We start from the raw sequence: 72,089 nt of genomic DNA, 5'->3' as shown, positions 1-72,089 counted from the left end.
CTAAGGAGGAGCTTGGCAATGAAAGACTATCCCAAATATGCCAAATAAAACTGGCCTTTGTTTTGTGCCATTTCCGGACTCTGCAACATTATAATAACAAATCCTGAAACCATATGACAGTAATACAGAGCATCTTTTTATGATAAACATAAGTAATGATCCTTGTCAAAGAGATGCAGGAATGAGTAATACATAGCAATCTCCATTCAAAGGAAAAGAAAGAACAACTGTTGGGAAAAAAAAGTGACATTTTCCTAAATCTCTGCATATCGGTGGCCATAAAGCAATAAAATTCCAGGACACTGTGAGCTTAGGCACACAGAGAAGTAAATGGGAAAAAATGTTTGGGAAGACAATGTAACATTGTCTCATAATTTACAAACCCCTAATGATTTCCAAAGCTGGTATGTGAGATTTACCCTCCTTTTTTGGCATTCAAATTGACGCAGGAGCTTTTTCTTGCCAACTAGAACATTCTTTAGGTGTTTTTTTTCTTTGCATGAAGTTCGTTGTGATCCCATGCATGCTATTATTCATAAATTAATTTCTGGCATTGCAATAAATTCTAGGAAAACCAATAAACCACAAACGTACAGCTAATTCTTTGTCATTTTTCTTTCTTTCTTTAAAAAAAAAAAACATTCTGTGGGAAAGAAAAAAAAAAAGAAGCAGTAAATGTTTGCCGAGGTGCTGGATCCACAGCATGAATTTATGTTTCCAATTGTTCTTCCTAACTTGTCAAAGAAGTTTTATTGCAGTCGACAATCTTTATTGGGTCTGTTGGGCAGGGCCAGCTTCAGAACGTATCTCAGAGCGAGCCTGTGTAATACATGGAAACACATTTCCAATGACTGGTAAAACTGGGGCAGATCCCAAAACTCTGATTCAGTTTCTGCTTGATCCTAACTATGAGATCAACAGGTTTTCTGTGTGAAAAAAACTCACCTCTGAGAAAGTTCTCTGAGAAAGTTATGGGGTCCTTAACTATTGCACGAAGTAAATGTTCACATCTGCATCGAATTGAAATTTCAGCCCACCAGACATTTTCATTTCAGAAGTAGAAAGGGTTGGTCACTGAGGTGTGCATTTATGCATGCATATTGCACACCACATGCACCACACGTGCACAAACTGCTTTGGGGGATAAAGTCATACTTCTTATAGCAACTGTACCTAGTAGGCTGTCACGGGCCAGGCAATAGAAGAAAGCATCATTAACAACCAGGGGAGAGCCTGTCACTTACAGCTCATTCCCCAAGACAAAGGAAAATGTGTGTCTAGTCCATTAGGCAACTGAGATGTGAAAATAGCTCCATTTTTCTTGGTGCGATAATACAGATTTAGAGCCTCATTTCCATTAAAATTACTGGGTTGAAATGTCCACACCAGATCCTTATTATGATTAATCTATATACAGGCAGGTATGTACATATAGTAGCTCTAGCTCATCTATCTGTCTTTTTTGGCAGAGCTGGGTTCAGATTCAAATTTGCTTTGGGAAACAACAGGCAGGGGTTGTAAAGTCCTTCTCTGCTTGGAGATTTTACTCCAGAATTCAACGGTATTTAGGCACCAAATTCCCACTGAAATATTAGATCAAGAGTATCTAAGTGCACTGAGGAGCTGGGCATTTCAGCTTCAGTTCTAATGAAGCTTCAAGTATTTTAGCTACTTAAAGAGTGTTAGTTGACTAGAAATCATAGAAGTTTTCCTGGCCATCTGGAAGCTGAGCTCATTCTCCTGCAAGTTTTTCTCTTTGAGGCTTTCATGCTACAGCTTGGGAACACTTCCATGGACTGCCATGTCCTGCCCTTGAAAGCATGGAGGCTCCTTCAGGCTTGATAGTCATTGCTGGCAGAAAGAACAGATTTACTGACAGAAGGGATGAATGAACTTTCAGTATCATTCTTAATGAGGAATAGCCCTGCCTGGAGTTTTCTGATGTGAACTGACTAGTTTCAGTTCAAGCATTACAGCAATTAGGAAAATCCTACTTTTTGCCAAAAGGGAAGGATTAACAGAAAGTTTTCTTTTTTTAACACTCTTCCTTCTGAGTTAGTCCCATCAAGACCCAACGAGGCCTGCAACAACACTTGGAATTACCAGCATGCCAGGTGGTAACACTAATCCAGAGGTAAAACTCCTGCAAAGTGTTTTTCTTGGAATTCCTCACCTTGCTTACAAAAGTCGAGTGCATACAGGCTTAGTGTGTTATCCTCAGGCAGGAGGTTTGCACAGGACTGTAGATTCCTTTCAGCTGACAACAAGGATAGTAAATAATATGTACTATATGTACATAGATGTCACCCACAGTCCTCTGGGGTCAAATGGTGAAGGGTACTGCTGGGGGGGACTGCAGCACATACCAAGTAGAAGCTGCAGTTTTTCCCAGCCTCTGAGCTCAGTGTTGCTTGTGGGCATGCTTGGGCTTTGCTCTGATCTGATTAGCTTTGTGATAGCTACTGCCTTCAGTTACAGAATCTGTGGATTCAGTGATATGCCAGAGTTAGAGTTGTTTAACAAGATACAACCCATCAGCTGCACTGTAGTAACATCCACACATGCACTTCTAGCACACTCGAGCAGCACAGTAGTGCAGTTTAGCATCAATGCCTTTCCCTAAGGTCAAGTGGGAACAAATTACATCACAGATGATGCAGACTATGAGCTTGTGCATGCTGAGCTCGTAGTTCAGCAGAATGCAGTAATTTGTGGCATGAACATCTATCTGAGCCTCTTGTCTGCCTTTGTTTTTTTGAGAGAACTGTGAAGGCTTTCAGAAGGAGACTCCATCTATGAATGGCTCTTAGGGTAGCGTGGAAGAAATGGGTGTGAATGTGATACTAGGAAGACCATGCTAAAAACACACAATTTGGACGGTGGAGACTGGGCAGCCACATATCTCATCACCAGGACGACACAGATATATATGCCTTACTCTGGAAAAGACTCCTTCCTTTACTTCGCTTCCTTCAGTCCATTTCTCGTGCTCCGCAGTCTAAACAGAAAAAACTGCGATGGTATCCAGTTCACTACAGGACTGAAAGCAGTGGACAGTCAGCTGTGGGTTAGCAAGAAATGATTAATTTTTCCAGAACACTGCACTGCTCTTTTATAAAACATATTAGTGTTGTTATAAATCAATGAACATGGTTTATAATAGCAATGATGCCCTTGAAATCTGTTAATACTGCAGTCAGTGGTGGTTTGCCAGAGCATTTAGTGCCCTTGGTTTCACCTTGGGCTATTAACTAACAAATCGGTTATTAGCCAGTGGTAATGACCAATTTTCTAGGGATGATTGCTTAAATATTGCCCACCTTGAAAAGAGAATTATTGCTCAACTGAAAACCGAACCCTTATTTTCAACTCGACAGAGCTAATGATCTTATCTGATTTCTTTATCTTCCTCCACCTACTCAAAGGTGGTCTGAGACTGTATTACTAGAGAACGGCTTCGCCTTCTGCCTTCTGTGACTTGAATCCAGGAAAAGTTCCATATTTAATATTTATTCCCTAAGCATCGGTGGATGAAGACAGATGGTAATGAAACCAGTGTTGCTGAAAGTGACCACAATGATAATAGATTCTTTATGATGTCCAGAAATTCTGGACTCTCAGTCTCGGCTTAAATGTAGCATGGCGCCAAGCCCGTCACCTTAAGCTTAGTATTCCTGTCATCTCCCTGACCTGTCTTTAGCCCTGATGAGTGCAGGCTGCACTAAAGGCATCAATCTGTCTTTCTCCCCCTATAAATGTTTAAAATACCCAAAGCTGGTCACAAATGACACATTCTGCAAGAGAACCTTTGTGGGGTGGGGGCTGGGAGGCAAAATATCTAGGGTAAAAGAAAAAAGAATATTTACTTTGGAGCTTATTGGATGTATATGTTTGGTAACATGTTATACACTGGAGGTATATGCCTGTGGTTTGTGCTTTCTGCTTCTTACCAACTTCCAAAAGCAGCAAGTTTTAGATGTTTTTGGAATCAGGAACCTCTCCATTTTTTTCAGGAGACGGGCAAACAGCTACGTTTTGAATTCAGTATATGGAAAGTAGAATTTTGGTTGTTAACTTTTGAGGATCCCTTAGGATGCACCCAGGTCTGAGGACCGCTGGGTGAATGAAAGGATTTTGACTAGAAGCTAGATTTCCCTTTCTTCTCAGGCTAATTCTCCTGCTAAATAAAACCAAAATTAAATGAAAAACCTAAGTGTGGTTGTAACCAGCAGTTGTTTGGACCTTGTGTGGATGGGGTGGGCTTGGAACAAGAAGTCAGAGGAAGAATTTGGGCAACATGTTTGCGTCTTTGAGCTCCTGTGGTCTGCGATGCTCTCTTGCAACACACATGCTGTCCTGCAGGTGCAGTTTGTGCACCATGGCTTCCTGACCAGCTCAGGGCCAGACCCACCCATACTAAGGTTAAAAAAAAAGTCCATGATATCCACAGGCATGGAGGATATTGTATGCTTACCACTTTCTTCCTCCATCAGGAATTATAAATGAGAATTTAAACCTGTGGTATGGCACCAAATGCTCTCAGCTTCTCCCTGCCAAGAAGTCTTTGGCCTGCAGAGACAGCAGTAGCTTAGGAAACAAACAAACAAACAAACAAACCCAGAAAACAAACAACAGTGTTCTGTGGACAACTAACTTCTTTTTTTTTACCATCTCCTGCTTTTCTTTTATTTCATTTATTTTTTTCCTTGAAGACTGTGCAGTTTGTGCTATGGTAAAGGAAGCTGTATGTACAACTGAACTCAGTAAAATCAATGGCAGAAGTCCCCATGGGTCCTAGCAGGTTGAGATGTATATGTCAAATATTTGAGGAGAGGTGGAGATGATTCCCTAGCTAAAAGTGGAAAAGCTCTTATGCCCATGCAGGAATTTGATGCCTTTGTTCTGTGTATTATACCGCTTCACTTTTTATGGTTGGACTTGACGATCGTAAAGGTCTTTTCCAACCTAAATGATTCTATGATTATGTTATTTTATAAAATAACAGCACTTAAACCACTACAAAAAGACTACAACATGGGTGTAAAAAACTGTATCTTACAGGGCAACAATGGAAAAACAGGCCCACCAAGCAGGGAATTAATCTTCTAAGATGCTGATGGATAAATAAATAAATAGAATTTCTTTTTTCTTATTTTCCAAACAAGAGCAACATGCAGCGCTCTTCATCTGGCTGAGACAGCAGGAACAGTCTGCTGAGGACATTGGGGAGCATCTTTCTTGCCTCCACTCTCTATGCTGGCAGTGTCAGGTCACTGGTGCTGGGTCTTGTTCAGATTCCCAGTTCAACAGAAGTAAATAATGGATGTTGCACCAGCTGGCTGGTTGGCCTGTAAAATTCTGTTTCTAAACACAAGATAAAAGGAGAGAAAAAAATACATGCTGTCCTGTCCATATTCCTAATACTGCTTCACTCTAAAGTATATAGCGATGTTTTTAAAAGACTTTTGTAGTGCATTAAGCCAAAGCATAGTCATTCTGCATTGTAGGGCCATGCAATTATCTGTTTTCTGTAGTTAAATTAGGTATGCCACTGTTTTATGCAAACTAAAACACCTGCAGCCTGGTAACCATCAGTAGTGCTCTATAAATCCGGTACTAACAAACCAGAAGACTTCACTAGGCTGGGTGCAGACAGAATATAAAGGGGAAAGGGATTGTACAATTGTGTTGCTACTACTTTACCACAGGAGCCAAGGTATATGTTCAGCGAATGCACCTTTTCAAAGTCTTCATTTTGCCTTCAGTGAAAGCTGAGAACAATTCCCACAGAGGGCAGCTTTATGCCATTACTAACTGGATTGGAACCATCCCTCCTTAAACCAACTATCTTGAGGACAGACACTTAGGGAGAGACATCCAAAGTGACTTCTTTGTCCAGAAAGAAATTGTATTTGGAAATACTTGAAAAATTACTGCATTTCAGGAAATGGATGCTGAACTCTGCTTGAAAACTCACTAAGTGGTTTGAGCCCTCGGAATAGAAGTCCTCATAACCACTAGGCATTTTGGAAAGCCTGGTGATAGTTACCCTGTCAAACTTTTGAGTAACTATATGAAGCAGGTAAAGCTCAACAATTATTAGGTCCTTGCTCTCAAGGCAGAACATGAAGTCTCAAGAGAGGCACTAAAATTTAGCATGACAAAGTGCAAAACGAATTAAATCATGGTCGTGCAATTGAAGTTTCCTCCTTTCGGTATTCCACAGAACACACAAATGCACCTTAACATGCAAAATTTATTGCCACCAGCAGCATAGCTTCAAGAAATGATGATTTTTTTCCTGCTTTCAACTGACTTCTTGCAAGTGTTTATGGCACTTTCTGTATGCCTCAAACCCCAAAGAATAAATTAGCCCAACAGGTCAGCAGCGAACAGGTTAACACTATGCCTTTGGGTAGACAGTCTGCTCACAGCAGAGTGAAGGGGTGAGGCAGCAGTAGGGCATAATCTGCCCGATGCAGATGAGATGCTTTGTGAGAGAAATGGCTTAAAAAAAGGAAGGAGAGAGGCCAGGGGCTTTGTCAGAACCTTTTACCATGGTGAGGGTTTAAATTTCCCTTTCTGCTTTTACTTGCCTTTACTCAAGGTGTTTCTAAGATGCTTTTAACAGGTAGGATAATTTCCTTTTAGAAGTACTGAGGGCTATGATTAGGATATTGTGTATCTCTGTTCTTCTGAGTGTCCTCTGCAGAGCACGGAAAATGAAATGACCCTAATTCTTCTTGAGCTGAGGTTTGGCTGCATTTGTCTAGTGCTTCTAGGTAGGTGGTAGCTCTCATCCAAAGGCAGGCTGACCTGTTAAGAGACATGGGCTGCAGTACCTTCTGCATGGGAACAGCAGGTCTGAAGCTCTCTGAAAGATTCTGACTTGCACAAAGGGGTGTAAACAGCACACGCAGTGAGGTTGTCCAAGAAATCCTGGACATATGGCATTCTGTGATGTGGTATGTTCTCCATTACTGGAAACTTTTCTATAGCAATTGGATGGCTTTCTAAAAGATACATGAATTCAGCTGTAGCTATTGGACTTGATGTGGAATTTAATTTAGAGGAGCCCTACGGCCTGTGTTGTGCAGGAGACTAGATCAGGTGATCAGTAGTACCTTCTGGCCTGAAATCACAACTGCCTGAATCTATAACTTATCTAGTTAAATATGGTTTTGGCTTTTACAGTGACCAGGTTGCCCCTGGCAGTGTGATTTTTCTAAACCTTACCCTAGAAAAGACTGCCAAAATCTTCTGCTACAAAGAGCACAGGCAAATACATAGTGTGTTATACGTCTGCTCTGTGTATTTGTGGTGAGCAAAATATAAATCTTTCCAGTAAAAGAACTCAGAAGTCGTCTGTTTGCCAAGTTACTTTCCTCCTTGGCTGGGAGTTTAAGGGAACTTTTTATTTTTTGTAATTTAAATGAGAAAACAATTGAATAAATTCTCTAGTTCTGACCCCTGTTCTCCAAGGCACATGCTCCCACCATCCCGGGTTTTGCATAGCTTCACAGGGAAAATCAGGAGCAAAAAGTTCACTCTTAGGGCTTATCTGAGCAGGAAGTTAGTACAGAATAAGTTTAGGGGTATGTTTTAGGCACTGTAACTGTTCTGTGTTAACTCCCAGAGTGGATATTCTTCTGTACTAAAGTGCCTTTGTGCAACTTGGGTTGATCTGCTTTACAAGTGGATTAATTTAAACCACATGAAAGGCAGTCATAGTTCAGGAGTTTGTGAAATGGGTACTATGTTTTAAATTTTCATCCCCCTTTATTTTGTGCTGCTTTGCCATATGGTCAAGTCCTTACTACAGCAGCATTGATACTTGCTTAGAGTAGCAGCAGAGAATCATATTATGTTTTTTCTTCTTTTAAAAGGCCAGAATAAACTCAAAACATTGTTCTCTTTTAGTAAAACAGACAGTGAGATATTTAAGGGTTCCTATGGTAGCCTTTTGTGGTTCAAAAAACCCTGCCTTGTAGGCAGTGTCTACTGCAAACCTGTTGCCAAAGTAGTTTGGCAGTACCTTGAAAACAGGAAGGGTGAGGGCACTGAATGGCTGCTGAGCAAAGCAAGCCTATTAAAGTCCTGATGGGAACATGCACCTGAATGACACTTGCAGAAAATTTTCGTAAGTCTGAGGAAACAAATTTGTAATTGTTCTGTTTTTAAACCCAGTAGATGTTAATTATAGCGATGTCCAGCCTATGGTCTGTCTTGGAGAAGCTCTGGCTTAAGCAGTGCATGTGCAGACTCGGGGAGGGTCCCTAAAATACCGTTATGTGCAATAACTTTGCTGATTACAGCATGGAAGTTGTAGGTGCAAGTCACCTATTAAATGAAATTTTTTCCAAGTTGATAAAGTTGTTCCTTCTGGTGTCTTGTATGTTGATTTATTTATGTTTACTGGAAAACTGTTCCAGGCAATGGTCATCTCGGTAGTGATAATTGAGGTGTGCACTGAAAGTTGACCAGTATGAAAGGCTGTCAGGGAATGAGGTGATAGACCCTACAGATACTTTAGCATGTCTGTGGCTATCTGTGAGATAGTACTACTTGTGTGAACACTAGTCATGAAGGCTCAGTTATCCCTAACTGCAGCATGCTTTGATCTAGGTAAGATTCTTGTGCTTTCTGCTGTGTAGTGTGACATTTTGACGCATGTGCAATGCCATGGCAGAGACACAAGAGATCAGAACTGAAGGAGCAGATTCAGAATGACACAAATGCCAGAACAACACGAACATCTGGAAACTCCATTAGGAGTGTGGATTCACAGATGGTGTTAAGAGAGGGGGGAAAATTGGGCTGGAGACACCAGACGGGCTCACCTTGCCTTGGCTTGGAGAGAAAGGAGGTGGAGGGGTCAGTAGCAACAGAAAAACAATGCAGAAGATCTACTGAAGCTTGTCTCCATTCTCTCATCTCTTTCCACTGCCTTCCATTGCCTTGGCCAAGTTGCCTGATGAATTTTCCTACTCTCAGCTCTTGGCTTTTTTTCTTTGAAGTCATGCTGTGCTCCGCTCCCAGATGGCTTCTCCTATGCCCCTGTGCTTCCCCTCTGTCAAGCACATCATTAAAACTTACTCCTTCCAAAATGTAATTTATACACTCATAGCACTCCACATTAAATATCTGGGGATTTTCAAAGGGAAACAGTAGAAATCATTTCCAAACATGCTAACTTTGCCATCATTTCTAGTTCTACCATTCTCCCTCCCCTTCCCCCATGTTTCTATTGGTTTTACTCAGATTCAAGGATACCAGCCCCAAGGTGATACTTATTTCTTAAGAGCCCGGGAGACTGAAAAAGACTATCTTCAAGTGAATATGATACGTTGCTCATTTACAACAGCTAGTGAATAGATGAAACCACTAGGTAGAGTTTTGTCTTAACAATCTGACTTAAGAACAGATTTTGATCTATTTCAGTGCTGAAGGCTATTTTTTTCTCTTAGTAACCATGCCAGTACATTCTGCAAAAGGCAGCACATCCTATCCTTTGTGTTAATAGGGAACCCACTGTTTCTGTGAAGAACTTCCTAAAAAGCCAGGAAGAGGTAAACAGTGAACTTGGCGTCCTCTGGTATTACTTTCTTCTCCACCTGTCTATAGAATCTAACATGCTACATGTATTATGTAGGTCATGAATAATGAAGTAGTTTGGCTGGAACTAGACAAAGGCAACAGGTAGGAGGGTTAAGTTTGCTATTTCTTTTGCAGACTAGGCACTTGCATTTTTTTCACAGAACAGAAGACTAACAAAAACATCAATACTCTTGCACTGCTTGTGGTGTGCCAAAGTTCTTACAGTCTGTTTGCTACATGGCTATGCTGTCAGGATAAAATTTTCAGTGATGTCAGATGAAAAAAAACACCACGCTGATGAGTGATGGTGATGGTTGTTATCTTTATGATAAACTTGGTGATGATCCACACCTTTGCCCATTGCTTGAACAGACAGTAGGCCTTCTCCTTCCCATAGCCTAGGAAACCTCTGCTAGCTTGCTTAATACTTTTCCCTCTAGTGTCCTTTTGTGATGGTCTCAGCAAAACTTTGAAGGTGAAGGTGAAACACATCAAATAAAATATTGTTGCAGTAGTGCTGGTACAGCCAGGGAGAGAGCAGTAATGAAAATAGCATGAAAACACTTGATTATGTTTCCAGCTCTGTTTGGCAGGTCAAAAGACTTTGGAGGAAACACAGGGAGACACCAAACACTGTAGTGAGCTAAATAATAATAGAGTATTCATTAGTCATTAAAAGTAATCATTACTTTTAATAATAGCATGAAATGGCAAATAGTTCCAAATGAGGCTGATATGGAGCAGTTGCTTTACTTCTCTTAAAAACAGAAGACAAAACAACAAATACAATGTGTAACCAAGCAATAATATTGTCTTTTATAGTCTCTGGCAATAAGTTAATAATGGCTCTGTGGTGTTAAGGGCTCAGGACAATTTTAAAGGAATTTCATGTTTTGGTCATCCGGGGAACCATTTTTAAAGCCAGGCTGGTCTTATTTGTGTGATGGAGCCCTGAAATCATAGAAGCTGACCTGCAACAAAAAAGCAAACAAAAAGAAGGCTTTTTGATTCTGTCATAAACATTTGGCTGTAAATCACCACCAGCCTCAGAACCCGCTTAAAAAATATGATGTTATTTGACATTTTCTTAGCAGTCAACTAGAAAGCTCCAGCTCCCAGATCATACAAATTTAGTTTAATGTAAAAGTACAGTAAGTTACCCAGTGCCTTTCATGATTATATCAACAGCACTTTCTGTTGGCTGACACATCAGGCTTGTTTAAAATCACTAGACCAAAGCAGACGTGCTTTCCTTCACCTTTTTTCCTTTTCTCGTAATTTCTGAATTGATCGATTATAGGAGATTTTGAGAAAGTAGTAATAAAAAATAAAAAAAAAACTAAGCAGAAGATGGACAGTATAAGTGCCAACTGTTAAATCATTATTACTAACAACAAAACAGTGTTTTATGGCTTTGGAAATAAACAGATTTACTAACCTGAAAACTGTCTCTCTTGCTCCTTGCTGTTTTCTTCACAAGTGCAATTTATAAGAAGAAGCTGTCCGGCTGCATTTCAGGGATACAAGAGAAAGCAGCTTCTGTGTGAAAATTAGAAATAGATTTCAATTTTCTTGCTGCTGTTGTAACTAAACAGCCTGTTAACCTATTTAAATAGGAGAACATACTATGTATTCCTGGTCTAGAATACATCAAAAGTAATGTGATTATGTCTGTTTTGATACAACTGTATCTCACTGCTACCTAGATGCTCTTACATGAATGATACATGGAATTAGTTCCACGTTTCTTCTCTTACAATTAGCATATTAATGTACCAGACAGATAATGCTAAAAGCCTGGATGCTTGAGCACACACAGCGCCTTCTTCATTGAGCTCCAACACTCAGCTCCTGTGAGTCCTCAGGAATGTTCCCTGCCTCCTGCTTGTCCTGGGAGCAGCCCTGACCTAGGGACCACAGCTGAGATACTTTAGGCGCTTATTTACTTTGTTGGCCTCAGAAATTCCATTTGGAAAAATGGCTCAGTGTCAGGCTGGCTACAATGAGGCCTTTGCTTTTCCTCTGTATGTGTGTTGGTGTGTGTATGTACGCACATCACGGCTACATGCATTCCTTGATACATGCAGAGACAGTGTAAGGGGGTTTTAAACACCCGGCTCTCGCACACATGTTTTTGATACATGCTTGTATGTATGTTTAGACCTATGTATACAGTATGCATGTTCATGCACACAGGCCATGTATTTGTATATGTAATGTGGAGGTTTAGACAGTCCCCCATGACTTTATATGTCAGGGATCCAGCATGGCTGGTGAAAGTTTCTAATCTTTAGTCTATCTTGGTGAAACACTAATGAACTTGTAAAAACAGGAAGCAGTGGAAAACAAATGAATTTCAGCTGGTGTTTGAAGAGCTGTCAGATCCCCTTGCTGAAATGTTTCAGAGGAACATCTTTCTGATAAAACCTCTGAGAAAAGTGGAGGAGTTTCAGAAGAGTGATTGGAAAAACAGGATGCCGACTGGCAGGCTTTGCTAATGCATTGCATCTGTAAAGACTCCAGCAACCAAACGCAGCATTAGCTATGTGAGAGCCACGGAACTAGGGAAAGTTATTACATCTGAGTGTGATGGGAAGAAGGGGGAAGGGTAAAAGCAGGCTGCTCCCTTTATGCATCTTGAATTTTGCAGTTTTTTTGAGACTTTGACATTTTTCATTCCATCTACTTTGCTGTCAGCACGCAGGCTTAATTCTAACACTAATGAACAATGCTACTTTGCTGTCCAATATCATCTTTCATAAGAGGCTCTCCAGCCATTTCACAAATGTTAAGGAAGCTTTGCAATACCAGCATGAGACAAAGCTAGGGCTTGCTGTCTTCACACAGGATGCTGTAGTGTCTGCACCTCATTGGCAGATGTTATCCTCGTTTTAAAGTGGTTTAAATCGTGGAATTGCAGGATCCTCAAGTTTCTATTAATTTCCCCTTTTCTCCATTCCAGAGTCTCTATGACTGTTAAACTGACCTCCTGGTGCTGGCCACTGCTTTTGAGGGGCTGCCTCTTCCACTATCTAGGTCAGGAGTTTGTTGCTTTGTGTTTTAACTCCTGCTTGACCCATGCTTTTGAAAATCAGGGTAAGGGAGTGAGACTGGAGCAGGGCCCGCATGGATAAAGAAGCTCAAGAATATTCTTGGTTCCTCCAGTCTAGACATAGCCGTGCTTCAGAAAGCTAACACCCCTTAAAAACAAAGGGGTGTTAAAAGCAGAGTGAAGTGACTTGGCAGCGAGCATGAAGCCAATTATGGCAGAACTATTGATTACACAGAACCAGTCCTGGTTCTGTGGCTTTACCCACATCCTTTCAGTTCTGCTTTCACTGGAGTTGTCCCCCTGAGCTGAACTACCATCCAAGGGACATGCATGAGGGCAGGAGCCTGTAGAGTCTCAGTCATGTGAGACTCTAATACAACTTGTCAGCCTTACAATAAGGCTTTTACAAAAAAACCCAACTTTGTGTATTTTCCCTCCTGCAGTCAGTTGCTTCTTGTTTCTTTGCATTCAATCAATTTGCAATTCAGCAAAATGTTTACATGTGAGGTTTAGTTACTCAGCAAAGTACCGAAACTTCGGTCTGCAAAAAACCTCCCATCCATTCAGAGAATGACGCTGAGGATATGGACATGCCCTGTTTGACGGTGGTGCGCCCAAGGTGTCATGGTGGAGCTGAGAACTTCCTTTGGATGTCTTTCTCGGGCTGTCACAACCCTCTTTGGGGGAGAGCCTCTGAAGGTTGTGGGCTTTGTTTATGCCTAGGCAGTTTCTAACATCTGAGTCACAGCAGCAGAACAGCAATTCCAAACATCCTGGTCTCCACAAGAGGATCTAACAGTGAGCCCAGGAAAGCCAAGGACGAAGCAGCAACTGAAACAATGTAAACAGGAATACATCTTTAAAACAACAAGATGCAGAAAAGTATCTAACAAAGCTGGTCTTCATTAAACCATTTCTCAGCTGTCTCTTCCAGCCATTCCCACTGCTGCTTCAGTGCATCGTAGTTCCTTCTGCTCCAACAGCCCTTCCCTGGAAGGCAGATGCTTTTGTGGGTGAAGCATCAGGCTGGGAGTTGGGAGACTTAGTTTTGCTACCGAGTTGGGCAAAAGCAGTGTCACGTTTTCCTTTTCAGCGCCTGTCCTGTGATTCTTACCACCCCTAACTCCCAAAGGCTTGTGTTCATGCTTAGTTTTATGTACGCGAGTCGCAGCAGCTGTAGTGGGTGGGTTTACGTGTGTGTGTAAGGTTGTATGGGCAGGCTGAGAGCAGCTCTTCCACGCAGAATCTCTCTTTGAGGAGACTATTCAGGGCATAGCTCAAAAAGTCGCTGCTCTCACTTCTGAATGTCAGGCAGTGTTTACAGAGATATAAAAATATTTTTCAGTCACATAAAAATATCTACTTCTTAATTTCTGTATGCTGTGCTCCTTCCATAACCAATTAATCATCACAATGTCCTATGAAAAATGTAATTATCTCAGTTGTCATTGTCCCATTTCACAGGCAAGGAAAACCCTGAGGACACCTTGCTGTATTGTACCAGTATTTTGTTGATCTCAGTAAGCTTGCGTGCCTCTTAAGTACAAGACAAGATTTACAAATCCTACCTTGGTTCTGGAAGGAAATATATGATGAAATAGATGATGTGCTTTTACTTACAGAGAAGAACTATTTTCATATTTCTAACATACTGCTTACTTGTCTATCTGTTGCTTTGCTTTGATCTGCTTCATCTTTTTGAGGCAACGGGCTTCCTAGGGCGAGGGCTGCCTTCTGTTAGCTGATTACATGCCATGTTCTAACACCCACTCTAACCCTGGCAGACCCGTCAAGTTCTGCAGTTGTTATCTATTATTTTTGATTCGATAAATGCTTTTGTTTATCTTTTTGTTGTATCTGTGTGATCACTGGGCTGTTTGAACAAATTGCAATAATGATGCGTTGCATTTCTTTTATTCAGACTGCTGATATTTTGATAGCAAAGAGTCCACTTCTATGAGATGTACTTTGTTAATCTGCCAAAAATAAGGGAGAGTTCTCGGCCATGTAGAAAGGTGATGGAGATGTCCATTCACAGGTCTAGAAAACATGTGTGCTTCTAACAGTAGTCAATGCAAAAATGGAAATCTGGAATGATGTAAAAACTTAGGTTTTTTGGTCTAAGACTCTAGGCATCCAAGTTTAGAAAGAATTTTAATTTTTGAACCCTGTTATTCAGTATCTGTCGCACACATCCGACTTCACACTATCATATTTGTTAGTACTGTCTAATGCTGGCTTTGACTGGAGATCAGATATTGGATGAGGACTTTGTCGTTGGGTGGTTCTGGGGTTGTGTCCCTTGATGTTTGCTTCAACCCCATCTTAACTGCTGGACCCCAGTGAACTTAGACTCTTAGAAATGGCCATGGGATGTGTGACGTTAACGCTGCAAATCTGTTTTGCAGTGAAATCCTCTATTGTTCTAGGTTTGAGGCCTTGAGAATTCTCTCCATCAGAAAAAATAATTTGCCAGATGGCTTAATGAGCCCTGTGCATTGACGGTTCTATATAAGGAGGATTTTTAAAAGCAGAGGAAGTGTATTTTTGGCAGCTTCTGTCATTTAACGATTTTCCTGCTCCAGCTACCTTCCAGAAAACTGATAAGTGTATCCTCTTCCCATCTTTTAAATTAGAGATGAGCCTCAGTACTCAGTCCAGTCTATATATTTGGCCCAAATCCAAACACTGAACATGGCAGATTTGGGGAAAGTTCTAGTCCATGTGTAAAGCCATGCAGGTTACAGAATCTTTGGGTCTGCTATTTTGCTTTTGTTCGTTAAGGATTTAAAGGTTTAGCCCGGATTTCTATTATTTAAAAAAGCATGGATGTGTGTATATAACGGGAAAGAGAAATAGAACATTGTCTTGAAAATCCTCCAGTTCTAATAAGGGAAACAGCTTTCTCATAGGTTCCCACATCATCAGTCAGCTCATCACATGCATGCTGCTGCAAGACATTTTTCTTGTAATGAATTGAATAATCGCATCTGTTTCTCAAGCTTGAGAAAAGTTTAAAAAGTCATTAACATTCTCCCGTTTACATCATTGGCAGAATCTACTTTTTTTTTTTTTTTTTTTTTTTTTCCCCCTAATCGGCATCTCGGCAGTGTAGACACGTGTGCATGTGAAAAAATGTCTGTGTGTGCATGTGTGTGCCTGCAGCTAAAATGATGTGCCTGTGTTTGCATCCACTTCCACACAGGCAGGCGGCACTCAGTTCTGCACATGCACACAGTCCTCGCTTGCAAGCATGGGCACAGCGATGGACTTTGGGTACAGCAGTGCCTGCACACACCTCTTCTTCGGTAGTTCGGACTCTTCCCATCACAACCACGTAGGAAACTTTCCGTGTGGCTGTAAATCTGCTCGCAGGCACATGCCGGCAGAAGGCACGAGAGGGCAGGCTTTCCCTCCGCTGCCTTCCTCCGCCTGGGATCTCGGCTATTGTTATGTTTATGCAAACAGTCTTTGACATAATAGCTTTGAAACAGTTGAAAATTGGATTGTGCCTTTAGGCCAAACATTCAGACCACCACCTTGGCTATATTCATCTGCCACAGTAAATTGGGTTCAGCGTTGGCTCCACACACTGTATTTCAGGGAAAGATTACAGCTTGGCAATAACTTTTGTACAGGAAAGACAAATGCAAACTCCTGGCAGAAACATTGGAGCTGTTTAGTTGTGCAACCCCCTATCTGGAGGAATACAGATTGTGCTGAGAATTTCTTTGGACATCTGAGGAGCAAATAAAACAAATTCCCAGGCTGGAATCTCCATTCTTTTCTTTTTTGGCTTCCTAATGCAATCTAATTATGGTTTAACCTCCTGAAATAAATACCTAATAAAGGATGAACCTATTAGAAGAGTAAATTTACTGCCCACTAGTTAGCAGAAATTCTTGCCGTGCTCCCTTTAAGTGATAATGTTATTGGGATTGAACATTGTTTGACTGGTTAATGGTCCCTCTACTGCAAGACAGATTATATGGAAAATAAAAGTCAAAGTGAAGCCAGTCACAGTATTAAAACCCATGGTCAAAAACACTTTTAACACAGAAAGATGTGTTGAAAAGAAGTGAAAGGGTAACAGCCCCTCCAACAGGGGTTCAGCAAGAATCTAAGCTGTGGTCTGAAAAAGAGACAATGTTCCCTGGATTCACCGTAGTCAGTGTCGCAATTAATTTTCTACAGGCTGTGTTACTATTTTATTGCACATTTAAGAAAGTGAAGGTTTATTTGGGCCTGATCCCAGAGGCAATGTGCTAGTTTCAACCTTTTCCAATTCATCCTAGCAGATGTGATGCGTCCATGGAATTTGGGGCTATATTCTTCCCTCTATCTCCAAGAAGGGTAGGGAACCAGGTGGAAAGGAGGAGATGGTGGCAAGCACTCTGAGAGCTGTCAGGAGGGATCTGAAGGTGAGGTTAGGGTGGGAGCAAGGTGAAGGCTGGGGAGAGAAGAAAAGCGGCAATTCCTCTGGCACTCTTTCCTGCCGCATCTCTAGTTTCCATCGTGGTGCTGGCCCATCAGCGGATTAATGAGGCCATTGACTTTGCCAGGGGTGGAGAATATAAATAAAAGCAATTTCCTGGCCTAGCTCCCACTGAAATCTAATCCAGTGGGAAGAGAAAGGCTCTCGTCTTAAGAAGGCGGCTTTTTTAGCTTGGGAGGTGGCTGAGCTGCTGATAAGTTTATTGTGAAAACAAGATTTTTTTGCAAAATGCGTATTTGGCTTTCTGAATTCATGCTGCACACCAGCTACTTGTGGTGTGCAAATGAGGTGACACATGTATTGTTAGCAGGAATGAATAATAACGGGTGCAGTAGAAACACATTTCTTGCATGAGTACCTAAATGTTTCCTGGGCTGGAATTTGCCCAGATCTCGTTATGCTGTACCTGTGGAGGTCTCCCAGTCGGATGATCTTAACTCTGCTTTATTCATTGCATACACCAGTCTCATCCCCTGCTTTTAAGACTACAGAATACAGCAAGAATTTTACCTCCCTAACACGTCGTTCATGCTTCTGAATGAAGCAGTCCTCTTATGTTAGCATTGGAAGCAGTAGTTACATTTAAACAAGATGTAAAGCAAGCATGAGAAACTCTGCTCATCCCTCATTGGTTATGATGGACCAAATTCTGAAGCAAACCCCCCCATGTTCGTGTTTTAAACAGGAACTCTGAGCACCTGCCCTATGATAACTGGCCTGCAGTACCTTCTGCAGTCAAGAGACATCAGCTTAGAGGGAGCATGACAGCAGGTACATTACACATGCTCTGTTCCAAGAAGAAAATGTCATAATTAGCCCACTTGACTTTTTTTTTTTTTTTTAATTTTTCTAGTCTGCTCAGTCACACTTTGCTGTCTTAAGCAACTTGGTTTTGCTTGTGGGTAAAATATTTGCTACTGGACTTTGCCAGAAAGCAGAAGTCACTAGCTGAAAATGGATAGGAAGTCACACATAATAGGAGAATCATATATTTCTGTAGTACTGTGGGGAAGTTTTGCTGCTTGAAAAAATGCTTGTTTTACAAAAACAATTAATCTATTTTTCTGTCTCCGGCTGTTTCCCCCAGAAAGGAAAAAAATATAATCTCCCTAGATGCCTTTGGTATGGTCCCCCCCATTTATCAGGCCTCTCGCACTGAATAGAGCAGTATTTTTATGGACAAAACTTGAGTGAGCTGGCTGAATTTTGCTGTAGCAGACTCTGATGTGGTAAGGCTCTTTGTCATATATCACAGTCAGAAATCATTTATTATCCTGTGTTCCGTTGGGAAGAGACTGGGGCAAAAGATCCAAATTCTACCTTTCTTTTTCCTCAAGTGTGTGTTTTATAATCATCACTTATTAGCAGGATTATGGTAGCATCTAGGTAATCTTGCCAGGATCGGGGCATTATTATGATGAACAATGACAGAAGTCTATTCATTAGAGTCCAGAGAAATTGTTTTGCTTGGCTGTAAAAGCACTTGGGCCAAGGAGGTCAGACAGCTTTATTCAAAGTCTTCTGTCCGTGTTACCAACTCTCGTGATATTATCAAAGTCTCCCACCATTCTGGGCTTTTCAGCGAGCAGCACCTCCTGCTGTCATGTGAGTCCACAAGAAGCTCAGCCTTCATTAAACGAGAGAGATGATTCAAGCCCTGTTGATTTCAAGTGAAAAGACTGAAAAATATGGGAAGAAGAAGGCAAAGAATTACCCACTTGAGATATATATATATATATAAAAATACATATATGTATTATTTGTAAAATTTTCTTTGAAGGTCAGCTTTATACTTTCTTGGAGCCTGACTCATTGGAGATAGGACAGGAAGGGACCTTGGAAGTCCTTAGCCCCATGTTTTTCAGTCTGCAAGTCTGTGCTCCCCGTGCTGCTGCAGAGCAGGAAGGCAGATGTGAAACACCTCTTTGTGTGACTCAGGGCCCTGCCAAGGCATGAAGGATTCCTCATCATTTGAAGGAGGTAGAAACAGTGTGGGCTAAATACTCCGTAGTTATTTACTTCATAAAGCAAGTCTCTATTTCAGTCTAGCCTACCCATCCCAACAGGATGGCTATTCCTTTTTCATTTAGAGGGTGAAAAGTTGGGAGCCGAGAATAAGGAGAGAGAGAGAGGGGCTACGATAAAAATACTTCTTTCCTCTTTCTCAAGATTGCCTTTACCACAGCCAAACACACATGAATGCCACTAACTGTATCTCATTTATCCTTGGTTTCTCCTTTCCCCTGTCTAGCCCTTTTGTCTCCTGTCTCTATGGCTTGTCAGATATATTTACCCATCCAGGCTCCCAGGCTTTTGCCCAACTGTAGCAGTGCTTGAAATGCTCGTTTTCAGGAAAGCACTACTTCCAGCAGGCAGCAGAAAGATCTGAATTAGAATTGACCGAAAGAAAGCAATTCCCTTTACTGGAGGTTTATTGATAGCCCCAATTTCAGTTTTGTTCCACTTTTGGAAGGTCCAAATGGAATCTTTTCTGCCAATATGATCTCCAGAATAGAAGAAACCCTGAGCTCTCTTTTTTAGTCCCTTTGAGCCACAAATGCTGGGACCCCTGAGGCCCTAACTGATGGGCAGAGCTTGCTGAAATGCAGATTGCCCCACTCACGGGAAACCAAAATTGTTGGAACAAATGCTGGAACAAAACTCAGGAATGAGAAGGCTTTCCATGGACTGGAATTGCCAGTTCTCAGTTTGTTTTGTTCTCAGAAGACTTTGAAGCATTTGGGTTGATGTTTTTTGGTTTTAGAAACAAAACAGCTGCCTGGTCTCCTGAGGCTGTGCCAGGAGTCCCCCACTCCCAGGGGCCCTGTTGTGCTGTCTCCACACTATGTTCCAACAGAAAACTATTTCACAGGAGAGTTTCCATCCAGTTCCACTGGGAACATCATCTCAGTCCTAACGAGCCTGGTACTACCAGGGGGAATCCCGGAGCCCATTTTGAGCTCAGCTTAGTTCTTATTCCTTCTTGTTTGAATCTTTGCCTTGCCATCCCGAACTACATGTGAAAAAGGGCCTCGTTGTCTGCGTAAAAGCTTCCAGGCTCAGGGTCTTCCTTCCTATTCTGAAAGCCTACAAGAAGAATTTTCAGTCCTGTCCTTTCAGGCATTTCCCCCCCTCTTTCTTTCCCTTCCCTTTACAATTAATTAGCTAATAATTTTGCTACTGATCCATTCTTCATGAAAAAGCTGAATCCCGTTTGTTAGATCTGGTCAGAACAAAGGTAGGAGAATTTATGTCTTAATTTTAGTTCATTATGGCAGAGAGCATCCCACCCCATCACTCTTCTTCTCCCCCTCCCCTTCCAAGCCCTCCCTCTATCTTTAGAGGATCAGTTATCACTTTGCCCCTAAACTCCTCACACTCTGCAGAGGCATTGGAGGAGCCTTCACTGCCCTTTATCTTCCGCTGCCTCATTAAGAGAAATGAACCTGAGTCTGAGAGAAATGACACAAGGGAAATAAAAATATAATCCCTTGGTGCCACCTATAATGAATTGTTATGAAAACCATGAAAATATCTGTCTGCAGATATTGTTCTTTGATTTGAAGTCAGTGTTGTAAGCGGTAATTTTTGTCATTAAATCTGTTAATCTGCACAGCGTTCCTCATAAGTTTTTATGAAGAAAAACAGCCCTGCTGCCTACATGCTCATGCAGGGAGCTTCTGAGCAGTGCTACATGGACAGGGTGCCTTTGAATAATTAGCTTTAATTATAGCCAAGGAGGCTGTCTGTCTCAGAGATGGGACTGTTTCATGGCAGCCTGCTGTCCACTGTCGTGATGGGATGGAATGAACTGGTTCATCTGAACCTCACTGACACGTTACTCCCCCAGCTGGCTGATGGTGGGGTGTGGGCATGTCCCAAAGCACTGAGCCATATGTGTGTGTGTGTGTGCAATTAGCCACAGTGATTGTCCTAACCATATGCTTTTGCATTTGGGATGGGTCTGTAAGGGATCATTGCATCCTAAGCAAAGATGAGCTGTGGTGAGCAGAGGAGTGCTTACAAGTATTGTTCTTTTTTGTCCTTAGCCAGATGGCACAGAGCTGACCTCCTTCCTGCAACCCATCTTCAGTCTTTCTTGAGTGAGGGTCCTCTTTTGCCACATCTGAGTGCTTCCCTGAGATCCCAGGTAGCTGCTTTTCATGCTGTGCATTTCAAGACAGGGGTGTAGTCAAGATAAGGGAGGGGGGTTCCTGCCGCCCCTTTCATCAATGCAGTAGGATTATTGTATGCATTTCCAGTGCACTCACCATGTACTCCGAAGGAGTGAGCACTCTGGAAAGAAAACGCTGTTGTCAGGGAAGGCAAAAAGCATGAGAGTCTTCCAGTGTTTAGATTGCTCTGAAAGGAATTATGGGCATAAATGTTTTCCTGAGTAACTTCCAGCTGTTACAGAAGTTTCATTTTGTGTCTTCAAAGCAATTATCTGCAGCAAAAGAAGGTGGAAATTAGAGTAGCTCAGCAGGGAAAATGGGGAGAGATGGGGACATACAAAGCTCTGCAGTCAGGAATCTGCGCAGCCTCCCTTCTGTGGTCACAGCCCACCACAGCCTCTGGCCTTCACAAGCAGGGAAGTCACTTCTACATAGCACAACTTAGAAGTGCCCTTCAGAGAAAACAGGCTGTAGGAGAGAGTGTAATGCAAACTCAGAACCTGGATTAGCTGGAGGGAGCGCTAAATCTAGGGCTGGCACCTGAGGTTGTTGCATGCTGTGAATTGGGAGAAAAGGGTGCACACACGGACTGAAAAGAGGCCCCTCTGCCTCCTTGTGAGGCTGACCTCACTTTCCCCCAGGGCTAAGGATGCCCACATAGTCATCTCCTTGCCTGCTGTAATGGGAAGCCAGTTTTGCTGGAGATCTTGCTCCATTGCAGTTAAAGAAAGGAAATCCCAGGTCCTGAAGGTGTTAAGCCTCAAATCGTAGAATTCAAAGCAGTCTCCAACCATTAAAGATTTCAGAGGAGAGCTAATATAAGAGGAAAATCGGACTTTGGAAGGTTTTGTACACTTCCCTCAAAGAATTACCTCCCTGCTGAAAATAGGCTATATGAACCTGCAGTCTGATCTTGTAAGGATTCCCTTATACCCATCAGAAATGAGGTAAAGCCTCAGTGCTGATTTACACCAAGCAAAGGTTTGGCTCATTGGCTTGACTTCCTGGATCTTAGCACAACCACAGACACCCTTGTGCTCTGCAAACATTTAGGTTCCCATTTGCAGAAAAGATGAAGGCTGAGACCGATCTCCACTGACTTTGCAGAGAGACCATTGTGAAGTGCATGAGAACAGAAGCAACATTAGAGACTTAAAAATAGAAATAAAAGACCAATAAAGAGAATGAGTTAATAAATCTTTCAAGACACTAAGTTGATGAAATAATGAAAAGAACTAGCAGGAATTGCCACAGCCCCTGCCCCTTATAGGAAGCCTCTTCCCCATTTGGTCTCTGCTTTAAGAGCAGAAGGGATGTAAATAGCTTATGATTCAAGGCGCAAAGCATTCATTGTCTTTTCTATCCTTATGTAACTGTCCACTCTGAAGTCCTGGTATTTTACCCTTAAGTATCTGGAACTAGGCAGGATCGAATATAAACTCCTGTGCAAACCAGATCAGGCAAGATTCCTGTATATAATGCCCATAATCTCTGTAGAGAAAATCAGTTATGTTTCCTGAAATTCTCAATAGCATTACTAACACCAGGTCTTTTATATAGGCAGCTTGGGGCTTTGCGAATTCCTGAGAAGAAGCTATTGATCTGCTCTGCTTCAAGGTAGAGGGCTCCAAAATTTGGCACATTACCCTTTATACTCCGGGTAGAGCAGCAGTACAGGACAGGCAATTCTTTCTTTGCTTCTGATATCCTACAGCGCAGCAAGAATTTTCCAGCATTTTTTGGGATGCAAGAACAAGATGGTCAGGGAAGAGGGCTCTGCAGACACCATTAACATGGTAGGCTGAATCTGCTGACAGTAAGTCAATGATTCTTTCTGACATGACTCTAAGGGTAGCAGAAAGACGTCTGTAGGATGACTCATGTTAATGGAAGAATGGTATGTATGACTTGAGATTTAGGACAGATGTCAGGTTCAGAGAAGTGTGGTGTAAGGAAGATCATTTTTATTGGCATAGTAGCAGGAGACAACTTGTCAGAGTGATGTTGACTCCTTTTTTTCTATTGTTTTGGAAAGTACCGTTGGAAGATGGCAAATGGAAAGGGCAGAGGAAGACGTGGCAACATCCCCAGCCAAATGGAAAAGGTTGCTTTCCTGCAGACAAGTAGGCCGTGTGGTGGTGGTGATTCCATTACCTTCAGTTTGCAAAGGAGCAGCCTTGGAAGACTTGGGAAGAGGGTCTTTACCGTCTCTCAGGGTGGTTCCTCCCTCTCAGGCCTGCCTATGTGTTGAGTTTGCACCATTTCCATGTGTTGACTTAAATAAGGGACCTATTTTAAACATGGCAAACCTCTATGCAGGCATCACTTCAAGGCTTAAGAAATTCTCTTTCTGCCTTGCACAAGCATGCTCACCAAAAGAAGTTAAATATTAGTAAGTCTAAGTTTAAAATATAAGAGAGCAACCCACAAAGTTAAATCAGGCTTCTAATGAGATCAGAATATACACATCATCTGCTTCTGCTGCCACTGATTTCAAGCTCCTGGGCTTACTTTTCCTGCTTTTGAAGAATGCTAAGTATTTCAGGACAGCTTCATGGTCCAAGAGAGGCCCAGTGAAGACATTAAGCAAAACAGTGATACTTCCTTTTCTTTGTTCAAGAAGTGTATGTGGGTTGCATTCTTAGCTTCATTCTGGTAACTATAACAGTAAGATCTACAGTAATGACTAAAAAAGCCTTTGAATGAATTCCAGTCTCTCCTCCCACCTCCTGAAAGCTGGGGTGAAGTTCTATCCAGCTCTCATTGGGAACAAGAAATTCAACCAGGCACTTCAGCAATATTAGTCTTATTTACATAAAGTCAATTCTTAATTAATACTGATGTACAATCTATAAGGCATGGATCACAGAGCTCTCTACTTCCATTTCCATGGGTGACCTGCACCCTATCCCAGACCTTATTCTTTTCTTGTTGCCTCTTTGGGCACATGACATTTATCATCTACCACGATCTCTGCTGCGTTTTGTCCCTCCTGTTCACAGAAATGATTGCAGCTGGAATTTGAGTGGAATTTCCTGCTCTCTCTGGTTTCCGTGTTCCCTCTTGCCACGGGGTCAGGACAGGAAGTGGGATCTTGCAGAATATTTTGAATGCAGTGTGGGAGACTTAAGAAAAAAGTGAGGTTAAAATGGTATCCACTGCTGCATCTGTAGATGTGCCAGTGTTTGTTCCATTGTACTGCTGTTTATAGGGTCTTATGTTTTCTGTACACAATGGGTTCCCGATTCATGATAAGGCCTCCAGACAGTTCTGCCTTATACAGATAACATTAGGAATGCACACAATAATTTGAAAGTTATTAGCTAAGTAATAAATTTCACAAGGCTCCACTGAATAGTCAGTATTGTAATTTGCAAGTAGAAAAGTGAAGACCTAAAACTCAGCATGAATTGCTGGCTTAGAAAGAGAGAAAGAACCCAGGACAAGGATCACATACCCTGAACTCCTGGCTGGTAGGCACCCAAGCATCTCTCTGTGCCTTCAGATATATCTGCAAGTGCCCTAAAAAGACATGTTTCTTCCATGGGGCTGTAACAGATTCCAGAGCCAGTGTGAGCTGAATAAACAGGTGACACAGTATATTCTGTATTACCTCTGGTTGCCATAGCAGAATGACACCTACAGACAAAGCCTTAGAGTTGCATTGCCTTTTTTGTGGATGGAAGAGGAGGAGCAAGATGATGTACAAAAAGGGGAGCTGGATACAGTCTGGGACTTGAAAGCCACAGGGTTGTATCCCTTTTCTGCCTTCTCCATTGTGACCTTGTGTTTGTTCCTCATCTGGACAGTGAGGTTTCTCCTCTCCTCACATAGGCATTACAGGGATGAATGTGTTACAGGTTGTCAAGTGGCTAACGTCCAGGAGATCGGAGACCTTACAGTACTAGCCATTGTGAAGGGCTGTTGTGCATCACATCTCTGTCCTCCAACGTCCACTCCAACTCTTGCAGCTCAAATAGCCAGGGTCTGTAAGCTGTAAGGATGAACCAGCTTCCCGTACTTTCACAGCAAGAGTCAGGCTCTGAGCCATGGCCAGCAGAATCTGGCTGAGAAGCGTGGGAAACTTAACAGTAAGAGAGCAAATCTGCTCTATCAAGGGCTGTTTTCCTGGGGCTGCAATTTCTGATGCATCCAGCACATTTTTTGGGTAATCTGCACTCCTGGAGCAACATTTGAAAGAGTGGAAAGAAAAGTATTTTATCTTCAAAAAAACAATTCATCCAACAAACTGAGAGGGTCATGTCAGTCACTAACAAAGTAAACGGAGCTCCTCAGGACTCAGACTGCCACCTTTTGCTGAACCCATTAACTGTTTCCTTAATGGCAGAAGAGTGAAGTGGATTTTCCTCTTCATTACTTTTAGAGTAGGATATAGGTTTTTAATGTTGATCCTTTCAGAAGGAAGGAATAAATTAATACTTCAGAGGGTTTTTTTTCCCAGGCTAATCTTTATGTCAATTCAGGAGATTCACTTCACCTTATTTTCTCTTGAAGTCTCTATTTATTTAAGTTCGAAGTAGATAGTTTTCCTTCAATATCTCATTGTAACCACTTCCTTTACTAGGACAGTTAAGGGATATTGACGTGATTGTTGTAGACATGCTTTGCTCAGCAGTTTCTCCACCGTGAGTTGTTACAGTTTTCCAACAATCATAATTTTGAAGTGTTTCAGACTACAAGTCAGGCTGGACTGAACTTATGGGAGAAGCATTCATTTAGGGTTGGTGCTTGTGCAAGCCCTAGGAACAGCTATTAAGAAGCCAATAGCTCTGACCCAGGGGAAGCAATTGGGACCTGCCTGTTGCAATCACTTATTCCAAAACTGCGGTATTTGCTTATTTAGCCAATCAACACACCTTCAGTTCTACATTAACAGTTGAGACCCACTGGAAAATTGCCCTAAGGAACAGACAAACTTACTGGCTACTCTTGTCAGGCAGATTCATGGGACTTCTACCAAAATTCTGCCCTGCGCTCCTTCCATTTCATCTCTTGGTCTGGGGTATGCCAAAGTGTGCTGGGCAATAGCAGGCATCCCATAAAGGCATCCCTAGAAGTAGCTTATAAGCCTGTTTCTAAAATAGCCCTGCTTTGTAGGCAAGGAGCACTGTGTGAATGATTTTGACAGACTGTGAGCTATTCCATAGATGAGGAGTATGATCAAAGTGCACAGGGCTGGTGCAAGATGACCTCAAAGTTTGCTATAACCATTGTGTAGACAAAACCTGAATGGCAGGAAAGCAGCATATTTGTCATGGATGAACATGAATGTTCAGTTTTCCCATATTAGATGCAGACTAGGTAGATGGAGACTGTCCAAACAGGCAAAACTGTTTCTTGTCTCATTGTTCAATAGTGGTTCCTGCTGCATAAAACCAATGGCATTACCTTCCTGACTGGCTAAGGGGGTCTGAGAGGCAAGGTGTCATTTCCACTAAAATATACAAACATTGACCATTTTTCTTTAGCATTTGGAATTTTTTAGTGGGATTTTGGACAATATTTGACAGGGTTGACATATGGGACAAAGTCTGCATGAAGTTCTTTTTAATAGACTTTCCAGGAAAAAATGTTGACATACTTAGTGGATTTTACTTGGGGTAAATAACTTGATATAGCCATGGCTGTACAACATCATGGGAAAACAGTACTGCCAACTGTACAGCACTCCTCAGCTGGATTGCAACTGTTACCTGTGAATTACCCTGCTGTTTGCACATGTGTTATTTCTGCTTCCTTCTCTCATGGTCCTGAATTAGGACTTCCTCCAACACTTCTGCGAAAGAAACGCTACTACCTCGCTGTTTTCCACATTACTATCTGTGTTTCATAATTACTTTAAAATTCTTATTTTCACCCCATTCCAATGAGATAAACTCTAGTGTTCTTACTTAAGATGTAGGGAATTAAGGCCACAGAAATCGTAAGGGCTACGCTCACAAAGACATCCAGACATCTAATGTCTATTTGGTTCCTAACGGGAATTTACTTGATATCTCTTTATGGACTAGGGTCTGAAAAACTATTTGCAGAGCCTAATTTTCAGGTGGAGATGAATATTGCCTTACAAAAAACCCTATGAAATTTATGTCCTGTATGACTTTTCCAAAATCCTTCAGGAAGCCTGCAACTGAGCAAGGCACTAGATTCACATCTCCTGACGCTGAGCTGCACCACCCAATCGATGCTTTTCATACTTGTAGGAATGTAGCCAACTTTTAAACTTTGATCTGGTGTGAACTTAAGTGATGTTATAAATGTTGAACTTTTAGTGTATTTTTGTACTGTTACAATTATGAAATTGACTTCTTATATTTATCTTCCTTCAGGAAACTGAATAACATGATTATTGGAATTGGTTCTTTGAAGCCTGCAATTCCACAGTATTTTTTTTTCTTTAGGCTGTCTCCAAGCAGTGACACCATGTCTAGGTCTCATCATAACAGCCCTAATGAAAAAGCAAACTGAACAACCCATCATTAGGTTCATATGTCCTTTAGGATTCACTAATATCACAGTGAGTCAAGCTGTAGTGCTATCGTTTTGGCTGCAGTGTTTTATGGTCTCCCTGACCGAGTGAAGTCACCCGGTCATCGGTGCTGAGGTGTGGGGTGAACAGCATGCAGTCTCCTTGGAAACTGCAGAGTTGTGCGGGAGGCAGGAGTGCATGTCCCAGAAACAGCAGAGAGAGGAGAGCTTGATAGGAGATCTACAACTGGAATTTCACTGGAGGAAAGCACGTCTGATAACTTGGCCTGCCGATCCTTTCATCTGACCTGCTGCTGCCCACATCTCTCACCCCTCTAACCTCCCGTTAAAAATACCAGCATGTTTCCTCGCTGGCCAGACATCCTGCCAGGGAGCTTTGGTATCACAGGGAGCTGCAACACAGCGATACCTTGCTGCTCCAGCATGCGCAGTGGGCTGTTATCCTGAAGAAGTGCAAGCTGTGCACGGACAATCAGCAGTTCTGCCATCCGCTTCAGGGCCTCCTTTCAGAGGAGTCATCTTCCCCACATTATATACGATTAAAGATACTGTGCTTACAGCTAAGGGGTTCCCAGGTGTAGCAGTGTGTTAAAAGCAACGCCTGCCAACAATCAGCTGCCAATGCCAAATATCTTCCCTTCCATTGTTATAACAGCTTAATAATCTGTAGAAAGGCACTGCCAGCTTTGAAAATCAGAATATGGGTTGTCTCCAGGTCCTCTGCTGAAGCTCTCCATTGTCACAGATTCCCCCTATTTAGCTGGTGGTTTGTTTTTTTGTTTTATTGGTATTACAAGAGCAACTGGGAATCCCAGTTACAACCTGCAGCCTTGCGGGAACAGGAGCTCCCTGGCAGGTCCAGCTCCAGAGAGCTCACAGGCAATGTGCCACGGTGCAGCGATGGATGAAGAATTGGACAAATGGGGCAGATGTGTTACGGAAAAAACTTACTGCCATGGGATACACAGAGTTTAGCAGAAAGGTCAGCTGGCTGCTTGATTAATAGAAAGCAATGGGAATAATCTGTAAGCACTGAGCACAAGTAAATGATAAGATATGGTTTACCAGAGGATAGGTAATTGGACAGGTTTTTGGCACAAGTGGGTGGCGCAGTGTGGGAGAACACATGGCAGTACTTAAGGGAGAAGTTGGCTTACAGCTTCTCAGACTTGTCTGGGACACAGTAAGCCCAGGAAGTTCCTGGGTTTTTTTCCTGCAGAGAAAGAAAATTTTTTTTTAAACACTGAGATTTAGTTTTAGCAATTCTTTTTCATTGGTGCTCAGAAAAAATTCCTAACTTTGTTTTTATTTGATTTATATTTTCTATGAAATTTACAGTGAACAAAATTTTAAAATGTATCTTTTGGTAGAAATTTTCAGACTTCTTACAAAGCCACATTTTGAAAACCAAACATTGCATTTTTAAAGGGAAAGCATTTCACCAAGAAACTCCTTATTCATTTTCTTGAGCAGGTTTTCATGAGGAAGAATCTGTGTAAAGCGCTAACCACGCTGAATGCTTTGGCTAGCAAAAATTTCCATATTTGTTGAAAAGGTATTTTTCCTGAGAAACATTCTGATGAAAACACTTCAACCAACTCCTGAAATGAGAAAGAAACAACATTAAAAGATACTTGCTGATGTTTCCTAAAGGGAAACAAGTGTCAGTGTTAGATAATCAAAAACCAGGGACTCAGCCTTTTCTCAAACGACTGAACAGAGCTTCCTTGAGCTCATCTTGGCATTTCAGTGCTGTGCCAGAGTTTGGAGATTAGCACTGGAAAATGTGCTAGAGACAGGTGTGAATGCTGTACTGTTTAAGAATGAAAAAATTGCAGACCAAGCCCTTCCCCCCCCCTTCCTCAGCTACAGCTCTTGCTTCGGGAGACAGGGTATGTCTCAATTACAGGAGTGCCTAGCAGCTGAGGTGCTGGATGGAGGTTCTCTACGTAACAGGGAAGCAGTCGCTGCACTGAAGAGCTTGCAGGCAACAAACCAAAAATGATGGAAGGAATGAAGAGGTTCAAGGACAGCTTCTGCTGATAGTGATAGGAAATCTGGAAGTGGTAAGGAACACTGAGCATCCACGTCCAGGGAAGGAGCAGTATACTGGAAAGGGGAACTGCACTGGCAGAAGTGTGTAAAGAAAAATTATGCTCTTTGTTCAGAGGAAAATTTTGGATTGGAATGCAGTTCACTGCCTTAACTATTGAGGAAAGTACACAGAAAGAGAGTGCTTCTGGGAGATTTCCATTAGAAATTGCAAAATCTTTTTCCCCCCTTTCTCTGCCCAATGCAATTAAACAGTAATAGGAGTGCGTTGCACAGTTTATGAAGCAATAATCCTGTTCCCAAATGGCTAAACCGGGAGACTGATGGCCAAGTCATTTATCCCAATGAGGAAAATAGATTATTGCTCAGGAAAGCAGCAGGATGGCATTGTTACAATTACTCTACTGTCTGAGTTTATCTGTTCAAAAATCTAGATAAAAATTCTTTCTCTGGGATCAGTTTCTGCTTTGCTTGCTTGCATTGCCAGCCCTATGTGAGGAGTCCCACTGACTTTGCCATGATTACCTGTGAAGCAAAGTATAGGTCTCAGAGAATGAGTGACAGGACAAGTGTTTCAAGGCTGTAACAAAACATGGTAGCTAGTGAAATCAGTGCAATTTTGGCTGGGATATGTGGAGACATAACATTATGAAGTAGGAATGTAACAGCTCTCATGTGACTGAACTGGGGATATTGTGCTTAGTTCTAAGCACCTCGTTAACAGAAACGTATTAACAAATTGGAGGGGATCCAGAGAAGAGAAAGTCAGTTGGGTATGTTGATTTACGAATTAAGATGGGCCTGAGTGGCTGATGTCCAATCTGAATCCATATTGGAATGCCTCCAGATCTTGCAGATGTTTGTGGGTTCAGGACTTTATGATCCTGAGTCCGCTGGAGTCAGTAGAAAGATTCCCATTGGCTCCACAGATGCTAGATTTGAGTTTGCTTGAAGAAACCTTGGCTGAATAGTGATTAAGGCTAAGGTTATATATATAACTTGGAAAAAGAGTAAATAAAGGGGAATGTGATGTAAGCTTGGAAGTATTAGAAGAGTGCAAATGTGAGGACCACCGTCTTGGCTGACATACTGGGAAAATGAACTGGGGACCTTCAGAGCTGGAAGCAAGAACTTTTTAACATCCTGAGCCAAGGTGGCCAGACTGCAGTGTGTCCCTGTTCTCTGGATCTGGGAAGTGTTGAGTACAGGGTGCCCTTGTGGATGGTATTACCCCTGTCTGACAAGCATAAGGGACTCCTTAGCATTAATTGACCGAGCCATCATTTTAGAAGTATATTTAAGAAAAAAAAAATTTTGCAGTGATTAACTGATCAGAGTTACAATACCCCTGTATGTTTTTTTGCCTAAGCTTTCTGAATGAACAGGTTGGACAGCTACTCGGAGAGCAGATTGTTCTTGCTGATCATCTAGTTTTTGGCATTGTAGGACTATAATATAACTCCCTCTCTCTCCTTCATTGTACAAAACCAGCCCTTTCTTTGATCCTGAGACCGTGCATTATATGATCATAGTTACCATTTCAGGTAGAGCTGAGTCTGCTACACAGGTACTAGTCGCTGCCCTGAAGCTATCTCCCTTAAATCTGCTGGTGTATCTGTGTGTTTCCTCCCTGACCCGGTTCTGGTGAGATGATCCTGACCACTTCTCCACACTATTATGAAAAGTGTGGCTCATCTGAATCATTTTGACAGAGCCAGGTTGGAGAGTGTGTGCAGCCAAATCTGCAGGACAGTTACCTCTGTGGGGAGGGCTGCAGTAGCAGTCAGACCATTTGCTTAGCTGGAAGGTGAGGGAATGCTCTTGGTATGGGGAGATATGTGCAACGGTGGCCATGCAGCTTGTGTCTAATATAACACTGAAGAACTCAGACACTCCAGATCCTGAAAACAGAGAAGATAAGCACCCTAGACCATGCAGAAAATCAGAAAAAAAACCCTAAAACCCCAACTTGGTCCATGGTGAGTAGCAACAAGAAAGCATGCTATCTCATGCATTTTGTGTCATGGCTGGATTCTCTGTCCAAGAGGGTCTTTTCCTGTGGTTGGGGTGTTCTTGCTATTTCTTTCTAATATGAAGCTTCCTTCTCTAATATGAACACAGTGCTCACAACACAGGATTTTTCTTCCTTGGGAGCACTAATGTTGGCTCTTTTCGCTACCCAGTTCTTTCCAGAAATTTCGTATCATGGAGATTTCCACCCCTTCCTTTCTACCCACAGAGATTTCCACCCTTTCCACCTTCAATCTGGCTGAAGTTGGCTAGCAGGTATACAAGTTGTTAGATGAGAAGAATGACAAACAGAAATGTGATGATCTCACAAGCCTTTTCTTTAGTAAATCTGGCCAAAAAGATGTTTATTTACATATTCCCAATGGCATACAAATCTGATTCAGGTGGAGAGCCGACTTGCTCCCAGAACACCAAGAAATTTCAAAGTAATTTAGGTTAAAAGCTCTATTGTTTCAAAATCTGCATGTTTGCTGCCTGCTTTTTTCTCTTAGCTTGGCTGTAAAGCAAGAGTATAACAGTGTTGATGCTGTGAGCCTTGCTTTCAGATCCTTGCTAACATCTGCTTATTTTATATTTCAAATGCTGCTTACAATATAAAATCATATCACAAACGAAAGATATTTCTCTACAAATAGGGAACCAATTAATGTCACAAAGTCTAAACTGATATATTAAAAATCAAAAAAAGGAAAGCGAATGTCAACTAACTTTGAGTAACTGATAGTGCTGCCAATGTCCATTGTAAGGCGGTTGGCTCCAGCCAGTGCGTGTTGTGATTGAATTTACTTAGTTCTGTATAAACAGTGGATCAAACAGGGCTTTTCTGATCTTTTTTTCAAAAGTACAAATGTGATGCTGGAAAGCCCCAATGGATGTTGTTTCGTGTCAGTGACATAAGATGGGGCTAAAATCTTTCCAAACTTAGTACTGTTGGTGCCTTAGCAGACTTAGTAATATCACAGCAGGGAACAGCAACGTCACATCTGGAACATTATAAAATTGGCAATGCTGAAAAGGCATTAGTAAACATTATTAAGAATTCCTTGCAGGCAATTAGACTGCAACAATATCTTTGGAGAAAGTTTTTTTTTCCTTTTGCATCTTTATTTCTATCTTGCTAATGAGAGACTAATGAGCCACAGACTTGTTACCTAGGAGGAATATCTCAACAAAGCTCTAGTGAACTTAAAACTAGTATTTACAGACTGATAACTGTTCACATTCATTATATGTTTTAAATGAGGAGGGACTACACTAGGAAAAAAAAAAAAAAAAAGGAAACAAGTTGTTCCTTGCTAAGAGACTTCTGAAACTCTAAATGTCAGAAGTTTCCTAATGTCGAGGTTAGAGCCTTCCACCTTTCCCACCATTTAAGGCTGAGCACAGCTATGTGTAATTTTTTTGTATTTCTGCTTTGCTGTTACCAAAATATTAGTCTTTGACCATTGCAAAACCTACTTGTTGGTTTCAATGATTTCGAGAGATTTTTATTTTGGTTTTTTTGCTAGAAAGCAAAACCTGTTGGACCCACTGTCTATGTAGGTGTACATTTGTATATACCTGTTCCAATAACCCCCTGTTCACAGGTTTTTGTGAACAGTGTCTGTCTTTTTTCTGGCTTCCTAATCTTAACTATCTGAAAGGCTGCAGATAAGACACTGGAGAATCTCAAGCAGAGCACACTTACAGTTCCAAGCACAAGGAAATCACTCACAGCTTATCAGCAGCTCTGATACAAGTCTTCATGATTGCAGCACATGGATGGGACTTGGGAACCATGGCTGATATGAGTTGCTCTGCTACAACGTTCCTATGTGTCCTTGAGCAAGCCATGCACAAGTAGGTTTTTGAAAAGTCTGTCTTACAGGCTGGAGTCCTAAATCCATCCTGAGACATCAGGCTTGGGTAGCCCATGGACTGAGACAAACATCTCTAGGATGTGCCTCTTAGGAGCACTGAACACATAGACCTTTGCAACTGGATCCTATTCAGCACTTCAGCAAGCACTTGATGTCAAGTGAGGGGAACTTAGTCTCCAAAGAGCACAGTCACCCAAAATAGAGCGTGTGTGACTGCACTATAAATCTGCTTGCACCTTCCTCTCCTCATCCCACCCCAAATCTTCATGAGTTCAGGACATGGTGAAAAAAAGCAGCTTCACAGAGTCTTTGCTCACAGAGACAGGGAGTGTGCAACCCCTTTTTGATTCAGAAACGGCTGTTTTGACATCTTTCCCTTTGTGAGGATGCACAAAAATTTTGGTTTTGTTCCAGACTAAGTTAGGAAACCTTGAATGTTGCCATAGAAGAGTTCTTGGGCTGCTCACTTTCTCTTGAATTTTCAGGGTTATTTTCTCTTGGGATGTCTGGGTAACTTTTTAAGTTGCCGGTTCCTCTGGCATCTTGGGTCTTTCACCTTGACCCTCTTATCCTTGGCGTCTCCCTTTTCCCAGTCTGTATCCCACATGCTTATTTGTTTTATCTGGTCCCTTACAGAAGCCATTGTGTTCACTGGAAGCTGATGTCGGGGACTTGGCACCCACTACAGGGCTAACAGAAGACTGTAATCCAGGCTTTTGAACTGTTCATCCACACAGCTTTACGTCAGCTGTGCAGGGGTGTAAACCTGTGATTACCAAGAGCAGGGTGGCTATCCCACCTGTTCCATCATTTCTCCACCTTATGTGCACTCACTCTGAGGACTGTAAGCAATTACTCTGCTAGGTACTAAATACGATATGCAGCACATGGTAGTGTAAAATTATGGAATTTGGGGGTTTTAATGAGCTCAGGTGCAATACAAAAGAACTTTTTTTTTTTTTTCCTGTCCATAAAATTATATGGCTTGGAATCAGGGGTTTATACAGCTCTGGACAAAGCCATTTTATTTAAAGGGTCGGTATGGGGGGGTAGGTGTGTGTGGAATAGAACAACAACAACACTCTAGCCCAGCACAATTATATGCAGATTTGTTCATAAATCTGGGCTGCAGCAGATGTGCTGCACATGTTGAAAATCCAGAGCATGTTGCTGGAACTTAAAACATAAACATGAACCTGTTTCCAAAGAGGAAAATCTGCTCACAGTGAGAAGCTGACCCCGTGCTTTAAACAAAGATCAGGTCCGTTCTGCCTATTGTGCCTTTGCTATGTGTTTACTTTCCTTGCTTGGTGCCTAGGGTAGCTTAAGGAATAGCTAGAAGAAAAGAAGCAATTTACCTATGTCAGAAAAGAGCCTGTGACACTCTGGGCATAAGGAAACAAGAGGTAGGATGTGACCCAACTCATCTTGCTATCAAGGATCCCTTCCGACCCAAACCATTCTATGATTCTATGATTCTATTAGGCTGGGTCAGCAGTATCATGCTGGATCTCTCATCTGTATTTTTAGATGCTTGAAGTCTTTTGCCCTGTAGCTAAATCTTGTAGAAAAACATAACTGCACTTCACAGTGGGTAAGGCTGTAAGAAACAGTCTGCTTTAAACACAAACCTGCACTCTGTAGGTAGTTGGAAGTGAAGTTCCTGTAGCCAGCTGCGTGATTAAATTCCTTTGGTGGGTAGCAGGGCATGCTCTTGAAGACTCTGCACCCTGACTGAGTGCCACCATACTTGCTCTTCTTAACAGTGACAAGCTGAAATGCTGGCAACTCCTCCTATCCAAGGCTGTGAGCTTCCAGATTTCAGCATGGTCTGATGCATGCCTGATACATGTGGTAGCATGTGATGCATTTTTGTCTTTTCTTGGCTTTTTATTTTGACAGAAAGGGGTGTGGGTTGATCAAGGGACACTGAGAATGCAAAGTGCTTTCTTCCTGACCCTTGAAAAAGATTAGCCCTGCAGGTAAGGAGCAAAGGTGACTTTCTGGTTAATACAAGGCTGCTTACATCCCACCTGCTCCCACTGGGTTGGGTGTTTAGATGAAGAATGGAGTACATTCTCCATTACCAGACATGATAATACTATGACCCACATGAATACAGAGGTTTCAGCTCTCTTTCCTCTTCTGGAGGAAAGGCAGTGGTAGATGTGGTCATCTGTGTGAGTGTTCAAGTGTTCTCTTAACTTTCCGTGGAAGATGTTGGATTAAGGCATGATGTTGAGATCTGTGCTCATCCACTTATTCCTGCAGGCTGGGCTGCAGTATCCTGCTTACAGGAGGAGGATATTTGTCTGAAGGTTTTAGAGCTTGAGAAACCTGCATCTCTCTGGTAAACTGCTCATGTTTTATTTTTCTTTAAATCAAAGAGCCATGAAGGGGAATGACTGATAAAAATAGTCAGGATGACGTAGATGTGGATTAAGTCAGAAAGGGAATGAGCAGTTTATGCTGAGAACAGTCACAAATGCAACATATGTCTTTGGTTAGTTAAGGCAAAGAGATGTGTATCTGGATCAGCCCCCTACTTGCTGCCACCTTTCCTGCCCAATGTCCTCGTTTGCCAGCTGTACAGCCAGAGATTGGACTTTTACGGACATTAAATCTGCCAAAGGTAGTGAGGTACCTCCATGCTTTGTTGAACAGGGTTGAACAGGTACTGTGATGACTAATTGAAAATGAGTTTTCATTTGAGAAACACTCAGACGTACGAACTCCATTAGCTAATCAGGTTTCCAAGAGGTTTTACAGTTTTGAAGCCCAAAGGCTCCTACCACTGACAGTACACAGCCCAGGCACCACTCCACACCGACAAAGCTAAAAGGGCTGTCAGTGCTGACATGTTCACCTTAAACTGGAAAATTTTAAATGTTCCCAGTGGCCCAACTATTTGTCCTTTCACCTGACTACTGTTCAATCCATTGCCCTCAAAAATGGTAAGAGGAAGAAAAGATGCATTATTATTAATAAATGAATGGAGCTATTTGCTATTTATTATTTAAGCCCTCAATACTGGCAGGCTTTAGTGATACATGAAATATAGGCAAGTAATTTATTTATTAGGGAAAATAATGATTTTTTTCCCCCCATTCCGGAGCCCTCTCTGACCCAAAACAGCAGGGGGTTTATCAAATACAAATACAATGACTTGTAATTTTAGAGTCTTTCAGAGCACTGTAACTGACAACCTTTTTAACATAAGTACATTGAACAAATAATTTATAGAAGTATTCTGGGAATATTTTAGGGTGTTTTATTACTACTTCTGAAAGCTATGGCATGTTATTGATTTTGGTGTATTAATATAACCTAAAAGTGAGGGCACATGCTTGCCTCCTAATCCAAATCAGCTTTGATGGCAACCCATATATTTTACTGAAAGGAGCCTTGAACTAACGACAGAGGTTAACAATTACACATCATAGCCAAAAGTTTAAGATAATGAATTTTGCTCATTACACACTGTCCAGCCTCAGCCATAGGAAGTTCCCCTCTGCTCCCTCCTCGATGTCTAATCCAGATTCCTCCAGTAGCTATTTGTCAGAAATTTGAAGCCTTATTCTTACATTCATGTCATGCAATTTACATTGTATTCATGAAGGCTTCCACTAAGGAAGTGTAATCATCATTACTGTTTTCTGTATGCCATAAAAATAGTGTATTTCTCTTAAAATGGGATTGCTTGCTTGCTTTATACTTTTTCATGTGTATATGTATGTGTGTGTATACACTAGTGTAGGTATATATAACAATAGCTGTGATATATACATTACTGGATGTATTTCTCTATCTTGTTCTTTGCTGTTCCTGGAGTACTGCTCCTGGGCGCTACAGGGATGTTTGGTTCCTCCATCTGCTTCTCTCCCTCTGTCCAAAGGGTACAGAGCAGCTTCAGTGCGTCATGTCAGGACGATTGGCGCCTCTAGCCCTTGCTTTCTGGTGACCTGGGTGCCTGTCTGTTTAATGCTTCAGTGGAACTAGACCAATTCACCCGGCTGCTGAAAATTGTCCAATGGTACCAATGCCTATTCATTGCCGTCATGGTGGGTATGTCAGCAAGATGACTCATACCACCAAATATGTGGCCCTTTTTTTTTTTTTCTTTTCTTCCTAAGTTTTCTTAGTAATCTTTTCTGCTGACAGTTGATTTAACTGTACACTCAGTTCTGGAGGACTTTTTAGCTCACATTTAGTTCTTGGCTTTAAAAAGGAATGGTGGGCAGTTTTTAAGTGCCTTGACAAAGCAACCATGTGCATTAGGGTTCTTCTCTAGCTGCACTTTCTTAAGAGCATCCAGATTGTTTAATTGACGTTATCTTCCCCCCCTTTCAACAAACAATGTTTTTTTTATCTCATCTTTATGTTTTCCTGATCACTTGGTGGCTCCATCAGTGATGGCTTGGCCATAGGAACTCCTGATTCTGCCCAGCTTGATAAGTGGAGACAATCTTTTGGGACACTTTGCACTCTGCTTCAAACTTTCTGGGAACTCCATGATTGGGGCAGTCGGAGACTTGTGCTGCGCTTTACCAGCTCGGGCCCCTTGTTGCCCTCCTTTGGTGTTGTCAGCACGGATATAAAAGCATCATGATGCTATCACTGCTGCAGCTCAGATTAGGAGCAAAAGGCATGAGGTGCTCAATGGAAGAGACTTTTAAGTCTTGAGGTGCTGTTCTCAAAGCCAGAAAGACCCTTGCTTACCTTTACGCCACAATTTCTGTTTAAAAGCCTGTGTGAGGTGGACTGAGAAGTATGCATTGAAATAGTATAAAATATGGACTTTTTTTGCTGGGGGGTAAGGTATTTGATCAAAATAACTCTGGAGGAGGAAAAAAGTATACAGATCTTGAGGAGCAGGGAATAGGCCATCTGGCTGAACATGCTGCCTGTTAAAATGTACCTTAATCCCCGCTTCCTGCTTTTTTGCCATATGCTTCGCTGTGTGAAAAGTCAGGTACAAAGCGGAGCCCTTAAAAGAGAAGTTTAATTCCTGGTCACCTAAAAAGGTGACTCCTAATTAAATCCAAAAGAGGCATTTTATATTCATCATAGTAGACTTACTCACATCTTTATTTTCCAATAAAATGCACTTGCTCCTCATGTCCTTGTGGCATGACTGATGTCACTTCCCACCCAAGAAGTTTCTGGAGGAAGGACTTTTTCTTCTCCTTTTTTACACAACTTAAAATTTGCTTTACTGTTTTTGATAGTAGAAGTCCAGCACCATTTGTGTCCTGGTGTAGTTAATGTTCTCATTCTCAAAGGAGGTACACCAAGGGCCTTGAGTTAAAATGGAAGTTATACCCTGTGCGCCTGCTTCCTTTGCAGTCAACATTTAATGATTTGTAAGTAGCAATAATATATTAGCAAAGGAGAGAAGATGCTTAAATGCAGTGCTAAGCAATTGCGAAGGCAAATTAGTTTTTGGGTCTGTCACAAACAGGGTTTTGGACAGGTTTTGGAACATACTGGACTGGGCTTGACACCGAGGAGCATTCCTTAAACTTTGTGATTGTCAAGCTTCGTAAACTTCTCAAGCTTTAAAAGCAAATCTGCAAGCCCAGGCTAATTTACTGGTCTTCCTGCAAGTTGGTCCAGACTTTTTATATGGCTTTGATGCTGGAACTTGTGTCTCACAGTATCACAGAGTTAGACCAAGACAGGGACCCCTTGGAAAGGGCTGTTAAGCCCTTTAAAAACTAATGGGAACCAAGGAACTTGAAAATCTGTGAATAAGCTCAACCATCCATACATTGCATCACTTGCATAGGATAGTCCAGAAGAGTGGTGGGACAAGCAGGCAGTTTGCCCCAGGTCCCTTGTTTAGTGGGATATAGACAGGGCCACTACACTATCGTATTTCCGAATGTGCAATAGATGGCACGAACTACAACACTCCTTTCCTCCAGGTGCACATGATACAGAGAGCTCCTGTTGTTGTTTTGGGTTCTTTATTTTTAGGTTCAGTAGATTTTATTGGATTATTTTCCTATCCTGTGAACACAGGCACCAGGTAGTCAATAACAATCGCTCCATTAAAAAGGAAAAATAAAATCTTCAGTGTTAGCTGCACACACTAGAAATAAAAAAAAAAAAAAAGGAAGGGGGAAAGATGAAGGGAAAAACAGATGCCAAACATTGTTTTACATGTCACGGAGGCTGCTGTTCTATAGATTCATGTCTTCAAATAAGTGCAAGTAAAATGTTACAGAAAAGGCTCATTGCATTGCATTCTTCTTCTACTCTTTGATATTGTCACCTCTGAAAATCAAAATGCTTATTTGACAGTGGCATTATCTTAAATTAACTTCAGGCTTCCAATATGAGAACGTTTTGGCCCAAAAAAGACTATTCTGAGGTTACAAACAAATCAATAGAAGGGCCAGGAATAGAAGACAAATAGGCCTTCTGCACTCCTTTTAGCTACCAGACCTCCTTCGGCTCAAAATCACGTTGCATCTGAACCTGTAGCCAAGGGAACACTGGGATTTTAGTCCCAGAAAGAATGAGCTCCAGTTCCTGCTCTCCCATTCCCTGGAAGTGCTTGGTTGGCATTCAGCACCTCCTGGGCTGTACCCTCCCTTAATGCTGCTTCTTCCACTGTCTCCACAAAAAGCGAAAAAAAAAAAACCAACAACCCACCCATGTCTTCTGCTCCTAAGCGTTTGGCTTCGAGCACCAGTCACAACTGGTTTGTGTTCCGTGCTTGCTTCTGCCATTGAAGTTTTATTTAGGCTTGATAGTGAGTGAAACAGTCAGGTGTAAGATTTTAAGTCTCCACTCAGACGAATCGTGCAAGGTACATGCCAAGCAGCCCGAGTGTTTACAACAGCCCGTGACAGAACATGTTATGCGTTGCAACTTGAGGCACTGCCATAGAAATATGGCACATTGCACAGAAATTGCTTTTGCAACAAGCTGAAAGTTGTGTTATTAGGTTCTGCTACTGGATTAACCCATGGACTTGCAATCTAACCTGATACCAGCAGCGAGGATTTATTACCAGCTGTGACTTTCAGTCCCATCAGAGCTCATAATGAAATCGCAGGGTGTGGGTATGGGTGTTTTTGTGCATGTGTGTCTGTGTGCATGGTTGCTGTGAGGGACAGAGAGGGTCACCCACCTGTAAGGGAGCTGTGAGCGGGTTCCTGTGGTGTGGCACCACAGCTGGGGCCCCTTGCAGCATGTAATTTTCTGTGCTTGGGGTTAAAATCTTCTCCAGTGGTGCTCATTTGCAAATTATTTGTGTCACTGGAAGGCACTTGGGGATAAAGGAGGGGTGTAATTTGTGTCTTGGTTACACAGATGGAAGCTGTTGAGGTTATGGAATAACTGGGGGTAGTGGTAGGTCCCAAAGTCTTTCCCGTGTAGTTCACCAGCCCTATGAATATTCAGATTACATCCTCTCCACTGATGCTGCCACCCAGAGTGCCAATTTGTTTCAAAGCTGTTAGTGTTTTGGGGGAGATATGAACACCTGTCCAGGGGGATTTGGGCAGAGATACCACCCGTCCAGTTTGTGTATAGCCCGGCAGCCTGCTGACAGATGGCACTGATTTTCAGCCACAGTTCGCCGACTGTCACCAGTTTCTTACCTGCAACTAAAGCACCCAAAAGCTCCGTCCTTCACTGCCAGCTAGGATCAGCTATAATTTACCTCTTTTAGCCATGCAAATAGTTTAGAAAAAAGCAAAATATTTCTACTTTTCCTCTCAGCTGTTTGACAAATGTCCCATCACCCCTTCACTCCAATCCTGTGAAATACAAATAGTCATTTCGTTAAGAAATGGCAATTTTTCTCAATTACCAACCTGTGAGTAACCAGATCACCATTGTACCTGGTAATAATGAGCAAGTTTTAATGTAAAAAAAAAAAAAGCCAACTAATGAGGTAATTAACCAGTTATTATATGATAATGACTATGCACTTGCATGCTTGATGGCTTCAATGTAATTAAAAACGTCTAATATGTGCCTGTTTGTGACCTGTAAAACAATTAAGAGGTTCTGAGGGTTTGGGCATTTCTTTCTGTCTTCAGTTTTTATACATAGAGTTTTTCTGTCTTTGAGCCCTCTGATTTGAAAGCAGTAAAATTACATCTGAGACTGAGAAATAGATTTGACTCTATGCAAATTCTTTGGAGGAGTTAGAGGACTGCAGCCTACACACCAGTGACCATTGCGACCTCAATGACATTGCTTTCCTCAATGGGGAAAAGAGTATCTGTTTTGGATTAAATCACAGTGAGTTAAGAGACACTGTAATTTTAATCTTTGATTTAGGAGAAGATTTAGGCTGCTGCCATACAGTACTCCAATACTTTAATTTAAATCTGAGCATGATTATTTCTGAAATAAGTGGAACTGCTGATGGGTTCAAGTTAAGCATATGCTTAAAATATTGCTGAATCAGCTGGGACCATCTAAAAGGCTGCCCTTTCTTAAACTTTAAATCCACAAAAGGAATAGCCTTCTTCTGAGTAACGTGTACCTTGTTGAGTTTGTATCCTGAATGCCTCTGTCTAACAGCACTGGGGATCAATAACTTCATATTTCTTCTGAATATTTTTTTCCTGTATTTAAGACTGCGCTTGTTGCCACAAGAGTCTTTTTCCTCCTCCTTTAGATATCCCTCCCCAATTGGTAATTTATTATTATTTTAAATCAGTACAAACATAAACATTGCTATTTTAATTAGGGAGAAGCAAACAGAAGTCACAGGCTATAAGGCACTGCGAGTACGCTTGCTACTCTCACATTTTAATTATTTATTGGAGTAAATAAAATTAAATATTTTCATAGCGATCCAGAACAGGATTTGAAGTAATTACTCTGTCAAATTCATCAAAAATTCCCTCATCAAAATAAAAACCTTGATGTCATTGAATAATTTATAGTACAAATACACAGAAATTGTAAAGTATTATAAATAGAAAACTGCAGGGTAAGTGAACATGAATTAGTTAAGGGTTATGTTTCTGAAAGAGCCTGTCATAAGCTGTATAAATTTTTAATAAGTGTTTTTGAGGCCTAATTTTCAGTGTACAGTATATACCAACAACTACAGGAAACAACCCGAAAATGGTGATTTAGAAACACAGCTGTTTATGGTAGAGGCCAGATTGTGACTCCTCTTCCTGGGCCTTTCTCTCACACAATTTGAACTAATGATGTTTGCCACTGAATGCCGATGGCTTAGCATGAATCATCTGCCTAAATAGCAAATACATTAAGTAAACCTAATTTTTATTATTATGTATGAATACCAAATGCTGGGATGATATCTAGCCTATTAAACCCCCAACTGTTTGGTGAGACATCTGTATGCCGATGACTTGACACCAGCCTGCCCGTGCTCAGCCTTTGATAGGGTTTCTGGTGTGACTGAGGATCTCTCTTCCTTGTGCAGAAGCTGGAAAGAGCTATTGGTCTTCCCTGACACCCACAGGGCCTGATCCTGCAAGCTGCCATCTCCCCACCAAGTGTAAAAGGAGCTGGAAGCACTCAGCACCTTGCAGGTTGATAGTAACTTTTGCATTTGCTCTTGTAATGCCAAAGGTGACTCTCCACTTTACTGGTAGCTAAGGATGTCTCAGAGGCAAAAGCTCTGATCTTGAGTCCCCTGACTTTACTGCTTTTCTTTCTAATCCTATTGAGTTCTGGATCAAAATTCTTTGCTAAAGGCCTCCCATAAAACAAATTAGCAACAGATCTGGACCTTACCATGCTAAAGCCATTGTTTTCAGTGGATCTAAGATGGATACAAATATCAACAGCGTTTTTACAAAACTACCATTGTCAATTCATGGTAGATTTGAAAAATAAAACTTCCTCCTTCCCAGTCAAATGAAACCTGAGATTTATGGTGGGATCTGCATCTAAGGCAGCAAAGGAAACCTGCTGCAGCTCCACTGATGCTGGGGGAGTTCTGGATGCAGCAGTGTAAGGCTGAGGTAAGGCCACTGGAGTCACTGGATTTGTTCTGACTTAATCCCATCCTAATGAAGCCTGGAATTCCTTTTTCACTTTCTTGTTATAAAGGTCATTATGCAAATTCTATTTCTATTCCTAAAAGTAGTTCTGGGAATTAAAGAAAATAGATTTGGTGCCATTTTCTGTTTGTTCTATTTTAAGAGGGATCATTTAAGGGAGGTTTTTTTCCTTGGCTTTCTTGTAGCACATCACCATTTTGGTAGACATGTCAGTTCAGATCATATCTGGCTAAAACTTTGTTTTTTGAGAACCAGTAAGAAGCACGCACTTTTTTGATCGATATGCGTTACAGAAATAGACACAGGTAATGATTTTCAGACAGCTAAGCCAAGGAAGCTTTATCAGATGTAGAATATGCTATCTCATTTCATGCATGCATCTACCCCTGGCAAAGTTCTTTCTATTTCTGGGACCTAAAGGGCCTCAGCAAGGTAGTTCTGCTTGTAAATCTCTGCTACATCAGAAAGGTCAATATACAAGATTCAGAGCAGGCACAGAATGACAGGAAGTGGGAGCAGGATTGGAACAAGTTAAAAATTGCAATCCTTCGCTGTTAGAAAATGAAAAGCCATGTACAGAACTCATGGGAACAGTTAGGAAGTACTCAGGAAGCTTTGGAAACCTTTGACTTACACAAACTTAAATGGAGCCTAAATTTTGCATTGTTTCTTTGTACAAGATGAAAAACACCCAGCTTTGATATAGCGCAAGATAAATCTATTGACAGCAGAATAGAGATAGGAATTTATTGCTGTACTGTTTCTCTTCCCAGTCATCACCCAAGATTTTCCTAACTGGCTGCATAAGCAGTGCTACCAAGCATTTTGTGGAGATTTTCAGTGACTCAGGAATTTAGTCCTCAGTGTCACTACCGCCTAATTCTCTGTCTTCCGTTCTGGATGATGTGGGAAACATTTGACTAGTACCCCAAAGATTATGTTGCTTTACATCAGATTGATATCAAACAAGTTTTTTAATGACTATTTAATTAATAAGAAACCATTTGCTTTTTTTTTAAACTTAAATTTTATCTATAATAAAGCTTCCTCTTCTCATAAATCTAGGCTACCGAAGTCTGCATGGAGCACAGAGATGGAGGCTTCCAGGCATTAGTTATTCTCTGGGTCCTTCCTTTCTCTCTGTTTAATAATTGATAGGCACAATCGTTCCTCCTACTTCTTCACTGTAGTCAATAGTGTGTCATCCTCTGCTGTCATCTGAGGTCACCTTCCTGAACTGCTTAGGTTTAGGAGTCAAGTCTGGTATAGACAAGTTAAAACTTTTGATAGTAGAAAGAGATATTCATTTAATATGTTGGTTGCTAATCATTATCAACTCATTTTAAAATGAGAAACTAGCTCGTATAGGGAATCGCTTAATTTCCCTAAGCACATTTGGGTCTCACTTGCTTTAAAGACGTGCTCTTAGCTTGATTTTTCTCTTTGGGTTTGGGGTCTTTAACATTTCCTCTTCTGTTGCTTGTGGTTTCATTGTAACATTATTCTTACCGCTTTTCCTCTTCCATCTGTTTCGCTTTCTACTCCACAAGGATATTGTAGTTTTTTTGGACGTCAAATGGAACGACAAAGGGAAAAAATCCCCGCAATTCTTTTTTCAAACTATGAATAGTTTTCCTTTAAAAAAAAAAGTTCTGGTTCATCTGCAGCCAAGTTTATTGGAAATGACAGCTCAAAAGTTCAGTGAGTGAGTGAAGTTCCTAGAGATCAGAAGCCCTCTGCTGTGTCTACTGTTTCCAGGCCTCAATACAAGGGCACCTTTTGGAAGTTTCAAGGTCAGCTGTAGGTCTATTATTATGTTGAATGGAAAGGAAATAATTTTGCACTTGTATCCAACTTCTTGTCATCTTTCTCCTTACCCTACTTGGGTTCTTTGTAGTACTTGAAGGCCTCAGCTACATCTCTTTTGGCCATTGTAAATGGTTTGATTGGTGTTGGCCATCCTATCCCTTCTTTCCTCTTTATAAAAAGCAAATGATCATGTTGCATTGAAGAAACCATTATTGCCATCAAACAATCTGCCTTAATTTTCACCTTCTCCGAAAGTTTCAACTCCTCATCAACATTTCAGAAGGGAGTAACTGTGTTGGTTTTCAGTGACTCTGAGAAACCCTACCAGTTCTGATCCACACTTTGGATAAGTCATAGCACAGAGACCACTTTGGACAAAGGATGCACTGGTCTTTTCCTTTTATTTTTTCCTCTTTGCTGCTTCTGTTTTTTTTTTTTAAGCATTTGTTCAAGCCCCCTGAAGCTAAGGCAGAGACATGAATCTGTACAAAGTTCCATTAACCAACCATCTCTCCTAACTGGCAACATAGAGCACTCTAGGATAAAAATTGTGTATGTTATGCCCAGAACTGCAGCTTTGTCTTCCTCTGAAGGACTTAGGCTGGTGTGTTGGAATCAAGCATTTGCAGGAAGTCCACCCACAGATATTTTTTCTCAAACATCTCTTGGCAGCTTCTCCTTCGTCTGTGCCCAAGAGAATATTGCTATAGTTGGTACATTAGTCTGGCTCAGCCCTGTCTGACTGTCTGAAACATAACACCAATTCAGCGACATGCTCCTTGCCCTACCTCCCTTTTTCTGATTCACAGCAAAGATAAACGGGACACCAGGACATGTCCCTCTGAGTTACTATTTCTGCCAGTGACTGGTTTTAAACCAGGGCTCAGGATTTAAAAAGTGCTGCTGTGCCCTAAAGCACCTTCTGCGTTTTGCTTGGCACACAGAGTTAGCAGCGGCTTCTTAACCGCTTGGTTTTGTATATGGTCACTGGGGCTGAGTGTGGGGCCACAGAGCACCTTCAGCTCTTAGGTCTGTTGAGTTCCTTGGCTTTTATGGAATTACTCCTAACTGATATCAGTGTCACAGGGATAAGGACTTGAGCCTTCTGTCATCCCCAAACCACGGGAATGATTCGCTCTTCAGAGCTTACATGGTGCTTTTCATGTATTATACCTGAAGTGCAGTATACGTTTGTCTGGAAACTAAAGGCTAAAGGCACACTTCAAGTCTGAGAGGTTTTAATTACAGGTCAAAGGGAGCAACAGAGAAAAGAATAAATATATAGAGAAGGAACTGTGTGAGGGACTTGCCTGGCAATAGCAATCGTCTTAAGTAAAATGATGGGAAGTGCCTTCAGGCAGCTTTGGTTGTACATGCTTATTTATGACTATCTCCCACTTTCACACTGCTAGAAGCAGTGGCAGCACCTGATCTCAGGGACTGCAGTGTCGTGTGACGATTACTATCCAGAAAGATATGAGAAGGCTCTATAATTTTCCTAGGAGAAAAGAAAAAATGGCACAAGCTCAGACTGGTGGGCAAGGTTACTGCTACTCTGACATGCCTAGAGTGGTTTGGCAGGTGTGAGGAAGTCGCATTAGCTCCCAGCTACATATCAAGTGGATTTTCAAAGAGCTTGTGATAACTTATAAAACAGAACATGGTTTGGGGTTTGAGTATTTATCTGAGCAGCTGTCTCCCTCTGTATGGGCCTAAGCACTGTTTGACATCATCTAAAGCTGTTTTATTGGCCATTCCAAAACAAACAAAACGCAAATAGGCTTAACACCTTTGGAAGGCAACTGCTTAGTTATTGTGTGGAATTAATTTTGGGCTGGGGATCCGTAAAGCTGAGTCAATATGTTGATCTGAATCTAAGCTGCAAGCTTACCTTTTAACCTGCACTTGTTCCTTCTTCTAATAGAGCTTTTTTTTTAACCACATATTATTGTGCCTTTATTGTCAACTGCCTTGCATGCATTTACATGAGAAATACTGTGGGCTCTTGCTTTGAGTTCATACTGCCTAGGAAAGAGTTTGAAATAAAACCTGCACTTCTGGTCCCGGTCTTCTTGGTTTACAGAGGGATACTCTTGGGCTGATAACTTGAAGATCTGGAGCTCTTTCACATCCTTAGCATCCACTGCCTTTTCTGGAAGGCCTGACCATTGGGCAGCTACACTGTTTTCCCTTGAGGAATCCGAGAGGGTTATACTGAGCAAGTCCTCCTCGTCTCTTGTGCAGCTGCTGCTGAAGTGCTGCTGGGTGCTTTACTGGTGATACCAGGGGCTGTGATGTCTTCAGCTTATCAATAACCTGCATTAAGCTGCCATTGCTTTTAGAACAGCCTAGGCAATGACTGAGAGGATTGACTCAAAGGATGAAAGTTATCTGGCTGGAAGTCTGCTCAGGTCAGACAGATAATACTTACAGGAAGAGGGCAATGTCTGGTGAGCTAGAAGTAAAGGGCAGCAAGGGGAGCTGAATCCTTCCTTCCTATTTGCTACTTTGATGATATTAAATCTGGTGACATGAAGTATGCCAATTTCCTTTCCTAGGATCTTCCTAGGAAGCATTTTATATCTGGGCTTACAGGCATGGTGCCAAGACATTATTTTCTTATGAAGTATGGTCACTGCTTGTGTTTTGGAATGGCTATGCATCTTGAAGGGTTTAAACTTAGCCTAAAAAATCTATCTCAGACTTTCCAGACCTAAATCTAGAAAGTCAGGTTCATATTTAGAAGGTGCTTGTTTGTTTTGCTATTTTATTTTACTTGATTTTCCTTGTGGTGTGCCCTGAGACACTTCATGTCATCATGCTTTGAGCTGGCAGCTGGGCAGGAGGGGGACATAGTGAGTTCCTCAGTGTCTTCATTGTCCTCTATTTCCCTCTGTTTCCCTGGTAAGAGTCATGAGCACCTTTGTATTTCTTTAGCACTCTAGGAAAATAAGAGCAATGTGCTAGTGTCATTTCTTCAGAAAAGAAGTGAACTGTCTGGGCTCCTTGGGCCAAAATTCAAGGAAGAAAATACAGATTTTGGGTGCTTACTGTGAAAAACCTTTAATAGCTGAAATACTGGGAATTAAATCTGGGCGTGACTCTCAGCAAAAATCAGCCATCTGAAAAACCAGGCTCTGGAAACTGAGTGCTGCATAAAGGGGAAACATGCCCAAACTTTCTGAAAGTCTCTGGCAGTGCCACGTTATGGAAACAGGGACCTGTCAATTTGTGTGTTGGTTAGGTAAGGTCCTTGTGTGACCTCCATTCCTGGGTCATCTCAGTACCTTAAGATCTTTTATAATTTTTGTGTTCATGGGGCCAGATTTACATAACAGAATATATCTGATTAAAATCAACAGGATATAACTGATTCCCTAACTAAAACGGTCTTTACACAGTCTTTGCTTGCATTTCTTCTAAAGTCACTTTTGCTGGAATTTTGCAAAGTGCAACCAGAATCACCCAAAACAGAGCACAAACACATGCACTGGAATAGATATGTGACCCCTTCACCTTGTGTTCCCACATGGCAGCACTTACAGTTGCCACAATGCCACTGCATTGGCTCTTACAAATGATTCTGCCACCCCACACCATGATTAAGTATTGCTGTTATAAACCAGGTACCTCTCATGTTAATAACAACATCTGTTAACTAACAAATTGCTCATTAACCAAGAGTAGCAGTGGATTTCACCAGATTACAGCTCTGCAGGTCTTTTATGAAAGAGCTATCAACAAAATGTTGTGCCTTTCTTATTCTTTAAAGATTCAAAGTAATTTTCTTTTTAGTATTGAGTTTCTTAAAGCAGTGGTTATCCCATACACTTCTGTATTATGTAAAAGCACTGTAAGATGATATTTAAAAAGAACCGGTACTTTCCCTTACCATTTTGCAGAATAAAATGTCTTTTCTATATGCCATCTTTGAATGGATTCCTGAACAATGCACCAAAACTTAGCTATAAACACACTACTGTCATATAACAGACCCTATACTTCATGATATCTACAGGGAATCACTTTTTAAAGTCTATAACATACAGTAGTCTTTTTATATGACTGAATCATATAAAAATAAAAATTGATAAAAAATAGTAATAAATCTGGATTTTATATCATGCACTGAGCAAAGTCTAAATTAAACTACTGTATTAAACCTTCTATGAAGTAGACCTAATTAATTAAAAACACCATGGTGAAGCAATTTAGCCATCAATCTCTTTGCTTAAGTGGGGGATGAGGTACATATGGTAGTTTACTGAGAAAGAAAAATGAAAGACCTGTTCTCTCCAGACTCACATTGACATGATCTAGGGGAGGTTAAATATGAGCTGCTATTCCCAGGGAGACTTCTCCTACAGTTCCTCCAGCAAGATGACTTTCCCAAAGCCCTCGGCAAGTTGGAGTGTGTCACTTATCTCCTGCTTCCAGAACAGCGAGTGGAACAAAGCAGGCTTGCAATGCTTTTCTGAACAAGTCAAATGTTGATTGAAACGGCAGTGGTGCCACGGAAGAGGGATTTCTCTATGAGTGCAGACTAGCTAGTTACATTGCTCATGCAACGGAGTTTGCCAGCACTCCTAGGAAGGAAAAGGAGATGCCAGTGTTTCCTGCCTCTCCAGAGATGTGTCCTGGCCCTAGCAGCATTGCTCTTGCATGCTGGACACTGGGGCTGAGGGTGATACTCAAACTGAGAGGGTAACGGGGCTGGAGGGTGGCCAGCAGTACCCTTTCAGAAAGGCAGCCCAGTGACTTGATGTATCGTTTCAGTTTCCAAATTGTCAGTGCCTTTATAAGAAGGGGGCAGCTCAGGAAACGGCTAGCTGAAAATTTTCCATTCAACCCTCCCTCACCACATTCCCTCCAACTGTCTACTTTGGTTTTGTGAAAAAAAATTGAGATTATTTTTGTTGCAAGCCCTCTGTTTTTCATGGAATGACCAAATGCCCAAGAGATGAAACTTCTAGGATCTAGTTCATTTCTAAATTCAGATTTGATGTGCCTTTTCACATGGCTCCTGCCAAAACAATGGTGATGGAAGAAGCAAAATATGTTGCTGCACATTAATGAATGAAGAACCCCCAACACTGATGAGACCTACTTTTTCAGTCTTTGGCTCTTCACCATCACAGATGCTACAAATAAGAAGAGATTTCCTAGGCCCCTGCTCAACAAGGGCACAGGCATTCAGCTGGGTTGCTTGTGGATGAAGCTGTGGGTAGTGACATGGCTGGGCCTTGGGGGACTAAGTTTAGGAGAAGATCATGGAGTTTCTTTAATTTTCTTGGGTCCCACAGAGAGAATTGTTGTTTGGTGCTCCTGGCCTTTTTAGTAAAATCATCGTGTTCCATGTGTAGATAACAGTACGCTTAGTATAGTATTTTCATAATTTCCCACTCTTTAATTCGATCCCGTTCCGTCAAATCTTGCAGCCTCCCAGGGTGACCATACAGAAAATGAATGTAGCTGTATCACCCCCATCAAGATGCTGCAATTGCCCAAAAGAAAAACTCTTAGCAAAGGCCTTTGCATGGAAGTAGAAATGAAATTCAATAGTATTTGGACTTGGATGTCAAAAAGTGATGCAAATTATAAGCAAGCCATACATTGCTTGATGATTTGCTCAAAACTTCTCAAATATCACATAGTTGGACTTTCTGAATGCTTAAACAGTGGACTGGAAGTTAAGCATCCACTGTGTAACACGTAATCAGTCCCTCGTACCATTCTTTTAATTTACTATTTCTTCATCCACTTGTATCTCTCATGAAATCTTAAATCAATGTGACAATTAATATTGCATGCACATGAAGGCCATCTACCTTTTTCACCTCCCTGCTACTTTTTTTTTTGCCCCAGACAAGCTAAGGGTGAGGTTTCATGTTGCACTGAGAAGCTCTGATGAAGAGCTGTACCCAAAAATCAGATTGACTCTTGCTGTATGCAGAAATCCCCCGTTGGATCAGATGTGTCCTTATGGGATATGTCGATCCAAGTGGCTGATTCAGCAGAAAAATATTAATTTAATTTGTAAGTCAACCAGATGTCTGAGCTGCCCAGTGACCATATAATGAATACATCCATCAAGGAAGGGAGAGGTAGAGGCTTGTGGCTGTAGATGAAGGCTGAAGTGGGATCCTCCTTTTGGCAGGGGCTTTGTATTTGACCAACTTGGCTGTAATGTGAAGATGCACCCATGGAGTATCAAAGATCCCCCACACCAAAGCCAGGAGTTAAGCTTGTTTGCAGGCTTTTGAGACAGCAGCTGTATTTGTGGTTGGAGATGCACTTCAGAGCTCAAGTGGCATTGGGAACACTCTGCATAATGTGCAGCCCACTTGAGCTGAGCTAGTGAATATAGGCAGCCGCTGGGAATCACACGGTGGCTCTTAGAGGAAGTCCCAAACCTTGAAGATCTTGCTCATTATTTCATATTCATCCTGTATTCAAGCAAACTCTTCATTCTGTAGAGGAGATTGAAACTAAGGAAGGACCCTGAGACTTGGCCTCCTATAAAAAAAAAGTTTACGGGCACTTGTCTCTCAGAGATCCTTTAAAAGAAATTATTCAGTGGTATGTGCTCCTACAGACATGGCCTTTTAGCTCAGGATTGTTATGGATCTAGCATACTAAAATCAATACTTCATAAAGGGGATTCTAGGTATATCAGCTAGGTCCCTAAGATAAGATGGGATAAATTCCTCATCTCAATAAAGAGAAATAAGACCCTCTTGAGCTTCATTCAAGCTACTTAAAATCTAATTCTCTCCTGTTGGTGCATCTCTCTCTTCTTTGCCTGCTTGGGAAGCCAAGAGTGACAGTTCCCAACTTCGGGGGACGTTGCACACAATGAAACCTGGCAGATGTATGTGATAAGGACTTGAGTTGCCATTTTTGGAAATATCATAAACTTTTGAAGTGAACTCAGCACACGCAAAATGCATTTATCTGGAAATAGTGCATGTAACTCTCCTTTTAGTGTTACCTAACTTCACTGCTGGCAAATCCTGGTGAATAAAAAATAAAAGTGTTACCAGTGCAGCACTGGTCTTTTACATTTATAAACAAGGAAGCCAGAACAGAGGGATCAACAGAGCAGGCTAAAAATGTATCTTAATGCGCCTGCAGGGACCTTTGCAAAAAGTCACTAAGATAAGGGCATTTTGACATGACACAGTGAGCCATGAAGGAGCTACTTTAAAAAGAAACAATACATTTGAATATTCAGACGAAGCACTGAGCAGTAAGTCAAAAAGAAACTACTACACTCAAATCTTCTGCAGCTTAGAGCTAATTAGACCTGTGCCTCGGAATGGCCCGAGCCTCATGCAATGTGGCAATGGTTATGATAATTATATTTTCATCCTGTGTTGGGCTGTGAGTTATATGTATATTGCCTATAAATGCTAATAGGAGCTATGTATGTAAATCCCCTCCTCAATGAGGTGAGATTATGCTCTGATGTATCTTAAGTAGCATGTAAATGCAGCCATTGGGGTGGTGACTGCTCAAGACTGGAAAATGGAGGGCTTTGCAAACCTTGAAAAGGAAGCAATAGCTGTGTGGTCAGGCTGTTTACTGGTGAAGGTGGGAAGGGGCAACCTGAAAATCTGGAATTAGCAGTGATCACACTGATTTCCTTAGCATGCATTTCCCACCAAATGTAACTAGTGGTAGTGATACAAAACCAATATCAATGTCCTATATGTAGTAAGAACTTTATCTGCATAGGTACATACAATTACAGATTTCTAAGTTAGCTGATGAATTATATATGATCTACTGATGCTAGTTATGTCACCTGGACTGAAGAAAGTTAGCATTTCTGATTGTATGACCATTCCTTCCTCTCAGCAACTTATTTGCTACCTGAAGACTAATTAAAGTGGTCTGTTGGCGCCTAGCTAGCCACCTGTGCCCATAATGATGTTAATAATACATACAAATGAGATAATGATGTGCAAAGAGACATACCTTCCTCTGTCCTGTAGTCTGCTGACTGTAGGACTGCTCACACATTATTTCTGTTATGCCCTGACTTGTACCTTGATGTACAGTGTCTCTAGATCCCTGCTGCACCATTCCTGCATTTTAGCTAGAAACTTTGGGCATGGCTTTGTTCCAGTCACTGCCCGGGGCCTGGAAGCTGTCAGTCTTCTGAGGAACATGCAGAAAACTAGATCCTCCACTTTCCCAGTGTATCACCATCTTTCCTCGGTGTGCCGCGCATCCTTGCTTCTCCAAACAGACACAGATCTGACCTACAGTGGAGCAGGTCCAAACCCATATGGGCCTGAGCAGCTTGGTGCTTTTCAGTAGAAGCCTGTCCCAAAGTGGCTGAAAAAGCCCAGGGGAGGCAGAGGAGAAATGCCCTTTGTTGGAGGAATTTCCCACATCAAGGACCTAAATCAGGCACGTCAATTTGTCACACCACCCTCTGCAGCATTTGAGAGTTCATAAAGTTTCCAAGCTGTTTCCTGGTATCTGGCCTCAAACAGCAGAGCTGGAGTAAAGAAGGGAAGGTTAGGGTCACACTGTCTTTGTGACAGCTGCTGAGGTGATGGCAGGGGTCTTGGTCCTCCTATCCTGGTATCTGTTTTCCATTAGGATGAATCCACTGACCTCAGCAAAGCAACTTTTGATTTGCTCTGCTTGTACGTTTGAGGGGTGCCAGGCTCAGAGCCTGTTTAATAATAAATAACAGCAAACCACATACAGGAGGTTTCATGACCTGGATAAAGACCTTTCCAGAGTGTGCTCTGAGACCCGCAACTCCATGAAGTCTGGACTGAAGCAAGGCAGGAGGGGAGAGGCTGGATTTTCTTTTGGGAAACGTTCCTTCATACAAAGAAATGCGCATCAGCTGAATGGCACAAATGAACTCCAAGGTGAATGGTCCTGAGCAGCACTTGAACAGTAATGTCTCCCATTCTGCCCCTTTCTTTGTATTACTCTGTTCTTATTCTAAGTATTTATTTACTGATTATGAGAAGAAACACACGACCTCACAGGACCCCCAGCAGGTGCTCACAGCCTCCACGGGCTCCTCGAACAACCATGGTATTCTCTCCCTGCCTTATTATGGTCCTTTCTCGAATGTGGGAATGTAGAGTTCAGACCTGCTGGAGTATTTGGGGAGATTGCAAGATATAAATAAGCCAGCTGGGGCTTCAACCCACCAGCTCAGCAACATTATATCGTGCTAGTCTTTGTTTTCACTGTATCACCTATTTTTCGGACCAGCGGTATAACCAAGTTGTAAACTGCACACCTTACAAATCAGTCTATCCTGACATTGCTGGAGCGTTCATTACAAGCTGTAAAAAAACACTAGCAAGGAAGGTTTCAGTTCTGCAGCCCAATTTTCCATTGCAATAACCCAATTAACTGGTGTGTGTTTGTTTTACAAAGCTCTAAGCTACAATAAACCATGCCGATACACAGGCTGCAGAAAGCTTCGTAATTAGGACAAGGTGTACAAATTAAACCACTCTTTTTAAACTTCAAACCAGCTAACTTCTGACATACTGTACTGCTGGGGCTTCTGGGACTAAACCCAATTAACATCTTAGTATTTTATAAGCATCGTTTTAATTGCATTTGTATGCAATCTTCTCTCCAAGAGCCTTTCAAGGTGCTAGCCCTCGTTCAGATTTTATTACTTTAGTGATTTAAATCTCCTCTATCTGTGCTTCCCGTTAATAATGACTAGTGCTACTTCAAATGCCGGCCCAACATAAAACTGAGCTCTCCAAAGAATTATACTTTAAAACAGTTACATTTAACTTTATTATTACATTTTTAATTTTTTTTCTCTCTCTGTTTGAACATTATGCCTTGAACCATTTTATCAAGCTGTCAGTGTAGTAAGTGCTGGAAGAGTGAATGTTTTACTTCTCGGTGCTTTGCTATGGCACAGCCTCTTGGCCTACACATGACTCCGTTTGAGCTGCACGACATTGTCTTGGAAAAAGAGCTTTTCTAGGGGCAGCTTAACCACTTGCATGTCCATGGATTTTCAAGATGCAGGGGGTTGGGGGGGAGGTATAATTCTATGAGAGACAGCAAAGCTGATCCCTCAAGCTGAGTCGCTTTTGTCTTTTTTAGGACAAGACCTGCCCTCCTTCCTTGCTCATCAGAATTGAGCCCTGTGAAGCTTTACTTATGTTAGTAGTTTTACTGACTGTAATGGGGTTGCTCAAGTTTGGATGAACTGGGCCTTGATGGGAGCAGTGGAACATTCCATGGAAAATCTGATGTGCTCTAAGGAATGTCAATTCCCATCACTATAATTTCTCCCTGTATAAAATTCTCTCAAGTGCTCTGTTTTTCTTTATGCATCTGCTTCTTTGGAAAATGACCTGCATTTCAGAGTTAGGGATTTGAAAAGAACTATAGAAGCATTAAGTAGTATAATGGAATGCCCTCAGCCCAATTAATAAAATAATATATAAAATGTGTCCTGAGATCCTTTTTCCAGCACATTATTATCCTGTTTCGCATTCTTCCAAGGAAGGAAAAAAGAAACAGGAATGTGTTGGATCTTATTGAAATGATGAAATGAATAAAATGTTTATTTTAAAATGCTGGCAGCCAAGCTCAAAATATTTTCCTCCTTGCAAAATGCAACTTAGGGTGAATATAGACTAATGTTACTCTCATTTAGGATTTCTGTTATGTGGATACAAATATTGGGTCTTAAAAATGCAGAAGGTTCCTCCTGAAATATTTTGAACCTTTTCACTTGATTGAGTATCTTGTCAAACAAAACTGGCAGCAGATCTCTTGGAACTGCCTGAATCTATGCAGATACGATTTCTATCATGCCCTTATTATGTGTAGTCCATAATAAGGATGAGCATGTATAAATCATTTCTGGCTGGCACTTAGGATGCAATACTCAAAGGAGAAAGACATTTCTGTCTTCAAATGTCTAGCAATTTCTGATATTATACAGTAAGTCTCCCCAGAACCATACAATCCTCAATTCGACGCAGCCCTCTTAGGAAAGAATGAGACTTTCATATCTTCCTTGCAAGAGCCACCAGTGAGATAAGAATTGTGCAGTTCAGATGTGTGCTGTGCTTCAGCCAGGGTGGCTATATTGAACTTTCATTTGCAAAGCCTTCGCTAACAAAATTGCACAGAGATGAAGGTTTTTGCCTCTGTCATTCCTATATACAATTATCTATGAGTAAGCATTACGTTATATATAGTAGATTATATAGTTATATATTATAGGAACACATTTCCCATGGAATGGTCTTCTATGTGCACACCTATAATGTGCACTAAAATAAACACATATATTGTGTGAATGTGTTTGTGTTTTCTCAGCAGTGATAATCTAGCTAAGCTTTGGTATTGTAAAATGTAATAGCATATGAAATGATAGATGATCTGAAAAGTTCTAACAAATCATGCCTTCCCCAGATACAGAAATGCAGAGAGCTGGTCAAAACTAAAGAAGCCATTTTACGAAAATAGTATAAAAAGATATACGTCGTCTATTTTCCAGGACTAGATTTATAGTTATTTTACGCTCCAGCTCTTTAAAAAATATTTTTCTGCAACACATTCCAACACCCCACCCCCCCCCCCCAACCCCCCCGTCCTTCTGAAGAATCCTTTTCAATGTTCTTCTTTTTTTATAGGACTTTCCAGGAGAAAAATATGGGATTTGGAAAACAAATTTTTAAGTAATTTGAAACATCATTCTGATCAAATCTTTAATAACAGTATCAGCAGAAACAGACAGAGGGAATGCCACGGAAAATGGATTATGTTAATTAAGTTAACAATTTTTAATGACAAATTTTGTTTCAAGGAGTAAAGGTGATTTTTTTTTTATTAAAAGCATTTTGTGCAAAATATTTCAACCACTCTATAAAAACATAAAAAACTAGATATTTTCTATGAAACAGTTCTTCACTGTAAGATGATGAGTGATATCTTTAGTATTATAGTTATACATAATAAAATGTTTTTTTGTCAGGCTTTATACATTTTATATCTGATTCATTTATACACAAATATGTATGTTACAGTGGAAAGAAATCTATATTGATATTTTACTTGACAGATTCTGATTGTTTCCTAATATGCAAACAACTAGAATGTCTCAATGAATGGTTTAGTTGTTAGGAATGTGAAAAGCAGAGGGCATTTTAGACCAGGAGTTCAGTGTATGGAACTGTCAGACTTGATATCCCTGAATTTTAGGTGAATCGGGGCACCTTGTTCCTACAGAGGTTGTTCTAAAGGGGACTAATGTCTTTTGGGAGCCAAGCTCTAGGGAGTGAGGGGCAGAGAGCATGAGAATATTTTATGCAAAAGAACCGTCTGTCGAGAATGGAATAGAAAATTACACTTCTTTAATGACAAGCTTTTTGTAAAATATGGGGAGCCATGGGGAAGCACATTATTCTGTTTTCTTTCTTTCTATACAGTGGAAAATAAGAGGTGTCACAGTGAGTTATCAAGTGCAGTGACCACTAATGCTCCTGTTTAGTGTACAATTGCCTGCCACATTACACACAATCACATGTGTCATTATATTAACTGGGTTTATATACTGTTCACCTGACTTCACCTAACAGTGCTTGCATAATTATAGCAAAAGGAAGAAGATCATTTGCTAAGGGAGGTTGCTTATAATTCTGTCTTCTGCCCTTTTAAAATGATGGGACCACAGAAAAAAGAACAACAAACCCTTCCCCCCGAAAGAAACCTTTATGAAAACTAACACTTTCTTAAAAACCTGTCAGAGGGCAGATCCGAGTCTCATTCATGCCAGTCCAGCGGGTGCTGCATTAGGCCCTGACCTCTTTTGCCTTCCCTGCAGGTTCAGCAGATGGAGTACTTCTCGAGCAAAAAAAATAAAGCTGCAAGGTTTCCACAGCAAAGTATGTACAAAATTGGTGTATTGCATAGCTCTGAGTGCAGTTTTGATAGCACAGTGATAAATAAATACAAACTAATTTGCAGTAATTGACAGAACAATTAGCAAAGCTGCAGTTGCAGAGTCTTTATTCCTGGTGGCAACGGAAAGAACTCAAAGTCACTTTCAGATCTCAGGTTTAATTTGGAACTAAAAAGGCAATCCTTTGTGTGCCAGCTAAGACAATTTTCTGGGAAGTCACTAAGATACAGTAAATGTGGAACCCAGTAATACCATTTCTAGAGCTCCTTTTCAGAACAAAATGGCACTTTCACTGCAGTTAGAAATGCTGATAAGGGTATTCTGGGATTTGAGCTACAGTTCAGGCTTTGTGGAACAATGGGAAAAGCAAAAATGAGTCTAGTGATGCAGTACTTGCTGGGAATCAATATCCAGCTACTGGTGTGCACCCTGCGAGTGTGTGCACTGATGGCAGCTCCCTGACCTGGCCACCACTCCCTTGTGCTGCGGTGTGTGGTGCACAAAGCCACACCAGACTGGGAGAGCCAGAGCATCCCCAGCTGCCCCTCACAAACAAATCCTCATTGTATGAAGTTCATATGGCTTTATCATACTTCTAGACACTAGGAACAAAGTATCCTGGAAAATGCTGGGAAGCAGAAATCCAAAGCAATTGATGTTTTTTCACTCCTGTTTCGCCCAGAATTAAATGTAGATAGCAATTTCCACACCACAGAGGAATCTGTCATGGCACATCCAGTTCTATAGCAATGGTGCTTCGACCACAGCATGCCCAAGCTGGAGCTCAGTCATTACTCCTGTCAGCAAGTACTATATGTGAGGACACTCAGATTCCAAAATCATCTCCAGTTACACCCTCTCTGCTCAGCAAATGTCAGATGTAGCTCTACCAGTGGTGTTACTAGAGCATTTTGGGCTTCTCTTGAGAAGGCAGCTGAGGACAGGGACAGGCAAAATGTTGCACAGGCACAAAGACTGTGAAAAGCCTGACTACAGTGACCTGGAAGGTGTCTGGGAGAAGCGGCAATGGCCAGTGCCGCTGATCCGTGGGTTGTATCGCCTAGCAAGAAGCCCTTTTATCTGCATTTGTCCTGAGTCTCCACTGCCCAGTCATCTGGCTCCTGTGGTGGGGCTCTGGCTTAACAACAGCAGTGCAATGCCGCAGCCAAGTGCCCTGGCTTCCCGAGGTGTTGACTGGTTTGTGTTTCCAAGTGTTACTTTAAGAAACCCAGAGAAGTTGAAGTGTGAAAGTTTTATGTTACGTGAGAGAAGAGGTCAGCAGGCATCTGAGTTAGAAAGAAACAGTGAGCGTGTTTTATTTCTGAAGCTGATGGTAAGAGCTTCAGAGCCGCTCTTTCAGCAGAGGACTTTGTCCTGCAGACAGTGGGGCTCTTTAAGAAGTGAAGGGGTGGGGGATGGACGGTGGGGGGTTGGGGAGACCACAATATTTAGTCTGCTACAAAAGCTTTAGTTTCCAAGGGTCAAGATTGACTTTGGAAAGGTCTTTTTATCCAGTACTGTTGACTGTGTGCACACAAGGCTTAGCATGAGCTTCAGCTGTCTTCAGTGAGGTGTGAGAGGTGGCATGCCTCTCTCGGGTGACAAGCAATGACGAAATGTCCTGTTCTGACTCTTCAGGCTGTGAGGAGTACTGCTGGGGTCACCTGGTTTACAGTGGAGTCAGGCAGAGTAGATACTCAGTCGCAAGGTCAGTAATCCATCTTTTTCCACCTTGGTATTGTGTTGACACCCTTGGAAATGGGTGCTGGCCATGTCAGCTTTGCCCCAGACTCCTTCACTTAGGGTGAGAAATGGTGCAAGAAAGCCTGTTGGATTCAGCTCCCTTTGGTGGCTAATACCCAGCTTGAAAACAGCACCCCTGGTAAGTGCTCCTGGAGCAGGGGAGGTCAGGGCTGTTAACTTGCTCTGCTACCACGTGAAGACCTTATAGTCATGAGACAAATGCAGTGGGCAAACGCACACATCTGCCAACGGCGTTTCTGCAGCCCTCTCACTGCAACGCTTCGGTGCCATCTTCGAGGTACCACCTTCCATCTCGGCAGGAGCAGCAGAGAGAAGAGCATGGCACTACCTGCACAATTGTTTCACAGTTGTTTTTTCTTTTAAATGTAGCTCTCATTTCTGAGGCAAGTCTTTACAAAGCAACAATTCAGTATTTAGAATACCTAACAAAGCTTTTGTGGCTCTTCTCCAAGCTTAGCAGGCTCTGCAGCCTGGGGAGGCCTGAGCTTGCTTTCTGTGAAATTCTCCCTCTCTCCCACATTATCCTCTTCATTATTTGTCTGCAAAAGGATTACAAAATACTCAGTTATTTCACGTTGGGCCCGATCCAACACCACCAGCTCAACGAAAAACCACCTTGCTGTCCTCACTGGGGGCTGGCTCGGCTCTTGTTTGAAATGGCTTGAGAGTCACTTCATCGCCTTGTTCAGAGCTCTTCAGAGGGCACAGCTCATACAAGGGATGGTGGCGGTCCAGCAAAACGTTGTGCAAAGGCAAGGGGTGGGTTTTTTTCCCCTTCTGAATGCCTACTCTGACATTTCTTGCCCCCCCTGTCCTGCAGCATGCACTGGGCATTTGTCACCACAAGCTTCTGAACCAGGTGGCGCCTAGAACCGCTGGGGAAGGCAACAACAACAACAAGAAGACAAACAAACACGAAGCCTGTCCCTGCAGCGAAGCCTCTCCACCAGGGCTGCTGGAAAAGGGGCTGTCGGGCGCCGTGTGGCCCTTCGCAGGTGGCCCGGGGCCCAAGCCCAGGGGGGATGTGGGGGGATGCGGGAGGATGCGGGAGGATGCCGGGGGATGCGGGGGGATGCGGGGGGATGCGGGAGGATCGGGGGGATGCGGGGGGATGCGGCTGCAGCGCCGCTCCAGCCGTCCGGGGAGCTCCGCAGGCGGGGTGGCGCAGGAAGGCCAGAAAGCGGCTTTTTGGGTAAGAGGGAGGCTGCCGGGGGGCTGTCGGGCGGCGGCGGGCCCTGCCCGGCTAGGTGGCGCTGGCAGCCCAGGAACGGCCCCGCCGCGGCCGCCCGCAGCCGGCGGGAGCAGCCCCGGAGCCGGGAGCAGCCCCGGAGCCGGCGGGAGCAGCCCCGGAGCCGCGCTCCCCGCAGCAGCGCGCGCGCACACACACACACACACACACACACACAGAGCACCCCCTCCCCCAGATGTGCCCTGAATTATGTATAGGTTTTAATAGATTGTGTCACACATCTGAAGTTATAGGGATTTGATATAAACCCACCATGCAGTAATTATGAGTGTAAAATACATTTGGGGGAAAACATTTTGCAGACTTGCCAAGACTAACAGCTTACAAATAAAGACCCATTCCTGCTCTGGCCTCGAGCTGTGCCCTGGAGAATTTGCACATGCATTTGAAATGAAACAATCCCCATATCTCTGTGTTTACTGGGGGGGGGGGGGGGGAACCCCCAAACGCTTCCTTCCATAGGTCCTTCTATAAATACGTTCCTGGAACTGGGCAGTTTGCAGTCAGACAGACTGCTGGTCTTTAATGTGTAATAATGCAAGGTTTTTAAGCAAAAAGTTGGCTGCTCAAATTAATTGGTGTCTTATTTTCCCGGCTGGAGCTGCTGTTTGCGAGTGAGGGCCACATGAACGGTCCCACCGTCTGTATCGTGCAAATCAGGCCTGTGAACAGCAGCTCCCACTGTGTTACACTGGCAAAGATGGGAGAAGGCAGGGAAGAGACAGACAGGCGACAGAAGGAAGGAAGAGGGGGAGAGAAAGCAAGACAGGACTACCGAAAAGGATTTAAGATGAAAAAAAACTGAATGGGAGGGTGGAAAAGAAAAGGATGGAAACAGGACAGAAGAGAGGTGAGGGGGAGATAAGAGAGGATTAGAAGAGAGAAATGAGCCCAAGGGAGGTGAGGCTGAGCTGGGAGCAGAGGAAGGGCCAGGGTGGACTGTGACCAGGGTCTGGAGTGGGCTGTGACCAGGGTCCATCATTTTGACAGTAGTGTGTGCAGGGCATTGCCCTCACTTCGTAGCCTGTAAAGAGTAGCCATGTCTGATGCAGAGGATGGATGCTCTACTGTGATGTTCAAACCATGGTTCATTAACTCCCACGGTATTCACAGGAGCTTTCAATGGGATTTGCAAAAGGAAATCAAGAAAAACAAGTTTACAGCCAGTCAGCTCACACATGCAGCCATATTTTTAGGAACATGTAATGAGAACAAGGTTGAAAACCACAGGTAGAGAAATGAGGTTTGGGGATGGGACCACTCTTTTGTGCTCAAGTGCTGTGGCAGACCTCTCATTCCCTTACATGTACCATTTTTGCTTTGTGTATAGCAGCATCCCATCTATCACTTTTCTCTCCTCAGGGCTTCCTTCTCCAAGCTTGCCAATATGGTTTCACAGTTACTCAGAGCTCAGGATTTATTTTAGGGATGATCATCCAGTGAACAGAAGTAGCATGAGGCCATGGAACAATCTGAAACCTGCCTGTGCCTTGTTTTTGAGGTTCAGGCAGAACTTCAGTGGCACCCAATTCCCATGAGACATCTCTTGTTCCTAGTGCTGCATGTACTGCTGCTGGGTTGTGGCCATTTTAAGTAGAAATGTGAGCACGTGCATCAACACACTTCTTACAAAATGAACGTATCTTTAAATAGAAAATGACCTGTTCGTTGCGATGTTGTTCAGTGGCCAGTTTCTGGCGTATTAATACCTTGTTTCCCAATATATTAAACTGCCTTCCTTCCCAATAGGAAATGAAGGATTTCTACAAGATTGCCAAATCCTCGCTGCCACAGTTCCATTTCTTCCCACAGTCTTTGCTGTTGGAGGAGGAGGAAAAAAAGAAAAACAGAAAGAAAGAGAAGGAGAGGGGAGCCTGGTGGACTAAGGATAGAGCAGGAGCTGAGATTGTTTTTTCTGGCTGACACACTTAGTGTTGCTGGTGCATTTGCTGCTTCCTTGAAAGGCCAGTGGGGGGAAAAAAGAGATTAAGGTCATCAAGATAATACAAAGAATATTCAAACTGGAAGCAGAGGGGAAATATAGAAGGTCTGTTTTTCCAATAGTAAGTAATCAGAGTACAGGAGGATGTAATTTGCAGATTAGAAAAATGAACAAAGACTATAAAATTAACTTTATGACAGAGAGGAGAACAGTCCATTTGAAGGGGGGGAATAAACCAACCTCCATAAAGCTTTATGACTGATACAATCAGTATGTTGGTTTAAACTAAATAGGAAATACCAGCAAATAATCAACCATGGGGCAGTCTTCAAGCCCTGGTTGTGTTGTAAGCTGGATTGGATGTGACACACAACCCAAGCCTGTGATTTTGTGCCAGTGAAGTCTCCACAAATTTCCAGTCCTGGCCATGTGGGTGTGCTTAGGGGTGGGGAGCAGGAGGGGAGTGCTAATGTGTGCCAAACCTGTTGCTGACAGCTGTCAATCATCTGTCCTCTCTTCCTCTGGTGACTTTTTTCCAAGCAAACAAAGCTCAACCCTGTAAATGTGCTTCCTTCCCAATGAAATCAAATTGTCTCTCGCACTCATGCCAGCCTGGGAGCAGCTCAGTGGCTGGATTGGAAACAAAAGGTTTTAATTAGCAAGGGGACTGCAAGTTAGTTACAGAGCAGGTTGCTATAACAGGGACCCCCGCTATCTCAGTGATAGAAACTGTGCTCAGCTCAGAAGAAACCATAGACATCTTCAAGGAAAATGTCTCATTTTCCTCACAAGAGGAGCTGTCCTCTTGAATTGCTCAGTGATGAGCTCCTGGTCTGGTCCAAATGAATGATGTTGCCAAAGTGGAGCAGAAAGAGATTTTTCTTACATGATCTTCAGATTTCATCCTAACTTTTATTCCCTTCGCTGTCATTCTTGTTTCTCCTTTGACTATTTTTTTTTAAGGTGAAAAGAAGGAAAGGGAGGAGTAACTCACACTTGGTAGATTCTGTTGTTCCTGTTATTCACGCCTGTAAATAACATTTCCAGTAGCCTGTGAGCCTATGACAAGTTTTATAGGACTCAAATGCAAGCCCTCTGAGGAGCTGTAACTCCAGAGCCATGTTCTCTGAAGGACAATTCTCTTATGTCTCTTTGCTATTTCATTTTCTAGCAGAGAGGAAAAAATACAAGGGAAATAAACAAATATATCCAAAAAAGGCAAGTGAGGGGCTGATTGTCCTCTCATGAAATTCAAGGTAAATATTTAGGAGTAGCTCCAAAGGTTTTAATGAAGGTGCCTGGATGTAAAATTGCTGTAAGCTCACGAGTAAATCTCCCAGGCTGCTTAAAAAGGAGGAAAAGCAAGTTTGCTCAGGAAGCAAGTTCGCTCAAGAAGAGAATTCTCCTCACTTGTGTGACAAGATCCCACAACAAGATGCTCAAATTTAAACAGTTTTTTCTTTTCATTTTAAATAAAGTGCCTGATCGTGAATCTTTGTGATACTGCTGTTCCTGAGGTCTATATACTCTCTTCAGGAATAGAGAGCAAAACTCTATCGGCTTGGGAAAGGTCAAGTGGCCTCAATAAAATACAAACAGATTCCAACAGTTGTTCAAACAATACAAGACAAAAGTATAAAAATCCTGAAGAATTAAATAGTCCTTTTGGTAAGAATGAGAAAGTTCTGCTACTAACAACATTTTTTCCAATTTGCTTTACATTTTGTTATCCCTGGAGATTTTCCTCAGGTGTTAAAAACAAAAGGTGTTAGAAACTTTTTGTGAACTTCTATTTTCTTGACATTTTGGGTTTGTCTTTGTAAAGCAGTTGTCTTCAGCTTTTTGAGTTGGGTCAATTGAAATTCAGGAAAAATCCCTAATAACTTTTTCATTTCCTCATTAAAAAAAAAAAAAAAAAAGAAAGAAATAAACATTCAGCCATCTCTGTGAAATCCTTTTCAGTTATCAAGAAAAAAACCAACAAAAAAAATGTGCCTTTGAAAACATGCAACCTGCTTTCTTTGTGCAAAACTTTCAGCATTAGCGGGCTTATATTTAGAATTAAGAATATGATTTTTTCCCATTGAAGTCGGTAAAAAATTCAGAGCCACTTTTATGGTAGAGATTTTGAAGCTTTGCTAGTTGTGTTTCATTAAACGACCGCGCTTGTCACATGGATGTACATCTTACTCCTTTAATGGGTCGTCCTGCCCCTTGTGATTAGCAGACGGAAGCAGTTTGATATATTTGTCAAAAAGACTGTCCTTTGTGAGCCAAAATAAAATGAATTCTCTGATATGCAAGAAGTTAAATACTTTTAGACTGGCTTGGCTTGGGATCTGACATCTTTTAATAATACTTATTTTTAGGTGGAATCAGTAGTCAGAGACCTTAAAGGCAAGGGCAAGGTTTCAAGACAGATTTATGCTCTTGAACACTTTGAAAAGTGTATGTGTGTATACACACATGTATCATTGCATTTATAGTGCCATGCTGTAACTATCTGCAATACTCCAGCTGCAATGCATCTGAATGCCATGCGGTCTTCAGTGCTTTTCACCTTTGTAGTTCCCTTGGGAGTTGAGAAAGTGCTATTTTTCCCATTTTACAGATGGGAAACAGAGGTTCATGGACAAGAAGGAAGACTGACAGTGTGAGGCATTATACACAAATTTTCCATGACAAAAACTGTGGATGTTTTTGTCTAGTGATCCCAAACACTGGGCTTCCTCAGTTTGAGACAGGAAGGGTAGTTTAAGAGGCTAAAGAAGTCCCCGGAAAGCTCAAAGTTTACCTGCAAGAGGCAGACCCCTGAAAATGAATAGCAGTGTCAGGTCCCCCAAAACCCACCACTCCCTTACTATGGATGGTCTTTCCAAGGGATGCAGGGGGCAGTGGGGGTGTGCAGACACAGAGGAGGGAAAGGAAGAGCTCCCCTGGTGTCCCAGAGGTCAGGATCTTACCTTGTTTCATAACTTGGCAGTTCTCCTGCTGACCTCAAGAAGTGCTGATGCTCACGTGGAAGAGCACATTTCCAGAAATGACAATCTTAAAAGAGGAGAGAAAAAAAAAAACCCCAAAAATCAAAAACAAATTCCAGTATGTTTTGCAGGAAAGTGTTTTATAGCTCTCCATCTAGACTACCAGGCACGCACCAGGCACTTCTAGGGGCCATTCCCTTGCCTACATTGTGGACACTTCCCAACTGGAGCAACTATTAATACTGACCACACTGTAGGCCTGGATGTCTCACTGAGAGCAAGTGCTCAAGCTGAGGACAGCAGGGTGTTTGCATAGTGCTGGGCAGAAGGGGGTTGCACCATCTGCAGTGCAGCAGTATGAGGCAAACTGGTGCTCAGTGCCTGGCCATGCAGCAGGGTGAGCACTGGGTCAGTGCACTGTGGGGATGCAGGACAAAAGGGGTGGCTCCCGCGTCAAGAGACTGCAAGCTGAATTCCTTCTTTCTGTCTTTAAGGTACATAGCCATTGCTAATTTTTCAAATTTTTCCCCAACTATTCTTTCCACTTCAAACATAACACGTCTGAATTGTTTGTGTGGAAATGTACACAAACCCAGACTTTCCACCCTGCTGAGATTTTTGCCTCATTTGACAGCACAATGATACTCGCCTATTTTGAATGAACCTTAACAACCCCTCTTTGCTGCTTGATTTAGCCTTTGCTCATACTGTGTTTAGAACTTTGGCTTGACTGAGTTAGACAGTGACTTGCGTGATGAGTTTTCCCACTGAGGAAGCCTCTGAAAGGTATGAAGACGGTGGGTTAGCACCAGTCCTCCCCACTAACGTTGCTGTTGCCCTCCCCAGTGGCTTGATCTTGCATACGGATGTTACACACATGGCGGAGCATTGCCTGTCACAGCTGAGTCAGCACAACTGATTGTCTCCAGTCAATCTTCATTTTCTGTAACTGGAGTGGCATTTCAGCCTTCTGTGGCTGGTGGAGGTGACACTAAGAATATGGTCCTTTTGAGGACCAAGGTGGGACCCTGCCCATCTTGGGCTCCATACTGATGGTAGGTGGGAGCCCAGGGAGGGGAACGCAGTCCCCTTTTCTGTTTCATGGTTCATGCCACCACGGGTCAGGGTGCTTCCTCCATGCAGCCCTGTGTTACCCTTGCTAGGTGTCCTGGCAAGCTGAACTGTGACGGCCTAGCCCCTCTGTTTTGTTTGCATTATATTCACATTATTTCTGAACCTTAAGGTTGGTGAGTTTGCAGAGAAACAGATGCTGCTGGTTCTGCTCTTACTTGCTACTTTCGGAGGATGCAGGCAGTGAGCTGAGGCTGTGAAGGGGGAGAGCTGGGTTGTTACTGCCTGCCTCGAAGCCCAGGCAGGCAGTGCTCACTGCAGCATGCAATACGGCAATTCATAAAACGTGACATTCACGTTGGCGGGACACTGCTGTGAGCCTATTTTACTCTGTGATAAAGACTACATCTGTCAGGGTTCATCTCCTTGTCGCCGGGTCCGTCGGGCAATCACGCAGGGCAAACTTGTTATATGCAGGGGAGAGGATTGGCTCCGCAGCGCGGGTACCCCCAGCCTGTGTTAGTGGATTATCTCTTGGAAGAGCTACTGCTGCAGAGACTCTCTGCATAGCCCAGGTTACATAGAGCCTTATCCTGCTGGGTGCTGGGTGGGATATCATCATCTGAACCTCTTCAGGAACCAGTCAACACCGCAATTCCTCTAGGCTTGAAAGGAAAAACCCATTGCGCATTTCAAAGCCAAGATTTTAGGAACAAAAATGAACCTTTTAATTGCATTTTTCACTTAGGAATGTGAAGGAATCACTGTGAACCTTGAAAGTTTGATATGTACCAGACCAGTAAATAGATTTGGCTTTGTTTTTTTACTGTTTTGCATACTTTGTTTTTCAAACTTTCACCAGCTCTGCTTTGTTTCAGTTAATGAAATTCTTCTGTTGCAGCACTGGGACTTTTAAAGCATTTTCGTAACCTCCTGTCTTGGTCTCCAAGGTATAAACATTATTTTATAATTAGCCTTCACAACTATGTTATACATTTGAAAAGGAGGAAAAAAATGTTTTTTCCCCATTTTTATATAGGGGAATTACAGTTTCTATCTGGGGACTGAAAGAATGTGTGTGTATGCGCGCGCAGGAGAGAGAGAGAGAGAGAGATTCAATCTGTTGAAATTTCATCTCCTGCCAGTTACACATGAAATCATCGTTTCGGAGAGAGAGTGGGAAATTACCGAATGCATTAGAAAAATCCTCACTCTGTCCTTAATGAAACTGCATTAAAATATGATGGGAGAAGGAAGACTTGGGGACATTTCTGTTCTACCAAAAAACCACGGGGAAAGAACAGTGACTTTTCACCCCCTGTTATGTAACTTGGCATCAGGCTCTCACTAGCTGATACTGATGGGAACTAATTTGTCTCTTGGCCTTATTCCTGCCAATCCCCTATGGTGTTTTCTTATGGCGACTTCATATCGGAGTAAAGCTGTCACCAAGGTAACCACATGTGCATATGCACAATCAAGTACATGAACTGTGTAATTAAGTCCAAGTGTAAATAATAGCATTCACCATAGTGTACAGTACTTGAGTGATGCTGCTGAAGGAGCCCTCACAATCTGTCTTCTGTTGAGTGTTAGCGTCACATTTTTATAAGATGGGGAAACTGAGTCACGGAGGAAGAGGGGAGCCTTCCAGGTGCAGGGAGAGGCAGTGCAGCAGTCGGAACTGGGGAACTCAGTTCCCTGCAGTGTGGGGAGAACACCCAGCTTTTTCCATAGGCACCACTTATTTAATGCAGCCACTGATCTTTAAGCTCAGGTCCTTTGAAGTACTTCTGCCAGGTTTACTCTCATCCAGGCAGAATTTTCTGTGCATGCAATTAGCTGTAGACAGAAAAGCTTCTTCATCCAGCCTGGGAAGGATACACATGGACTCATGTAAGGATCCTTGCCTTGATTTCAGTAAGATTTGGATCCAGTCCCAATGATCTCTCCAGCCTTTGCAGCAGGGAACAGCCCCACACGAAGGGAAGCTGCTTTGAATCCTTTTTGAAGTGGTAGCTTTCCTTGCTGTACTAAATTTTCGGGATATTTTCAACAGAGAGAATAAATCCATAGAAGAGGGATGTCTTAATGGACTTAATATGGAGTATGCCAAGTCTTTCCCAGTAGAAATGTCCCCTTGAATCTTTCATTCAGGTATATGGCAGATGCTTGAGTTACTGTACATTTCCAAAGGTTTGTAGTTTGTTGTTTTTTTTTCTGTGGAGAAAGATGCTCAGCCAAAGCTTAACCTAGAGGGAAGCTTTTACAGATAAAAGAGTGATCCAAGGAAGGGGATTATGTGGGAATCAAGTGGTTAATTTATGTTTTCAGCAATCTCAGAGAAAAAAATACATGTGGGCATGGAAAAATATTAGTCTATCTCTTTTGGAAGCCTCCAAAAAGATTTGTCTGAAGCGTGCATTTAAATGGGAAGGATACAGGTGTTTTCAGAGCTCTTCTAGCCTACAAGCAGGCCTGGGGCAAACCTGAGCATACAGTATAATGTAACGAGAAACACTCCTCCATGCTTCAGTGGGAAAATGCAAACAGGCTCATTTCCTCTTTTGAGGAGGACTTTAGATGAGGCGATCCTGGAGCAAAGTAACCTGTTTGCTGTCTTCACTGCCTGGAATATTGCGGTGAGAGAGGAGCGAGTGGCACACACTGAGCCGCACAGTGCAGCAGCAGCACGGCCACTGTGCTGAGGGATGCTACAGCCAATTCCCGCTGCTCTCTGCACCAGTTATCCACAAGATTTGTTGGGTGCCAATTTTGCACAGCTCCCTCTCCCCCTCTCTCTCTTCTCTCTGTCCATGCCTGCACATGCACGCGTTGAGCTGCTGTCGTTTGGGAACTACCAAAACTTGAAAATAAGTTGCCCAGGTGAGAAGTGCAGCAGAGACCTGAGTCCTGCCTGCCATGGAATAAAGCATCCGTGCTTTGCTGGAGTCTGTCTGGCTTCTGCTCCCCCTCCTCCTCCCACCCCATCCCTTTCAAGGAAATGCTCTGAAATATGTTTTGATTTCATTTTGCAAGTAGTCTGCTAAAAACATTTCTTTACAGCCTTTTGTCTAAGTTTGTTGTCTTTGCTAGTTCAGCCTTTAGAAGAAACAACAACTTTCTTTTTTTCTGTACCCATTAAGAATAATATTTTTTCAAAAGTTTAGGCAGAATCCAATAGCATATACTTCATTGCGAGAGCTAAAATGGGAAGGCAGGTCTTCTGAAAAATCTAGCCCCAGCTGTGACTGCTAAGCTATGCAGGTAACCAGCAAATAATTAAGGCTCGCACAGAAATTCAGTATCAGTTGGGTGACAAAATTCCCTTTCCACCAAAGAAAATCCCAGGTGAAAAGAAGATTATTTTAATTACGATGTTTTTTTTTCAGAAGGTTTACGAAGTATTCCCCTTCACCTCTCACTGAATGATGTTAATAATTCTTGGAAAATAGCAATTGCCATCAACTCTTGCCTTTGCTTTTTTTTTTTTTTTTTTTTTTTTTTTTTGGTTATTAGTTTTGTATAAACCATGGCTGTGGATGGCAAAGTAGTTAGTATGTTCCCTAAAGCTCCAGCTCTAGGCATCATGTAAATACCTGCTTTTGTGGCAAAGCAGAAAACATGCTGGCAGGGGGAAGAACTCTAGCTACTCCTTGCGCAGCCTTAAATAAAGGCAGGAAAGGATTCTAAATATTTTTCTTATATTTTTTTAAGCAGAGCTCATCATACTTGAGGACCTGATTCATGGTGTCTGAAGACTTGAGCTTGACAATGCTACATTGATTGTGATATGATTTTTGTGTAATAGAGCAGAAAAAGGACTAGACTCGAATTCAGCTTGCCTAACTAGATGTTGATGTCTTTCATCAAAGAAAAATACTGACTTGCTATTTAGGGTTGCTCAGTTCAGTTTACAGAGCAGCTCTTCTATTTTTAAAAGTTAAAATATCTTTTCGTTTTGCTTTAAAAATAAACCGACCAATAACCAACCAACAAACCAGTAATATATCTAATTTATATAGACATTTCAAAGAACTAAAAGAAAATGGTAAGCTAAGTGTTCCCTTATATAAAATAAGTATTTTCAGTGAAAATTTCCATCTGCTTCTGAAATATAGGAAACTCAAAATTATCACTGGCATTCACACGCCAATTATTGAACTCGATTGCATGATTCTGAACTTCCACTGATTTAATTAAGAGTAACATTTGGCCCTAGCTAGAAGCAATAATAAGTGCCTCTTCATTAGGTGTTTTTGTGGTAATTTCTTAAGGGAAAAGATAGATGCTTCTCAATCTGTCATTTGGTGAACTGTTCTGTGTAATATATTAGAGCCATTGATTAGTGTAATATGGCAAAAAGCAAAGCCTGATTGATCATCCATTGCAGTCAATGGGTGTCTTTGATTAAGTCCAAAAAGAGCAATATAAAATCACGGTAATTCCAGGCAATATAGAGACACACTTCTGGCTTGCATCCCTAATTCCGCTACAGGGTTTGTCAGTACCTAATCTAGACTTCCTGGGAAGTGGCAATCCCATCTCATGGTGGCTTTCAAGG

Source organism: Falco cherrug, chromosome 8 (genome assembly GCF_023634085.1).
Source record: "Falco cherrug isolate bFalChe1 chromosome 8, bFalChe1.pri, whole genome shotgun sequence".
In the NCBI taxonomy this organism is placed as follows: domain Eukaryota; kingdom Metazoa; phylum Chordata; class Aves; order Falconiformes; family Falconidae; genus Falco; species Falco cherrug.
The sequence above is the reverse complement of the archived record's forward strand: the minus strand, read 5'-3'. Positions refer to the sequence as shown.